This window comes from Nothoprocta perdicaria, unplaced genomic scaffold (assembly GCF_003342845.1).
Source record: "Nothoprocta perdicaria isolate Ctin4 unplaced genomic scaffold, notPer1 scaffold_32, whole genome shotgun sequence".
Taxonomy (NCBI): Eukaryota; Metazoa; Chordata; class Aves; order Tinamiformes; family Tinamidae; genus Nothoprocta; species Nothoprocta perdicaria.
The window spans coordinates 1,428,885-1,494,826 of record NW_020455555.1 but is presented as its reverse complement, the minus strand read 5'-3'; the positions used below and the strand labels follow the sequence as shown (position 1 = coordinate 1,494,826).

Below are 65,942 nucleotides of genomic sequence, written 5' to 3'. Positions count from 1 at the left end.
AAAAAAAAAAAAAATCACAAATACATGAACCCTTACACTCTCTCTCCTTTGCTAGACATTAATGCAGACATAGACACTTTCTCTCCTATGCACACATGCACAGAACCATCATATGCAGAGCTATACATATATATATACAGACATCACACAAAAATACAGACATGCACATACACAAACCCGTCTGCACACAAATATGCATATACACAAACACACATCTTTATATCATATATTTGTATATATACACACCTGCTTCTATACAAAATCCACAAACGTGCACAAATACAGGCAGAACACACACAGAGTAACATGTATTTACATAAACAAATAAATGTATTTACATAAACAAATAAAAATCACAAGCTGGCATACACACACACACACACACACACCCCTTTTCATACACATAGCTATGCACTGACAGCCACTCACAAAAACATGCACACCCTCCACCACAGACACACACAGACGTGGCTAAGACACAAATTCCTCACATTCACACAGTCATAAACACACACTCTTGCGCCTGTGCGCGCGCGCGCACACACACACACAAACACACACACACATCAATGCCCAGACAGCCATACACACACAGAGCCAGCTCTACACCTGCAGCTACACGCATACATAGACACACAGAATGCTTTCATGTTTGTGTGTGCATGAGTTACCCGTGTTGGGCAGGGCTCTTTGTATGTGTCTATGGAAGCTTAGCCCTTGTGCTTGGTGCATTGTGTCCTGCTATACACGGTGCTGGTGCCTTGGGGAGGGGACATGAGGCTGCGGGTGGTGGGTTGGGCGCTTGGGGGGTGGGGGGGGGTGTCCTGGTGGCAGTGACGAGCTCTGCCTGCTCTTGCTGCAGTGTCCACGGAGCCGGTGGGCGAGGAGACGCTGCGCTCGGAGCTGCGCATCGCGGCCGCGCGGCCCATGGACGCCGGCAGCTACAGCTGCTGGGCCGCCAACTTCCTGGGCAACGCCTCAGTGGGCATCGCGCTGCGCGTCGGGGAGCAGCCGCTCGGCGCCGTGCCAGCCACCGCGGCCACGGTGGGGCCCGCGCCRGGCGGTGGCGCTGAGGGCAGCACAGCCCACGTGGAGGTGCGCATCGCCAAGCAGACCGTGTACGGCATCACGCTGGAGTGGCGCGCGGCGGCCGCYGAGCCCGGCGACACCTGGTACACCCTGCACCTGGGCCGCTATGACGCCGCCCGCAAGGACACGGTCTCCGTGGGCCCTGGCGTCCACACGTACAGCGTGGGCGACCTGCTGCCTGCCACCAAGTACGAGGTGTGCGTGGCCGTGCGTGACCAGGCGCCCCGCAAGGGCCAGTGCGTCGTCTTCGTCACGGGCAGCGACGTGAGCCAGCTGGAGCAGCGCGAGAAGCTCATCCACATCGTGGTGATCATCTGCGCCATGGTGCTGGCAGTGCCCGCCGGCATGTACGCATGCACGGCTGAGGCACGGCCGGGCTGCGTGGCGCGCGGGCTGGCGCCCTGCCGCCGGCGCCGCCGCGGGGAGCGCGCGCCGCGCAGCGGCCCCGACAGCAGCCTCGACAGCCTGCCCGGCGGCAGCGAGGAGGGCCTCTGCCAGCCCGGGCCCGGCCGCCGGCCGCGCCATGGGGAGCCCGAGCGCCCTGGCAAGGCCCGGCCCGGCCCCAGGAACAGCGCCGACCTCTACTAGCGCCCGGCCTTGGCCCCAGCTCCCGCTCCTGCCCAGCTGTGCTCCCAGCAGGGCTGCACAACAGGCCGGTGCCGTTGGGCCGTGTTCCAGCAGCTACTTACCATCAGGGCTGTACAATATTTGTCAAGCTTAAGAGGATCATAAAAAAATATTTTTCAATTTGTAAGAATATTTCAAAGTACATTTGTGTGGGGTGGATTTGTTTTTTCCACAGTGACTGCTCCATACAGATGTGCATTTATTTTTGTGTACGTCTTCTTTTTTTTTTAAACTCACAGTCACTGAGTAGAAGAATCTCTCTTTAGAAGAAACAAAGAGGAAAATAAAAACAAAAAGGAATTAAAAACGGGGCAGACAAAACGCTGTACCAGCAGCCGGCCTTGCTGCCCGGGCGGCTCTCGCTCTCATCCTCACGCTTTGCAGCCTGGCCAGAGCAGGTGGCCGAGGGCCCCAGCGTCCGGGCACTGGGTGCTGCTGCAGGCACCGTAAGTAGCCTGAGTAGGTGAAGCCTCCGCTGTAGGGAGCCACGAAGCCGCACACCTGGTTTGGCTTTGTGGCACTGTGGCTTGTTAGGTGCGCTTTGCTTTGGTGACCCAGGATAGGCGTCCTTATGTATTTTGTGCTGTCTCCCTTGAGGCCTGCGTCTCCTTCCCCACACACTCTGTGGCCTGTTCGTCTTGCACAGCTCTCACCAAGCCACGTGTTTTGTCAGTGCTGCGGTCCTGTTACTCTTAGTGCTAAAATAATAAACCATTATAAATAAATGATTTTCAGAAGCTGCAGCTGCTCCTTTATTTCTCACCTTCCGTAGYTAAGACTTGCCCAGGATCCTGACCCGAGGAGCGCAGGGTGGCGCGGCAGGGCTCAGCATGGGCTCCCTGGCTGCAGCACAGAGCTGCCCCACTGCATCATTGCCCACGCCGCAGAGCCCGCGCTGCTCAGCTCCCTGCACTGCCTGTGCTGTGCAGCTAGCCCCRTCACGTGGCACTTCCTTGCCTCTGTGGGCACAAATGCAAGCTTAAAAAAAATACATATATCTCGTAAAGTTTACACATTACAAACTTGTATTTGCTGGGTAAATTTTACTAAAGGTATTAAATAAAACCGTAAAAAAAGTAAGCCCACCTTAAGCAGGTTAGCCTCTCCAGCTGCAACAGAACAACTTGGAGACAAAATGTACAGATTCACTGGCCCAAGTGCACTGCAGACCCTGATTTCAGCACTGACAGGTTAAGGGAGGAGACCCGGTCAGGCCTCCTCCCAGGCCGGGCGAGCCCAGGGGCAGAGCCTTGTCCTGCCTTGGCTGCTGCAACCTCCACAGCAGCAGGTGGGGAAAGACAGAGCTCGGGGTGAGCACACGCTGCAGGCAGGAGATGGTAACAGTAGACTCAGAGAGCACTGGCAGTGCAAAAAATATACACCTATAATTGTAATTGGTAAAGACCAATGTAAATTGCCCTCTCAAGAGAGGGTTTCTGCTCCTTTCTCTCCTGCCCTGGGGCTGCCCAGGAATCCTGTCTGTTTAAAGCAACCAGAAGCTCCTCACTGACAGCAGAAACGCACCAGGAGCAGGAGCAACTTTTACAGATTTTTAAAATCATCATTTATTTAAAAAATAAAGTTGAAACACAGCATAACTGGAAAAAAGTCTTACAACATAATAATAAAACATCTTTATTCCCTCTTAAATATATCTCTAAGACTATAAGCCTATAATTCCTCCTAAATCTCACCTAATTGAACAGTCCTTATAGGCTTTCCTCACTTGAGAGTGACCATTAAATACTGTCTTTSATACAACACCAGGAAAACAGTAGCACAGATTAACAACAGCCTTCTGGTTCCTCAGGGAACTTGGTACCCCACAAGCAGGGTGCTCGGGGAAGGACGGACAGCGCCAGCGCAGGGGCCAGCCCAACGGGTGGGACTGGGGGCTGCGCTGCTATCACCCAGTGCTGGCAGGGATGAAAGGGGAGGCAGCCGTGCCACCCCCAGCGTGGGCGCGAGGCCGCACGTGTGGCACCCACCAACAGGCGCATGGCCTGAAGATGCATTCACACCGCCTGCGAAGATGCAATTTATGGGTGCCTGTTTCCTCGCCCACGGAGGTCTCCCATGCAGTCCTCAACAGAGGGAGGCACAAGAAGGAGATCCTGTCTTCTGCCCTCCAAATATCATTGCTCCTCAGTGCAAGCAACTGCCCCCTAAACTAAATCACAGTGCAAACGAAGGGAAGCCTGGCTTGCTAAACATATATAGCACACACCTTAAAGGGAAAGGATGACGGCAGCTGGAGCACCCTGGCCAACACCAGGGTCAGGCAGCCCGGGGATGGCACGAGGGCTCCAGTGCTGCCACCAGCCTCCAGGCCCGTGGGGCAGGAGAGGCCGGGAAGAGGCTGCTGCAAAGGGCAGCGGGGCCGCAGGAGGTCTGCAGGGAGCTGCTGGGCTGGCTGAAATGACAGAGCCCTGAATTAACCCTTGAATTAACCCAGCTCCTAGAAAAGCCCCCCAGGCGGCCAGCACCGGCATGCGGGCGCTCCTGCCTCTGCCTGCGGGCGCTCCTGCCTCTGCCAGCGACGGCAGCAGGCACGGAGCTCACGCCGAGGCCAGCGCGCACTTGCTTCCGCTTTGTGGCCAAAAGACGAGCTGATGTCCCAGTCCCCCTCCCCTCTGCAGAGCGCCCAGGTGTCCAGGCAGCCCTCCTGGTCCAGGATGAGGCATTCCCAGGAATGAGCGCATGCAGCTCTGCAGGACTGTGGAGCAGACCCAGCAGGACGGATGTGCTGCCTCCAGTGCCTTCTTGCTGCCACAYAACAGGGAAAAAACTGGTCCCTAAGAACCCACCCCCTTCTTACCTCTTGCAACRTTCAGCCAAAAATGTTGAGAAGACAAACTAGAATATTTTAAGGGAACCTCATCTTGTGCTCATCAGTCCCAAGGCAGGAGAAGTGATGAAATACCTCCTCCAGCACCTCCTGCCGGAGTGTTCAAAAACAAATAATTCTCCCAGACACTTTCCCAACCAACATACGTGGGTCTGCAGCACTTGTCCCTATTTTTCACTTACCGCTTTTTCTCGCAGCTTTACCTCACCTTCCCTGCTGCTTTAATCAGGCCTCTCTCCCGCTGGCCTCCCCCTCGTTAGGAAGCATGGTGTGGAAAGGAGGCCGCACCGCAMGAGCGCCGTTACTGAGCTTCCGCGCGTTCATCCTGCCCCAGCTGGGCTTTAAAGGACTGGAGCGGCCCTCCCGCTCTCTTATCAGCAGGAAAGTCTAGTGTCAAAGTGGAGAGCATCCTGTCAACACCCATCACAGAAGCCCAGCCAAAGCGGCAGGGAACAGGATGCCTCCCAGCGCCGGCTCAGAGCGCCCAGCGTCTAGGACAAGCATCCAGGACAAGTGACACGAGCGGCCCACCGGGAGCTCTTCGTGCACAGGGACACGTRCCCGGCCGAGAACCTCCGCGCGGTGCCGATCTCTCACCGCAGCCAGGCCCACAGGTTGCTCGCTGGGAGTGATCAGTTTTCAGGCACCTCAGACCTGTGGGCTCGGCCAGGTGAAATCTGTCACTAGGAAGCTGCAGGACACCACTGTCCAAAAGCCAGGACTGTGAAGCAGAGGCAGCCTAAACCACCGGGCACTTGGGGATGCGCTGGGTGACCTCAGTAGTTAGGGGCCCGGTGACAGACRTGGGGAGGACACACAACCTGCAGGAACCGCAGTCACATCGAGGCGCAGGTTGCAGCATTGGCCATGGTGGGACCACGGCACGTGGTACATGCACAAGGTGAAGGGCAGTCATCACACTGAGGAGCCACTCGCTGGGTGCTGGACGGAACGGGGAAGAGCACAGCACACACACACTGCCGCACGCAGCCACTGCCGGCCACGTCGCCTAGATGTGCGGGWCCCCGAGCGCCGCGTTGCGCTTCTCAAACTTCATCTTGAGCTCGGAGACCAGGGCGCTGTGCGCGCCGCCCGGGCCCTTCTTCYTCAGGGGCCTGTTGCTGAAGGTGGGCGCGAGGGAGCCGGAGACGGTGGGCAGGTGCCATGCGGGAGCGGCCGCCGCACAGGCTGGCACGGGCGGCGGCGGCGGGGTGGGTGCCGGCGGCACTGCGGCCCCSGCCCGCGCGTTGTTGTTGCTGTTCTCGTTGCCGGCGTCCTCCTCGACCATGAACTTCTCRGCGGCGTTGCTGGATCTCCTCAGCTTCAGCCACTCCATGCGGACCGAGCGGGGCGGGTGCACCTGCCTCTTTTTTATGATCCTCCTCACGGGCATGACTTTGTTGGACCGCTTATTGCGCCAGAACATGGCGGTGGAGATCATGACCGTTATCATCACCATGATGCCCATGACGCCAGCTAGCACCCCTAAGGCTTTCATGGGGTTATCTTTAGTTTGCATCAAAAAGGCGGCCATAGGCCCTTTGTGAAGAGTCTGTAAAAGAGTACAAAGAAAACACGTGACAAGCTATGGGACAGACAGTGACCCAGAAATTTCATTTGTCCAAAATATGTAACAAGCAGGGTTGGCTAATAGAAGTTGCCTACAAAAAAAAAGTGAGAGTCACATCACCAACGTGGGTTTGGATAATTTGGATACAGCAGCAGCCTAGGCAAACACTACAGCATTGTCAGGGACTGTCAAACACGGCAACCTGCAGGCGACTTGCTGCCAGAGTGCTGGGTATCACCACAGGATCTGTTTAACTTGCCCGAGCAAGGAAACAATTCACGCTCGGATCTCCAGCTGCATTGTTATAATACGCTTCAGAATTCATTTCTGAAGAACAATAGTGCTGAACCATTGTGTTGAAAGATAATTTTATGAAGAGAAAAGGATCTTTCAAAACCAGCTGCGGGTGATACAGCGATGYAGTGTATAGGACTGCTACTGAATATAGCACGGAAAAGATTTGGAAACAACTTGGCCTTTTAAATCACACTGTACACCTGAGCAGTTGGCAGGTCTGTGCTGCCTTCTGTTTTCAAGTACTCTTTTACAGACATAACAAACTCTGCGAGGTAGGGGATGTGAGTAGAGCTGAAGAGCTTTGTTTTTATCATCAAGAAGCACTAGCATAAGCTACGTATGGCATATTAAGGACAAATGAATGGCCAGTTCACTTTGCAGCTGAGCACATTGTGCGTCTCGGAGGTGCCCGGATTATTTTGCGGAATTTCCCCTGCGGGTGGAGCTTGGATCTTTTCACACTTTTCCAGTAGGTGACGGTGGAGATCACCATTGTGACCGAAATGGCGGACAGGACGCCACTCGTGCAAATCCCAAATATTGTCCACGGACGCTTCTTGAGGCCTAAAATATAGGATTTTACCCTGGACTTGATCTGGAAATGTCAAAAATAAGAGAAATGGTCAACCCAGGCACGATTACATTTGAAAGAGGTCGGTATTTATCATAAATATAACCAGGGAACCAGAGCAGAACAGGTATAGACTAGCCAGTATGTAAAATAAGGGGAGATAAGTGCTTGAATTAGGCACAGGAGATGAGACCTCTGTAATGATGTAGAACTAAATCTAGAAATACTAAAAAGAGAGATGACGACAGGAATACTTACAAACACTTGGCTGATGAGGGACAGAGGGAAAGCAGCAAGACAYGCAGAGCACCCCAATGCATGGAGACTTGCCCAGACTACATTTYTGGAGGAGCTCGCAACAAATGCACACGTGTGAAAGGTTATCTTGATGACAAGAGATTTGGGAAAGGCCACAAGATCCTTCAGGGAGTGAACCCTCCAGGAGGGCAACACCTCCCCAGCTCTGTACATCTAAGGTCATCTACATAAGCRGTGGAGGTGCCCAGCATTTAGTCCGTGAGGAGAAACAGGCACCTCCAGTAGATGAGCTGTCACTTGTCTGACAAAAGAGGTGTCAAAGACAGTGACTATTTGTGGACCCTTGAGACGAGCTTGCACTTGAACATGTGGCTTTTAGATGTTTAAAGCAAGATGAGAGAGAGACAAAAGAGAAACGGGCAAAGATATTGCTGAAATTCATGGATGACTTTACCATACTRAACCATACTGATGAAGACCAGTCTTTGCTATTCTGCTGTGCAAAGAGATTTTTCCATCGCTTAATTAGCAATGGAGCTGAGCAGCACACAACTTYGGGGGAGGCTGCATTCAGATCAGCTTTGCTGTTCTACATTAGATGGATTTTGTGCACCTAGATCCCATCAGATGACAGAAATTCTACCCTTGCTCACTTAACTCTATGTGAAAGCCTGATGAATTAAGTGTCAGATAAACCCTGCTAAGTAGTACATGACCCGAGATGCATCCATTTATTATACCTGTTGTCAAAATCTATTCTGCAGCTTGGCAGTGAAGGCTAAATAGTATAGGAACAACACAAGGAGAGAGATGACATATACTTAAGAAGGCAGTATGTATCAGTAGCAATTATTTGACTAGCTGTTGGAAAATCATGAATAAATAGCATTGGATATAGCTATCTATGCTGTCAGGGTGAAACAGTCCCAGGGAGGTTCTGACAGGGAGATTCAGAGCTCAGCTCCACTAGATGCCCCAGCTCTCACTGGCCTCAGCTCCTGCTTGGAGTTTCTAGCTACACACAGGTGATTAACATCAGAGTTAAAGCCATTAATGCTGGTTCAGCCATTGCTCTGGTTACTGGGTTGGCACTATAAAAGGACAGTATTGGCCCATGCTTGGATGCTGCCTCTCTTCTGATGTGTGTGTGAACCATTAGGCACTTGCAAGCCTACAGTGACAAACCTGCTGTTAACCAAGGGCATGATATTTACAGGACCCAGGAGCTGCAGCATCTGTTTGCCCAAGGGGAGGCCTTACCATGTGCCACCAAAAACCTGTGTGCATCTTTGCTGTGGCCCATCTGATTAACACGGGTTTGAGGGCAGTCCGAGCCCCTGCGGCAGCAACAGCTGGGGGCAGCTGCACAGGCAGGGGTAAGCACTTTGCTTCTGTACCCCCTGCACAGCTGCAAGTCTGTGTAGCCATCAGTGACAACACATCTGAACCAGGTCACCAAACAGCAGCCCTCGGTACTTCACTGGGCTGCTGTTATTTTTTGCTAAGAGGCATATTGCACTTTGAAGACTGTTGATTTTTTCTTGCAAACACTAAAGAAGGGYAGATACACTGAGAAATAAAAGCTGGTATTGGAAGAGCTATCATCTGTCTCAGGGGCAGAAACTGGAAGAAAAAGTCTCTATTCTAATAGACATYGGAGGAGTTAAATCACCCCTACTCACAAAAGATGATTTTTTACTGTGACTTCTAACTACAATGAAAACTGGCCTCCGGAAAGGTTGGGAATGACCAGAGGGTTTAAAGAACCGTGGCCGAAGTCCAGATATAGTTACACTGCTGTATGAACGTGAAGAAAGGAAAAGTCCAAGCTACAGTCAAGACTGCAATCAAAAAAAAAAAAAAATAAACTATGGAGTTACCAGCAGTGATCTTGGGGCTGGTTCCAGCGCTGCTGTTTGAGGGCTGCTAGGACACGTTTGGGCTGCACATGTGAGGGAGACCCCTCTGTGACATGCGGGGTGTCCTCCCCTGCTGCTGCCCCTCGAGCCCCATCCAGCTGGCAGGGCTGCCAGGGCCCTGCAGCTCCCCAGAGAGTCGGGGCTCTGCTCCGGGGCTCTGCTCCGTGCTCTGCTCCGGGGCTCTGCTCTTCCCTCTCCCGCCGTGGCCGCTTGCTGCCTGCAGACACCCGCCCTCCTGGAGGCTCTCCGGGGGCTGCGGGGTGCGCAGGTAGATGGGGTGGGGGGCACATCCTGCACCAGGACCCAGCAGATCTGGGCTGGGCGCCTCCATCCCCAGCCTCTCCAGCTATGTTTAGGCATCCGAGCGAGTGGGCGAAGCAGCGGCAGTGCCAGCCCGCTGCCCGTTACAGACAGTGCAGGTGGTGTCACAGCCTGCATTATTTTCCAACATGAAAACGAGCAGAAGGCAGGGCCTAAATTGCATAAACCTGCTCTGCCCAGTTCTGTCTAAGGTCCATGTAGCTGTGGAAAGAGCAGGCTGCAAACAGCAAAGACACAATCCCCATGGTTGTGGGTGCTGCTAAGGGAGAGGAAGAAACACCCAAATTAACTCACAGAAGATCCTGCTGGCAGGTTGCAGTCATGGGAGCTCCAACTGAGATTCACTAGCTATATTTAGGAGCTGAAGGAGCGGCCAAATCTATAAAGAACTAAAAATATCACAGATTACACTGTCTAAACATGGATTTAAACCTCAGTGAAGAGCTGTAAACAAACACCCCCACATACTTAGAGAGCTTCAGTGGAGCCATGAAGAGACAGGGATCCCCCTCAATCACACCAAGCTGCAGGATCAAAAGAGCAGGGACAGATATCACTGAAACGTCTCAAGTAGCAGGAATAGATTTTCCCTTTTTAATAAGACATAATAAGACATGGTCAAAGTCTTTTCAGCATGTTTCTTATTCTGTCAAGAAAGGATAGGAGATTAACAGATGCATCACTCAATACAAGTTTCCATAAAAACCACTCAGTTAAATGGCCCCTGGAACCTTTTATAGTTCTAAGAGCACATTCTAAGAGCACATTCTAATCACATTCTAAGAGCAAAAGGTGCTTTTGCTGTGCAGTTCTGCTGAACTTAGCTGCAAGGCAACTCTCTCAAAGGGTGTGGCCTTGTGCTAATTGCAATGGTGAATGTTAATCAGAAAATATGCCTGTTAATTACTTGATGTGATTAACACTGCAGGAAACATCTAGAGGATGTCTTTAGAAAGAGTATTCCTTATCCAAAATCAGTAATAGAAAAATGCCCCCCAAACTGCTAACTTAAAGACACTGCAGACAGCCAGAGCACAGTGGTTTTTGGTTGTGATGATTAAAGATGTTATTGGTTGTGATGATTAAAGATGTTATTGGTTGTGATGATGTAAGATTAAAAAAAAAGAGTAAATAGCTACAAGCAATGAAAGAAGTAATGGAGTAATTAGTACAGAAACTAATTGAGGCCATAGGATGAGATCAGTACCACAGATCCTGCTGAAGACACCTACTCAGTTGGAGAAGGAAGATGCTGTTGCTACCTCAGAGATTGCACTTGGCAAGGAGAAGAGAAAGGGAAGATGGAAATAGCCGTGTTGAGAGGAGCCCGTGTCCTCGGGGCCTGGCCTCCTTCCCTTCCACCCCCTGTGCCAAATCTGCACCTCTGGGGAGCGGGAAGGGGCGCTCTGCAGGAGGCTGCTTTCTTCTTAGTGTCACAGAAATACCCCTAATAGGGATGTCAGTGGGATATGAGGAGACAGGGAAAATGGAGAGATGATAATATGTAAAGAAGTATTTGGCTTATTTTGGCCAAGCGAAGGGAAGACCGAGGGAAGGCCCGTGGAAAGAGATTTGTATTTTTGCCCATTGTGTGTGTGATCCACAGACTGTCAGGCTGGTGATGCTCCTACTCTTGCTAAAGCCCATTTCTTCCTGCTGTTACCCACTTAAATGCACACCCAAGCAGTTACAATGAACAGAAACCCTGCACGCATGCTCTGCTCATGATGAATTGCTACTTATTCTTTTGTTTTGCCAAAAATGAGTAACAGGAAACTCAACTCATGGGGACAATCTATTGAAGTCACCTTGTGTTGTGTGCTGATAATACTGCAGTTACTAAACTTGCAGTTAAATTTCTATACCCTTTAAAGCATTTCTGTACTGTTGTCTCTCCTCCCATTTCACCTATGCTGACTGCAAAACCGGTCTGCTATCTTTCATGCTGTCCACAGCGACTTTCCACTTTTTCTAGGGAGGAAAGATTGTTCTCCTCCTCCTTTCTCCTCAACTGCAATAAAGATCAGAAATTGAGCAGCTGGGATTTACTCCCAGGAGTCCACAGACCCTACTTTGCATCCAGTTCTAACAGATAGATGCAAAGAAGTCATCTTCAAAGCACATTATATCTTTGCAATTTCTCTCACCAAAAAGTCTTTTACATTTGTTGTAAATGGTTTCATTACAAGGATCTAGAAATACTGCATGTTACAGAGCTACCAAAAAGGGCAAGTGAGGACTGGCAACTTTGTCTGATTTGAATTCCTGAAGCATTTAAAAATGCTCTCAGAAATGGAGCAAAAATGATTTTTCTTTGATGCCATTCAAGGATCATCCCCCATGAGGCTTTTTCTAAGCTCCTTGCTTACCTCCTCTGTGATATCAATCTTCAGAACTGCAGTGGTACTGAAGGAAGGGGAGCCTCGGTCTTTGGCCTGCACCACCAGCGACCAGATGCAGTCCTTGTTCTTTGTGATGTTGTGGATGATGTCCAGGGAACGGATATAGGATTTCAGCTTGATTTCCCCTGTGCTCTGGTCTATATCAAACACGTTGGCTGGATCTGCTTGCATGATAGAATAATCAACAATGTTGTTGGGTTCTTCTGCATCTTGATCTATGGCCTGGTACAGGAAGGGTACAGAACAAAGAAGTTATAGTTTGCAGCTAGACCAGAGACAAAATTCAGAAGGTTTGAGCATTCACTTCACATATCTCTGCTTTGAGGTTACTGGGCTGTTATTGTGCGCTCCTGGAAACTATTTTGCCTTTCCCCTATCAGCTGTGCTACATTTTCTAGTGAAAAACAGCAGGACTAGAGCTCTTTTATAAACGTTTTCTATTGGAGACTAAAGCGGTGGAAAAAGTGAATAATGACCTATCTATAGAATGCAAATGGYCCATTACTGGGGAGTTGCCTACACAGAATGGGTACAAATATTAAGTAAATGGAGAACAATGTGATCAGCTCCACTCTCTTCAAAGCATAGCTATCTAATCTTTATGCTCCGCTAGTTATTTTATCCAGCTTCAGGTGTTGTGCAATTAGGCTTGATTATATGCATTCAAATTTGTAGGGTAGAGGGGTTTGCTCCTTTGCTACGAATTGATTTTTTTTTTTTTTTTTTTTTTTAACCTCCTGTTCCACAAATCACTGTACTGATTCACTATAAAGTCTTCCGCAAAGAGAACTTATGAGGTTGAGCACAAAGGCACTGAAGGAAGGCCAAGTATTTAAAACTCTGTGCTTTCAGTTGTCTTTCTTGGGCTTCCTCTGATGAGATTCTATAATCCATTTCAGTTGTCTTTCTTGGGCTTCCTCTGATGAGATTCTATAATCCATTTTCCTCCAGCAGATTGTTCAAATACTGAAAGTGAACATTCTTTGCTTATAGAAGTGTATTTCTCTTCCTTCAGTTTGCCAATACTATGACTGTTTCAATCCATATGTATTTACATAGATAAATAAATGTGTGGAGTAAATAGAGCTCCACAAAAAGCCAGCTCTTAGGCCCTCATTATGATCCTAGAGCAAAAGAAGGCAGAGCTGGGGGTTCTCAAAGCACTCTGCTGTGACACGTGGTGCYGTGTCTCACCTCTATCTTCACTGGTGACCCAATGATCATTGTCTTTTCCTGGATGTTCTCATTGAACTCTGGAGAGTGGTCATTGACATCCAGGACCGTAATAAACACTTCAGCCAAGCTGTACTTCCCATCCGTGTCCTCTGCCTTCACATAGAAATTGTACTTCGAGTTCACTTCAGCATCTAATGTAGCCCAGGGCTGGGTGTAAATTATACCTGTGGACGGGTGGATTAAGAACCTGGAAAAGAAGCATGGCAAGATTTGAGATTTTTTTTTTTTGTCACTTAACATGTTTATAAGGTGGGTTCTAAACCTTGGATTTGCCCCCGAGATTAGTACTCTAAACTTAACTTGGGGCTGGCTGATTCATGCTTAGTGGTGGTCTGTGGCTTTCACTGCACACCAAAATAACCATTTGCTGCCTCTGCAAAAACAGCCTGTGCAAACACCAAGTCCTCAGGCCTGCGACAGCCTTTGCTCTGTGCCTCGCTTTGCTCAGCTACTGAAGTGGCAGGGAAATGGGGTGCTCAGGAGCAGCTGCACATCCAGCCCAGGAAGGAGGCAGATCACTGCACTTTGGGTCTCCCCTCCACATAGTAAGGAATTGCTGGGGTAAAGGAAAAGTACTGAGAGGTGCCTTCCTTTCCCCACCACCTCAGGCTGTGCTGAGAGCTGAACCGAGCCCAGATGGTTTCATGTACATGTGCTGTACTGAAGACCCGGGCTGGGAAGTAGCTGAGATCTTCGTGCATCATGGTGAGAACACACCTGAAAAGGTGCTAATTCACAAAATATTCAGTCTATTTTTGCTTGTTCCTTTAGGCTTGAAAACCACGGAATGATCAGTGCTTTTCTATTCATTGCACATTAGCCATTTTAGATGAGTTTTTTGCTAAAGCCTTTGTCCTCATGAAATGTTCAGTGTGAGGGACTTCTCCCACAGTGACTTCGCTGTGTTAAAACATTAAAGAACGGCCTATTTGTTCAGTTTATAAGGACAATGTATTAGATCATGTCCTAATAAATTAAGATTGACTGATATACCCTCAGCAGCTGAGGGAAGCGTGCTGCATGTCATATTTAAGCTCTTAGCATCTCAGAATAGGTAAGAAAAATGGCTGCTCTCAAATCCCAGAAAAAGCAGGACAAAGTGGCTCCCCCCAGAATAATCACTTCTCTGCAGAAGTGATGGAGTGGATGTTCAGATGTCTCTGTAGCAAGTTCAATTCTACACATCTAATTAATGAGACACTATCAAGAGTGACAGGCAAAGGTTTGCGCTTATAGAGAAGATAATAACAGTGTATAATTTTAAATGGACTCTCAGCMCTGGTCCAAACAGTGGGAGTTTTAAACAAATGGAAGGTTTTATGTATTCTTGTAACTAATATAAAAGATAGAAAATACTTTTTGTTCTGAGAGCTAAATGGAAAATGATTTGAAAACATCCTTAATAATCCAGATTCATCAGTTGTTTGCATTACCCTGTTAAATACAACTACACTCCAGATGACAGCGAAGATGCTGATGTCCAGGAGGAACGTGAGGGAAGTGCTGTCCAGCTCAGGGTAGGAGACCTGTGCTCAGTGCCTCCTTGCAGCCCAGTCCAGCCTAATCATGCAGAGAGGACACTCTTCATCCTCATTTTAGAGATGAACAGAGGTACTGAGCTATAAGGAGATTACAGCAGAGTACTCCATTCCTAGTAGCAGCTTGGACACAGGATTACTGGTGTAAGGGCTGTATCTTCAAAAGTTAGTGTTATTCCTCTTATTGCACTGCACCTCTTTGTCACTGCATTTATGAGTGACACAAAAATCCTGCTCCTAACTGAAACTCTAAAATCTGCATATGAATTATCTGTTAGTAGATCTGGAGATCCAAGAGCCAGAAAACTGATCAAGCTTTGGAGAGCCATGCCAGCCCGGCACAAGCAAAAGGGAAAAAAAGAAATCAGGCTAAAAAAAAAAAAAAAAAAAAAAAAAAAAAAAAAAAAAAAGTGTCCACACAGCTAAATTTACTCATCTAAAAGCATGAGAACAGTGAATCAGAACATCCCTATAACACCAAGCAAAATAAACTTGCACTTGCATTTTTTTTCCTAAATCCTTTGTCAACAACCTTCACAAGCTTCTTTGCACCAGCTGCTACATTTTAAACCTGAGAGGTCTGACTGTATGACACGACCTTTGCCTGCTTGCCTCTACCCAGTTAGCAGCTAGCTTAAGGACTTAGCGAGAAGCTCAAAATAATCCATCCTGGAAATGCTCCCATATGTACATCCTTCTGGCTACAGAAGAGTCCACCCTTAATATCTAGGATTTTGGCCTTTGATTGTGCCTCCTAAGTAGCATTCACCTCAACAAGAGAAGTTCATCTTTAAGTATGAACAGATACACAAAGAGAAAAACAGGCTCTGGGGTGAGGGCCTGAGCAGCTCGTTCATTTGTCAGCTCTTCCTTGCAGCAATCCCTGTTCCCAGGAGCTGCAGCTTCCAGCAGCAAAATCTTGGTGGCTGGTGAAGCTAGAGGAGCCCCAACCCATCCAGTCAGGAGACTGCTGGTAGGAAAACAAGGTGGGAGCACTACGTGCATGTTCTCCAATGTAGTGGAGAACAAGGGGGGAGCAAAGGGGGAGCTAAACATCATTATGAAATCAAATAAGTATGAGATTCTCTTCCTCTCTGACCTAGAGCTATTAGGTTTAAATACAAGAAATGCTTTAAGCAGCCCGTGCAGCTGTCCTCCAGAGCTGAAGGTTATAGCCTTGAAAGTCTTGTCCTCTTTGATTTATTTTGACAAGAGCTGAAATTGAACTATTTGTACAGCAATATGAAAAGGGAGAGGGAAAGAGTAAAGGATTTTCTTTTTCTCAGAATTGACTTTTCACAATAACCAGACCAAAAACTCCTCTTCCTATTACAAGCATTTTTCAAATGGCAATTTAAACAGKGCTGTGGTACTTCATCTGCCTTATGTCTCTTTTGGGGGGGAGAATATTCTGCTAGTAAAACTCCATGGATTCATGAAGCAGATGTTTAATGTACTAGTTCTTCTGCTGTTGCTTTCACAGAACTCATAAAGGACCTGGCATAAATGTCTTTGGAAATGAGCAGGTCAAGACATCAGCCGTTCTAGTCTGCCTGTTCTCTCTCTCTCTCTCTCCTTTTCTTTTTCTCACTTTTAAAACTCTTTTCTAATATAGTTACTGGGGATTTATTTTTGGTGGTGTGGGTGTTTTTTTGTTTTGTTTTTTTACTTACAAATCTGCTCCTGTTCCATAGATAGAATACTTGACTTCTCCCCAGAGTCCTGAATCTGGATCTGTAGCCTTAAGAAAAGCAATAGGGTCATCATTCACTAAATTGCAAAAAAAAAGAGAAATATATTCATGTTCCTCTCAACAGGCTACTTCAAAATCCAAATGCTTTCCCTCCTTTTACCATAATGGAGGAAAATCTTCCATTACCATAAGGAGGAAATCACACAAACATACATGCACATATGAAACTGCAAAATCTAACTCAAGCAAATGCCCCTGGGTGTCCCATGAAAGCTGCTGATGCCTGTCTCCCTGCCTCAGCTCAGAGGCTGAAACAAGTAAAAAGAAGCCACTAGAGGGCTCCATATATTGACATTTAACAGATCATTCTTTTGCTAGAAACCAAGSCCATCTCGCTGATAGAAACAAACTGCCTGTTCTCTAGTCTCCCTTGTTATCAGTTTAATATTAACATATACTCCCTGGCCAAAATTATTTACTTTATATAGGAGATTTTTTCCTAAGTCTCTGCTTGTTTAATTGATCTAATTGAAATTAATACATAGCAATTATTTCATTATATACATAATATTTTAGCAGTGCTTATGTTTTAATCTCTCTTGTGCCTGTGGGACTTTTAGGAATACAGATACTATCTTGGCTGTTATCTTTGTTCTGAACTCTTCTTGACTTCCTCTCTTAGCTGGGGATTAGCAAAACCACTGCTTTGGTGGCAGCTATTTCTGCAAGTYCCTTCTTCCTGGAGGTATTATATATGTCTGAGACAGTGTTATATTATTGCTTTGTACTTGGCCATCAAAATTCAGAGGTCCATTTCTCTTCCCAGTTAAATATTTGGCGCTTCTTGTAAAAAACAGAGTAGTATGTTTGATTTGTACATCAAGGCTAATGTAACACACCTGCAGCCTTGCTTACACAGGCTTTCCCTTCTTCAACGTGAGCTGAGCAGCTTCCCTGAGCTACCTTCCCACAGCAGACCCTGTGGTCTGTTTTTTTCTTAAAATGCCTAACTTTGCCTAAAATATCTTGCTTAGCCGGGGCTCCTGCCAGAATGGTGATTCTGGAGTGCCCCTCTTTGGGAGTAGAGGTCAAGCAGTGAGTCAGTACCACATGATGGTGACTTCCACATGGACTCTTCACCTTGGCTAAGTTTTGCTGCTTTGGCAACTTTTAAAAATTTCTTTTATTTTTGCTGGCCACCTCCTAGATTTTTTTCTTCCCCTTCCTGCAAAGCTATTGGTATTTGGGAGTGTCTGTTTTCTACAGCTTTCCTTCTACTTTCCTCTAATATTCCTTTCTCTTTGTATTGTTTTTGCTTCCCTTCTACATTTGTTCTTCTCTCCTTACAACCTGCCCTTAGTTCTGGTCAGCTCCTTTCCTCTGTGAATTGCAGCTGGCCTCCATCACCAGTAGCTCTGGCCTTGTCCAAGTGACTGGTGTCACCCCCTGACTGCCGTCACCCCCTGACTGCCACCTGGCTTGGAGCTTTCTTGGCTTTGTGACATGAGATCTATGTCCAGGCCCAGCTGCTGTATTAAACAGGCCCAGCTTGGGTGTAGTGAMTGGAAATGCTTCTCTGGGCCACATAATGTCCTCATTTTCTTCTTAGGACAAGGACTAGGAGAGACTAGATAATATATAAGCATATTCTCCCCACTGGGAGAAGATCTTTACACARAGACTTTTAATGTTATATCCTTGCCTTCATTAACTGTCTAATTATGCATTTAGCAGCCTGGTTCCTCCCAGGAGGAGATGGCTTATACTCTACTGAGCAGCCATTTTGTGTTCTTTTTACCCATACTTAAGCAAGCAAATCCAGTAAATCCACCTCCACTTAGTCACAGCTGATCCTCCTGCTAGACACTAATTTGACTGGGGCTTTCCTAGTACTTGCTGACCATGTGATTTGTCTTAAAAGCAGGTGTCCTTTGATTAAAAAACAGATATAAAATTGTTGTTCTGAAAAATATTCGAATAGGGCTTTATCAAAACTGTTTGGTGCTGGTGGTGTTGACTCTGGAAAGCTGGAGCTTAGTCCAGAAGTTGAATTGGGAATAAGATTTGCCAGTTGCCCTGGTTAGGTATTTTTAACGTACTCCTAGTTTACCTGTTTTGAGTGTCTCAATGAATAGTTGGTCAGGACAGATGAATCTCTTAAGAGTTAAATAAAACTTACTGTTACAGCGACTACGTTGGAGCCCCCGGGGGAGTTCTCAGGGATCCTGGCAATGTAGTAGTCAGAGGAGAACTTGGGGACGTTGTCGTTGGTGTCCAGCAAGCGTATTGCCACGTCAGCTGTCGAGCTGAATCTCTCAGGTGTGTTCACCTCGATGGCCAGAAGCTAAGAAGAGGACATGCAGAATTTATTACCACAAAGTTGCTACCTCTTAAAGCAGCTTCAAAGCATTTTAGTCTGGTTGGATCAGACAAGCTGGAAACAGGGAACACACGAGCTACGTGTGTGAATAATATATTGGCCTATTTGTGCTCTCTTGCAATGGGCAATCAAGCTGTGTAAAGAACTTTTCAAACCTGTGCAGACACCTCAGGCTTTACACAACAGCTGTGACCAGTCACAAGTCACTAGGATAGCTCAGAGAGGATAAGACAAATCCTGCAAAGAACCGCTCCCTGTAGGCAGTTTGCCTGGAAACTGGCCTGAGCATGAATGAAGCCATGTAAACATTTAACTATAAACATTTAAAAACATTAGAAGGATCTTGGGAAAATCCACTTGTAAGGATTGTTTGCAATTTATACATACAGTATATCTGTTCTACAAGGGGAGTTTGATTATTATATCTGTTTGGTAACTACTGTGCTTGGGAGCCTATAAGGATGTTCCAGCAAAACAAATTTTTCAAGGTTCAGTATAAAAAAACCCCAAAACATCATGAGCAATCTCAGCTCCTAAAGCAGCACACAGATAAAATCCTGATTGCTTAACACATACATGGATTTAAAAATAAATTACAGTGCCTAGGATGAAATAATCTTTGCTGATGGAATCAGCCCGCACCATGACCATGTTCGGAGGGTCATCCTCACATGGGCCTGGTCAGTAGGAGCCACTGGTGCCTGCAGAAGATGGGGACAGGCCCTGCCATGGCTGGGGAGGGATGCCACAAGGAGAGGGGAGGCTGGTCCCTGAGACAGCAGTGACATCTGCACCCGTGGCAGGGCCTGAACACTGCTTTTGCTCTAGGAGGCCATCCCCACAGACACCAACTCTAGCTCCTGATCAGCTAGCCCTGGCTACCAGTTGCATTTAAAGGTGAGCTATAACGGGAGGACAGGTATTCTCAATCAGCCATCATCTCGACCTGTTCWCAGTGGCTTAATTCCTCCCTATCTTGTCATTAGTCCATAGGGAGGCAGAGAGGAAGGGCTACTGTTTACAGAAACACAGAGCTCTTCAAAGCTGCTGGGGGGGGATATGTGTTAGATGGAAACAAGTATTTCACCCAAAACGCCAGCTCGAAGGATTACTTTGGAAACTAAAACGGGACAGTAAGTGATGTGGACTTAGCAAGGAAATGGAGAAGGCAACGAGGTCTTTGTAAAGTATTCGCTGCCATATATTACTACCTGTATCACCTAACTGTGCCTTCTTCATTTGGAATCTAGACAAAGGCTCTGCATTTCTAGCAAAGCCTTTAAAGTCTTTCTTCCATAGAAATAATTTCACTAAAAAAAAAGTAATTTCTYAAGTTAGAAAAAATATTCTTTTTTCCCTAGTAATTAATTCTTTTAGTGTTCCTGGCAATGACATTAACCACCTTGATTTCTATTAGTATTCATGAGGAGGCCATGTGTAACTTCTTTAGTGGTCTTTTGATAGTTTAAGCTGAGTAAATGTGCACTTCTTATAATTAGTTTTGGTAGCACTTTATAGCCCTTTCTGAAACCTCCATCTTAATACAATAATACTGCGTCATATTTTGCTGGCATCTATAACCTGTGAGGCTCAAAGTGACTGATGCACATTGCAAGAGGAGACAGCAGGCACCATATCACAGTGCGGTGACTTGCTAAGGACACAAAGCAAACCATGTGGCAAGGGTGACAACACAACTCTGGAATTCTGGCTTCTGTATTGTACAGAAAAATCCACTTTTTGTACAAAATCAAAACTTGCAGATGTTAGTACTTAGTTACATAGTTTTGACGGTCTTTTCCACGACCACAGCCATTGTCTACACTATTTTTTGCAGTCAGAACTGAGCATTCTATACTCCTATTTAGAGGCAGCTGACACAAACCAGAAACTACGTAATTATGTTACCATGTTGATCAGCCAATGAATCCATCAGGGAAGCTGCTAATGCAAGTTCCCAGATTTTGGACAAAAGCTATTTTTTGTATAGCTGGCTTGCAGAATGGGTAAAGGGGCCTCTGATCAGTCTGAAAAGGGTCATATGGACACACCTGACAAATGCAGTGAACAGTTTTGGGAAATGATCTTCCTGTCAGCTAGCGTCTTCAGCCRACTAAAATTCAAACGTGTGATTGTGGACCAAATTACTTTGGACTAAGCAGCTAAATTCCTGGCTCCAGAGAACTTAGGATTTCATCCCATGAATTTATCATCATAACAGCAGAAATAACAACCCTAGGGTTCAGTCTAAAATGATTCAGAGCCACYAAGATATGCAATTTCCATAGAGAGATAATATTCAACAGTTTGCGCTGACTGGACTGAGCCTGCCCACAGATGCATCCATTAAACCTTYTGGAAGTTGCTGAAGCAGGGGGAGAGATGAGTTTCACTTACATGGAATATAATGTCACTAACAATACATTAGACAGCTCCAGCTGCACTGCAAAGCCAAATTTGCAAAGCCATTGTTTACATAAGCCATCATATACATATTATGTATACAGCCTGAGAGGAAATGGAAAGCAGAAGTACCTTGAAGGTTAACACCTTGAATTTTTCATAGTCAATAGCAGCAGAATTTTCCACTATTACTGTAACCTGAGCTTCATTCAGGACAGTTTGGGGAACCACTCGGAAGATGCCACCAGGTCCAACAAGACGGAGGTTGAATTTAGCATTGGCTCCCTGCAAGGAAAAGCAGATACTGTCTTGTTTAAAAGTGACCACTGCATTTCTTACAGCTTACACCGSCTCTGTTTCTTCAGGCTGCATAAAATGTGAGTCTTACTGCTGAAAGCCCTGCATTCTCCACCCCCGGGCTAAGAGAGTGCTAAGAAGCTTAGTTATATAATCTCTCCAGCTCTGGTCACAAGACAGAYGTGGCTTTTCTTAAAATAGATTGACAAGCTTGGTTATTCTTTCAGTCATAATGAGGAGGCCTGCAGCAGCTCTGGCTAAGAGACCGACTGCCGTGCCAAGGAGTCTTGGGCTTCCTGCCTCATGCTGCAGGGCTGGTAGCAGCTGGGGAGCAGAGTAACCACATGCACCTCAGCACACACCTTATTCCGGCTTCATCCTTGCCAAGGAAGGAGGGTGGAACTGCCAAAGCCAAGACAATGGACTGCTCCACAGCCCAGGCCGGAGCGGCTCGGAACCTCCACAAGGTGCAGGTTCAAGGCTGAGATGATACTTAATGGTTTGTGCTGACTGGATTAATTAGCCCAGAGTTACAGCCACTAATATGTATGAAATTCATGAGCCTGGGAGGAGAGAAGAGCTTCACCCATGCAAATCATACCAAGACCCACACATCAGAGAGCTCCAGGTGAAATGAGAAGCTAGATCCCATCATACAAATAAACCTTCCAGCGAGAGAGGAGCAGGAAAGCAGCTGTACCTGGAAAGTCAACCCTGCYTGTGTGTGATCCAGAAACAGCCAGCTACAGCCAAAAGTCCAGGCAATTTTTTTAAACCATAGTGGAGCTGGAAGGGAAATGGCAAAAGGGGATTCTCTTATAGGGGAGGAAGGAACATGTGCTGACCCCTCCTGATGAGCTCTCTTGGTTCACCAGTTCCCAGTGTCACAGTCGCACTGGGACAACCAGCCCCATTCACTGACTGGCTGATGCTCCATCCTCCCTGTGGAGAAATCTTTAGATGAAGAATTTCTAGAATTTCAGACAGGGTAACTTTTGCTTTCAGCGACATCCCTGCAGGCCTTGTTACGTGCGGTTCTTGTTCTACCCTAGCCCATGTCAAGAGGAAAAGCATTCAGCTTCAGACCCCAAGGGAACCCGAATGATGGGGGATTCCTAGGGGCAGGGGCTGTCTGGCAACAGAAACCCCATGGAGAAAGAGGGGACAGGGGGCCCCTWTGCGAGGCAGTAAAGCCAACCACACAAGCGAGGCCAGCGCTGCTGGACCGTGGAGGATAGTGCAGATGGGGAGGGCYCTCCAAGCAGAGCCCACCCTGGGCACCATGCGTGTCTGCCAGGACAGGGCACCGCCGTGGCAGAGCCACCCGGCCAAAGGCTGCCGGGGACGAGCTCCAATGCCGAGCGAGCCCGGGCGCGACTGYACGCGGGCACTCGCAGGACACGCTGAGGATGGAACCACAGCTTTCCGTACCCTAAAACAAAGCCAACCCAATTCCCCTTCAGTGACTAGAGCTGCTGAACTGGGAAGCTTCTTTGGAAATCTATGCAGAGTATTCAGCTGTGTTTTCTGCTTATTTTACTGCCTAATTTGCAGACCGAATACTTTGTCAGCCTATATATAAAACATACGTTTTGTTTCTAAATGGCAGACAAGCCAGGAGAGAAGGGTTTCGTTTCTTTCCTTTTGCAGCAACATCCTCTGTGACAACAGTGGGGTAGACACAGCCCTGCTTTGAAAGCAGTCATTTATCTGCTTGCTGCAGAGCGGCAGGAGGGAGGGGGAAGAAGCTGGTGGGTTTGATAGAATACAATAGCATCAAAACAGCACAATATTGAGCATGGTTATATAAGAGCACTCTTCCCAATAGTAATACAGTTCTCAGATGCATTAAGCTTTCTCTTGTCACTCCCTAACCTCAGGCTAACTCAGATGGATGCCATTTATATAGTATTTAGCCTAGGGATCCCTATAGCAACTATCACCATAGTATCTGCAGGCATCACAGGTCAGCTAGGTATCAGGCTGAGATGAATGGAGTCCTCCATTCTTTTCTTTCATCTGGTTATAGTTAGTTCTCCTCCAGCATAATTTTAAGATTACTTAAAAATATCACTCCAGAGGGAATTATTTATCAAAGCATAGACTGCAGACTCTGGCTCTAAAATAAGGGCCAGAAGGATAGTATTTTGTAATAAAGACAATGTCAGGGTACAGACTATATTTTTTCCAGAGGGGTCCAGGCAGATATAGACAGCAATTGCACTTGAAGTTACTGAAGTGTTTGAAGAACTAAGTAAATGTTCAAAGACAGTAAGTTTTCAGTCACTACACTAACAACTACTGAACAGAGCCAACAGAAAAAGCAGAGGTAGATAAGGATTCTTGACCTTTAGTGGCCACAAGAGCTGGACTACAGGTTTAGGACCACTCTTTTCATGGGCAATCATGCTAGCATAAACAAGAGCACGTGCCAGGCTAAATATGCTTCTGCGTCCATACTATCCATGGTAATGGACCTCACAACTACCTACTCTCTTGGCTGCTTGGGAGAGCAGGTGCAATGGTTGGGTTCCTAAAATGTCATCTGCCAATCTGGCAGCTGCTTCCTGTCTTTGGAGAAAAAAGGGCAGAAAACTCAAAGTCCCCATAGTTTCCACTGACCTGATCTGAATCATTGACTGTGATCTTCAGGCCCCTCAAGATTTCTCCCTCTGGGGGATGCTCATACATGGTCAGTTCAAATCGGTTTTGGGGACCATTTTCTCCATAGAACGTTGGTGGATGGTTGTTGAGGTCAACGACCCGTATAGTCACGGCAGCAAAAGCATTGTCTGAGATGCCACCTTCCTGACTGACTTCTGATGCCTGTGGAGGGAGGAGAGAGAGAAAAACGATGAAAGAATTTCTAATCTCACTTAGATATTTCTTCAGTTCCATGTCCAGGTATTGTTCTAATCAACCTAACTCACCAGCTTTGTACACAAAGACACAGAGTCTTTCATTAGTCTAGAAAACTCAGTCCATTTCCCCTTTGTGTTTATGCTGATTAGAAGATTATGGTAATAAAAAGTTCCAAAAAAAAGCAGCTCTGATAAGAAAGTTCTCCTGATTTTTATGAGCTTAGTACTTCAATCTGAGAGTGATAACAGTTCTCTTTAGATAATTCTAATATTGCAATATAACAATCAAATCTGCCTAATTTTCAAAAATCCCAACATGCAACCTGGTTCACTGGATTGAACCTAAGATCCTTTTTCTATCAGGACAGAAACTCTGATTTGTGTTTGCAGCAGGTGTTTATAGCAGAAGCCTTTGTGCTTAAAAGTGCTCAAAACCAAAGACAACAGATACTTAAATATCTCTGATGAGCCTTTTCTTTTTACAGCAGTGCCAAATTCAGTGCTGCAGCTGAGGCACCTGGTGGGACCCATGCTGGGTAGTGCAACACCCGCTTGGTTTCTCGGGGAGGTTGGGTAGCCCGCACTGAGCTTTGGGTTGCCGCAACTGTGCTCAGAAGTAGCAGAACCTGATTAATCCTGTACCTGTGAAGCACTAACAGGCTGTTGGAAACCTGAGAGATTAGAGAAAGGAACAGTGCCCGAGTCAGACCTTACAATCTTCCAGTTCAACATGCTACTCAAGCCCACCACTGAGCAAGYGCTCTGGGGATGCTGCACTGCCTCTAGCAGTGGGCCAGGACACAAAGCTGTCTGCAGACAACTGAGGCCTTACCTGGGCAAATTCTTATGGTTGTAATCTGCTTTTGCCTGAGGAAAACAAATACAATTCTCACTATTTAACTCTGCATTTTGAACTCTTGGCCTTTAGAACCTGCTTAAAATAATGTAGCAATATTAACTCATCAAAGTGTAAACATGTCTTTTTATATGGCTGATCTGTGTTTCAGGATGGGTATTAATATGATAGCATGATCTACCCCAGGCTTGCTTGTACTCATAGATTAATACTCACCTATCTCAGCACTAGAAATCACTGGTTACCAGTCCACTAACAAAATTTTAAAACACAGAGCACAAAGATGGACAGGATATTAATTCTCTAGCCTCAGGGATAAAATTATGACAAGGCAACTTCGTTTGAAAGCAGAAAATGGAGACATTCTAAATATCCCAGAAAACAAGAGCAGCTCGCTCTGACTTACACTAGTTGGCAGTCTGATCAAATATRTGAGGTAACACTTTAAAAGATTGTGACATAAATTGAGTTTAGACAATCATGACTAATCACAGTATTTAGGAACATCAGCTTTCAAGCGGTCACAAAACATACCTGAACCTTTAGTTCATAGACTTCTTTCTTAAGCTGATTTGGGCTTTTTATAACAGAAATAGCTCCAGTTGTGTTGCTGATTTCAAATGAACCTTCGCTTCCTGTAACAAAACCAAGATGTTCTCATTACATGCCTTTTCCCGTGTCCTGAAATGCCATGAGCAATCAGACATACACTTCACTACACATATCTATGTCTATATATGTCTCTATTCACATGCAGATCTGCAGCCATTTTTCAAAAATGAGGTGCTTCCCTGCTTGGTCACGGCATGCTGAATGTGCAAAGGAATGGAAGGTGGAGTTTCCTCTCCAGGTCATGGTTTGGGGGAGCCCTGACCTGCCAAGAGCTGCACTTGCTTTCCTCTCCCCCACCGCAGCCTCATGCCCTTATACTTCTGAGGCTGCACATGCAAATTTTGTCCTCATTTCCATTATGTTGTCTTCTTTATGCACTGTTTCAGGTACAAATAGTCACTTTTCATTTTAATTAGCAAATGCCTAATTAAGTCTCTGAGAAAACAGGAACATTTCTCTCACTAATATCAGCTAAGGTGAGAAGTCTGACATGTACTTAAAAGAAACAGAGTCACTCTTTGTGCCGGCAGCCCCTCTAGAAGCCTCAGTTCAGTTCAGTTGCTAATAAACTCTCAGCCTCCTGCTAGGCTGCCCTGAACACGAAGGGATTTTGGAGGATCTGGGGTGAACCCCCTGCCTTGTGCATGCAGGTCTGCTCTGCAGGCAGGGCAGGGCTGTCTGCTGGCACTCGTCCCCTGTCCAACTTCCAGAATCTGTGTGGGGAACCAGCAAGGGCTGCAGAGCTGCCCTGGGGCCAGGGGTGTCTCAGCATGATGCTGGACCCTGCTCCTGTCAGCTGCAGTGATGGATGGTGCCTTGGGAGCTCCGGGACCTACACGAGCACAAGGCCTTGGCTCAGACCCTGTGTGTGCTGCAAGGCCTGCTGCTGAAGTAGGAGAAAGGAMAGGGGAGACCCTAAAATGCAGGAGAACGCTCTTTCTGAAATAGAGTAGGATRGCATGAAAGCCCTGACACTTTTTTTCCTCTATCTCAACTTCAGTGCTAATTATTAAACCATCCAGCATTGTCCCCTTTTACTAATATCTGCACTTAACTGCAACTTCATTAAAGAACGCTAGGCACAATGCTGAATAGGTATTGACTCATGTGGTAGTCAATTATTAAGATACATTGGCCTGGAAAGTACCTCTTGAGTGAGGAAAAAGCTAAAGTCAATAGTGGTTTCAAGCAACAATGCTTCATGGTTTTGTCTAATTACTACAGGGAAATTGGTAACTTTGAGTATGTACCATTATGCGTCTTCCCTAGAACAGAACGTTCAGAGGATTCGAGTATTTTCTGAAAAAATCCCTTACTTCCCAGCATCAAAACTGCTTATAAAGAATAAATACTTCCTTATTTGCTGTTAGCATTGTCCTGCCTTTTGCAGCCCAGCCTACCAGTATTGATATAACCATCTGTAATGAGTACGGTCTGCAGAGCAGGGGCAGAAATCTGCCACAAAGGTCTCTTCCTGATCTGATTCTTCCCTGTTTCTGTAACACTGTGTACTAAAGCATTTCCCCTTCCCTCCCTTTCACTTTCGTTTCCTGCAACCAGGATCCTGGGTGAACAGAAACAAGGAAAACCCACTCCCAAGAAGTCACATTTTATGGCATTCTATGATCCCCTTCTATCCCTCACTCTTTCCAAATTTCTTCCCACTTCTAGCCCATTTTTCCCCCATAGCCCCTTTCTGTTCCACTTCCAGTTTCTTGGGAAATCTACCCTTTCTTCTCATTAATTCTAATTCTCTTGGACACTTTCCATGTTTCATTTGCCTCTGCTTAGTCTCTCCCTCAATTTCCTTCCTTGTCTACCATCTTCTAGCCCCACTTTTTAGTTTCTGCTTCTTATTCTCCATCTTTTCTTTTTTTTCCCCATCTACTCTTCTGCAATCTTTTTTTCCTCAATGTTTCATCCTTCTTTTAAGGCCCTCTTCTTAAGCCCTTTTAAGCCCTCTTCTTTCTTTTACTCTCTTCTTCCCATGCATCAGAGAAGGAACCGTGCTACACGCTCCATCCTAACTAAAGGGAAAACCTGAGCAACAACCTCCAGATCCTGGAGAGAGATTTCTGGAGAGAACCTCTCCAGACCTTGCTGTTTAGATCAGATAGCTGTGAAGAACTTGCTGCAAAGCTCTGCAATTAAACCTCAACTTTCTCTTACAGAATTTTAGGCTCTCTCCTATCTGGGAGATGGGGTTGCCCCTAAAACTTGTTTTGGAAAAAAAGAGAACCAAACTCAAAGTTGTGTCTGAAACTAAGTTGTTCACTTGACTGGCTAACAACTCATTAATTTAAGCCTCACGTTTATGCTATTAAAAGATGTGCTAAAGACGTCAGAATAGCTCATGGAAAATATTAATCTTCTTATTATTAAGCATCTATTTTCTCTCACTGCAGTGGACAGCCATGCTCTCTTCACTGATAAATATCACTACTTCCAAGAAACCAGAGGTTTGACCATTTAGCCACTTTAACCACGATATTAAATAAAACATCCCTCTAAATACTACATCTGGGTCCCTAAATGCAGTTTCGTTTTTAAATTAAATGATAGAGACACTTGGTGACAGCAAATGCATCTCCTTTTACATTTTCTAAAATGACAAGCAGGCTACTGATGCTTAACAAATAAGCAACATTAACAATTCCAAGATGAATAGCATACCTCCATGAAGCAGATAGCGAAACGCAGTGAATCGTATCTTGACTATTTTCTGGTAGACAGGGCCCTGGAGTTGTTTCAGGCACCTGACACTTTTTCATGAGAGCTTGCCTCAGCTTTATTAAACTCTAGTACATTCCATCCTAATTTAATGTCACATCTAGTTTCGACTTCCCCTCAGATTCAGGCAAGCCAAGTCTACTCACCATTCACGATGCAGTAACGAATGCTGTTAGGCTTTCCTCTGTCTCCATCAAGAGCAACCACAGTAAGTACCTCRGAGCCCTGGGGAGAAATGGGGAATTACAGTCTGTGAGTAAGATAAAATGGCAATGAAATTGCCACTGTGTATTAATAAATATAACTTCAGAAAGTCTTTCCTGGCGAGGTGTGGGGGAAAGAGTGGGTACCTCTGCTCTGGCTGCAGGGCAAACGCTGCAAAAGTCCTTGACTGTCAGCCAGAAAAATCAGAGCTTGGCTTTGCAAGGCAGGTGGTTTGGCTGCTGAAGCTGGACACCCTCCAGACAAGGAGGGTCTGGTGCCTTCTGGCCTCCGCTTTCCTCTTTCTCTCTATCAGACTTCTGCTGTGGTGCTGAGCTAGTTTCTCCAGCTGTGGCAGGAGGCTCAGGCTAACAGCATCATATTTTGTACACAGAAGCTGCCTGTACCTATATGCTCTGTTATGCCTCATTGGGAAGCAGAATTGATGATTGGACAATTCCTGCCAGGAAGACAGGCTGGTTACCTGGCAATTAAATCAGACAAGTCCTTGTTGCCCTCCTTGGGAGACAGGAATGGGGGCTCTCCTGGGGTTGCTGAAGGTTTTTTTTGCTAATATTCTTCTGTGATTTTTCCCGGCTTTATGCAGTAGCCCCCCAGCACCACGCCAGATCCTAGACTGACTAACACAAGAGGTGCCTAACAGCGAGCTGGTACGCAGCAGGCTGCTGTGCTGGCGAACCCCTGGCAGCTGCTCCTTGGGTGAGTGCTGTCTCCTCTCTACATTGCTGACTTTGGTTGCTTTCAGCAATGCTGCGGCCTGTGTGCTCTACCTCCTCACCAAGCGGGATGAAGGCTGCTGCTGCGGCACGCACCGTCGGTGCCACGCTGCCGTGTGCGGCACACAGGAGCCCCCCGCCTCACGGCGCCGCCTCCGCCTGCCCGCAAAGCCTGGCTGCCCCCGCTGCCCTGCTTTGCAGCTCGTCCCTCCCCAGGAGGGCCAGCTGGGGGGGCACAAGGCACTGGCGGCACAGCAACCCAGCGCGAGCCTCGGATTTGGAGAGGGGATTGAGATACACTAATCYGTGACCTGAGGTTTAGCTTGGTTCGCTGCCAAGACAGAAGCATTTATAATACYCAGAGGTGAACAGAGATTTCCACCCAAAGCCCAGCAGTCTGGGTCAAGGACCTCTTTAAACCTTATCTAGAAATGCCACTGCTATTTCTCCTATCTTCAGACAAGTGTTTCATTCACTTAACAGTGGGATTTCTCTTTTCTTAGGAAAGAAACAGACAATCCCCTTTCCTTCAGGCTTGTCTTGTCTTGCAAGACCTCCTCTCTCTTGCCAGCGGCAGGGAAGCCTCTGAACCAGGCCTTGGGTTGTGCTCCCACCACTGTAATATCACASAAYGACAGAATGGTTGAGGCTGGAAGGGATCTCTAGACATCATCTAGTCCAACCCCCCTGCTCCAGCAGGGACACCCAGAGCACGTSGCACAGGGGGCATCGAGGCGGGTTTGGAAGACCTCCAGAGAAGGAGACTCCACAACCTCCTTGGGCAGCCTGTTCCAGGGCTCCGTCACCCTCACAGTAATGACGTTCTTCCTCACGTGGAGATGGAAACGTAACATGGATATTGTAACAGTGCAAGCTGTGAGCTCGGGCTGGATGCAGTTAGTATTTACTGACTTCTGATTTCCTTGGTAAACACTAACTCCTGTGCATACCTGATGGTTATTTTGAGATCTATACGTAACTATGGAGAGTAAATCAATACACATAATAACGTTAATTCCAAACATCTGCAAAATAAGCAAGCATCACTCCTCTGCCACGGTGAAAAGGAACCATCTATGCATGGAACTGCAATATACTGTTATGCAAGAGCTACAGGATCCATGGGGGTTATGAACAGAAAGTAAAGTCACAATCTTTCCTGAAACTTGAGACTTCAGCATGCAGTTACATTGCCAAAAAGATCCACAGTTTAAGGTTGGATAATTTTATAAATAGGTACTAATTCTTATCCTGCCTATGAAGAAATTGTTAGTTAAATCTATGTAATTGGGTGAATGCTGGTTGTATACAGAGAAAATTCTTTGCTTTGAAGCATCACAAATTCTGTGTTGCTGGAAGCCACATGATGCATGCTGGAGATGATAAAGTGTTTGATAAGCTTTATATTGGGGCAAATCTCCCACAACCAGGTCCTAGGTGTCCTATTTGGATTCTTTGTAACAGAGAAATGTTCTTCCTTCAGCAGCAGACACATGCAGACAGATTCACTGACCCCACTCACAAACACGTGGCTTGACACTGCTGAGCTTTTGGCCCGTGAGGACTTGTTGGACCCTTTGGTCTATCTGGCCACCATTGAGCAAAAAGCATCCTGCATTATAGGGATGGCAGGACTGCAACTCCCCAAGCGATTCCAAAGGAATGACATATGGAGTCTACAGCATTTGAGCAACAGGACAGAAATCAGGAACTCTTCTTTGGCTCATACCTTGCACAACTCATTACCTCAGAAACTGAAGCACCATCAGACCACATACTACAGGCATACACACAGTCTTACAACAAGACTGACAAGTTGTGTTCGGGTTCAGGTGAGGTAACCAATAATCTGTTTAAGCTCTCAGGTCTCAGCAGCTGAAGAGCTCTTAGTTATTGTCTAGGTCTAAGGCAACATGGAGGGGCAAATTTTTTTTTGTCTTTAATGACAGCAGCAGCAAGAATTACATGGTGAATTTGGTGAATCTGCAAAAGACATAAATAAGAATTTGCTCAGCTCATTTCTCCTAGCAGAGTTTAGGTCCCGGTTTCCATTATTAATAAAGCTGTTGCCATAAACTCTGCTTCGTGACCAACATACGAAAGACTGTACATGTTCTCCCACAGGTGAAAAACAGCACTTACTGCGAGGGTATCTTCATAAACATATCCATAGTAGGGAGTCCCGATGAACATGGGAGGAGTGTCCTGAACGTCTTCCACATTGACAGTAATTGTTGTTGTGGCTGAAAACACTTTGTTGTCTCCCCTGAGCTTCCCACCGCCATCCTAGAAGAGAAGTCATCACCAGATACCTCTGCTGAAGCATGTCTGCAAATCACTTAACAGCCTTGCACACATTTCATAAGCCTTCGCCAGCTGCAATCCAGGAATTACTTATCTCTCTCAACACATTCATCTTTACTGTCCTATTCCTTCTCTTTTCCATTAGTCCTTCTATTTCCATTAATCCCTCTCTGACTAAGCAAAGGCCCCTCAATATCTCATGAGTCATTTCTTACATTAAAATTGGCTGTACAGATACCAGATTATATACAGCTGCATCTATCAGTGACATATGGGACAGGGGATTCAAGATTTTTGCAAGAAAGAATGCTAGAAGGAGATGCAAAAAGTTAGCCACAAAGGCCCAGGAGCTTCCATCCCCCATACAGGCTTGCCATAAGAACACCAAGATGATTTAGCAATGCATTTCCAGGGGAAAATTACACAGTGCATGTTATCGAAGTCTCCTAGGGACTCTTTCATGATGTAAGTGTAAGCAAGGAGGAGCACAAAGCCAGAAGCTGTTAGGTAACCACAGTGTATAAACAGTCTCTGGGGACTTTACTGCAATCAAATCTGTTCATGCTACTATTACAGCAGAGCCAATTAGAGAGATGATTCACAATTTCAGAAGCTTTTAACATCTTCAGTCTCCGAACGCAGGCTGAAGGTCAGTAGTTATGCTGCTATATGAGAGAACATGAATTGTTTAGTGTGTCTACTGTAGCAGTTCTAAAAATCCCTTCTTTTTGAAGAGACACGCTCAGGTTTTTCATCCTTACTGTAGCAAACACAGCACTAATCCACATTTTGCTGCTGCTTCTCAGATTAAACCTGGCTAAATAAATACATAAAATAATCCACACACTTTTCCTAAAACACAAGAAACCCAGAAAAGCTGCAAAAAGATCAGCAAAATCATCCTCTTTCCACTGTATGTGCTGCCTATACAGGAGACCCCCAGAGAACCCTGAGAGACTTTATTTCAGAATCCATAAACTTTTAAAGCCTGTTAAAATTCTTCAGCATGGCTGAGGGTTATATTGGCAAGGAATTCAGCAATATTCAAATTATTTGAGTAAATTTCTGCCATAAGGCAGGCAGAGAAGTGAAGGAAAGAAACATCCACAGATGTATCCAGAAAATGAGTGTGACCCTCCTGGCTGTCTGACTGCAGCTGTACACTGCCATCGAGCCAAGCTGCTGCTACTGGTTTGCCATAACTGAGCTGGGCCATCCCCCACAGCGTGGGGAGCCTGGGCTCCTGCAGTTGCATTCTGAGACTGACGTTTCCAAACGGTGAGGCTGCATAAACCTTCCTTTCCCTTCTTGCCACATGCRTGAACATTTCTGCAGAGGGACTCAACATCCCAGCCCTGGGCCTCGCTAAAAGTGGAAAACTCACTCCTGCACATACATGGGAGTTGTACTTTCCCTCCTGATAGACATGAGTCACCTCTCCTCACTCATTTTTTCATGTTTCCTGCCATATCTCCAAGTGTGCTAGAGGCTGATCCTGCTCCAAAGCCRAGCTTTCTTTCAGTAACGCTGTGAGTCACTCTCTTTCTACTTGACCTATGCTAGCCTACTCRAATACAACCCTGGTTCTCCTCACATTTCAAAAGAGAAGCTCGATACCTTGGCCACAACGATGACAAAATGGGTTCTTGATTTTTCATAATCCAGGGTGACCCCCGTTTTGATGCGCAGAACACCACTGTGACGGTCTATTGTAAACTTATTAGCATGGATGTYCTAGAAGACAAGACAGGAGAAGCAGTGGAAGATTATAAGAATGGAAATAAGACTGCTGTAGAGATTCATCTTTTAGTTCATCTGCTAAGGCAAAAGACTAGAATAATGATACAGTTTGGGTGAATAATGCATTTGATGAATTTCACCTCTGTGTGTTTATGAACAATTCATGAACCAATCACAAGYGTCTCATTATTCAAATAAATCACTAAGTTCCAATATAGATTTTTTGAATCTTTTAGCATTTCATTGTGAAATCCTAAAATTTGGTTAGTACAGGTCATTGCTTAGAATTAAATGGTAAGGCTTAACAGAAAAAAGATGATGGGAGAAAAAGGAAGAAGAGAAAAGGTGTTATCCCTAAGCTCTTCCAATTTTAACTGGCTTTAAAAAAGACCAGCAGTGCTGCCTGCATAGATTATTGTCAAAGACTTTTACAGTGACATTTTAATGGTTTTTCTGGGTGTCCAAGATGAAGGACCTAAATGATATCTTATTTCCAATAGAGGCAAAAAATATTTCTCTCCCTTCTTCCTGACTGGAGGTATCTGTTTACYTTTCTCAGTATGGACAAGCATTTGCAATAGTTTCTATCAGATAATCTTGGCCTTTCTGGGTAGACACCACTACCTGCCCACACAAGACACTTCTGTATACCTTAAAAATTCTCAGAGACTGTGCCAAAAAATGTGGCAACATCTCTTTAACAAATTAACATATTAAGCAATATTTTGGCTACACAAACATACCAGCTAGATGTAGATGTTGGAAATAAATGTTCCTTAGCTTCATATTCTATCAGCTTACTGGAAAAATGTGCAAAATTGAACCTTGTACAAATTGTATTTTGAAAGGATAACTGGTCAAATACAAACTAAATTTCCTTAAGGTATTCAAGGTGTTCTTCCTAGTATGCTCATAACAGAATTGGCTTTAGCACTATCTAAGTATTTTTGAGCTTGTTTCCATTTTTGTACCAAAGTAAATATTGCAACACATGTGTTTAGATTTTTTTATATTGCYTCTTGAATGACAGAAACTGCAGCAAATCTGGAGAAGCTGGTTGTAAGAGGGAGAAATTTAAAAGGCGTTATGCGAAACACTGCACTCTGGCATACAGAAGGTCTGTAATAACTAAATATTTAAATAAATAAAATTCAGTTTTAAAGATGAAGCCCTTTCCCGTCCTTCACCAGTAGGATACATCTGAAAGGCTGGTTCCAAGCAGGCACACCTTTGTCCTGAGGTGAGCAGCATTAGTACTCCAAGTATTGCACTGTGATCCAGAACCTCAGTCACACCCCAGCCAGCTACAACCAAATGCAGATTTGGGTTTCCAAAGCACAGTTTTCCAAGAAAAGCTATTTCATGCTTTAAAAATCCCATACATGTACAAGATTACAAGCCAGACTTTGATACACTTACTGTCCCCATCTCTAAGAGGTGTCATGCCAAAAAAGGGGCCAATAGGAATCCTGCTGCAAGGAGTCCTGCTGGCAACCACAAGGATGCTGGTGGCAATTCCAGCCTCTTCCCTCTGGACTGTGCTCAGCTACTGCAGTCAAGGAAGCCAGAGCCTGTTCCCTCATGCACCATGCAAAATCTGCAGACACTACTAGGAGGCTTAATCCTCAAAACGTGTTTTGAGTACTTCTGAATGCACAGATAACACCTTACCTGCAAGAAGTAGGTGATACTTCCTCCAGAACCTGTGTCTCTGTCTACCGCCTCGATCTTAAATATGCTGCTGCCTGAGGGGGTATTCTGTGACCAGAAAGAGTTACCAGAGTCAGAAAGAATCAGAAAAGCAATGCAAGTTGAAAGAAATGAGAACRGACATGCAAGTGGGAAGAAAAGGGGAGTAAGGGTAGAAAGAATACAAATGAGTGAAGGAACCAAAAAGCAGAAAGAAAATAGAGGAGAGACTTAAAATGGAGGAAACTGGAGAGCAAGAAGAAGATAAGAGAAAAAAAAATGTTGGAATGTAAGTAAGAGGACAAAGTGCACCCTATTCCCACCAAAGTCAGATCTAAAAACTGGACTGAGACACGCCTTGGTGCTTACCCACAAAGGAGCACACCTAGAGAAAACAGCTGGTCCCCACCAGGCTTGGTCTCTAAACGATCACTGAATGTTAAATACCTACCCCAAACTCTGAAACAAAAGACTGCAAGTAATCCTGCAAATCTCGTTGCTTTACTGAAAACATCAAGTTCCTCTTTACAACTCTACTGAAATATACTTTTAGCAGACAAAACACCAAAACAAAATAGAAACTAACCTCTGGGACTTGGACTATGTAAGGTGTATTGATGAACTCTGGGCTCTCATCATTAGCATCTGTTACAAGGATCCTGACTTTTTCAGAAACCTGAAGTGGAATATGAAGAATACATTAAAAATCAAAGTGATTTACAACATACAAACATTCATTTRCCTACTGAAGTGTATTCAAAGGCAATGGAAGATTGTGCACTACCAAGACTGAGTGTGACAAAGAAAATGCAGGAAAATCACATCATCCACAAGAATCGATTTCAAGCAGAACACAGAGATGTCTCTAAATGAAACAAAGACTCTAAGAGTACTTTATAAATTACAGATTAGGATGTGATTTTCAAAAGTGGCTTTCTTTATGGCAGTCAAGATGCCGTGATATATTTTATGGGAGTACATAAATGACTGTGTAGAAATTRATAACAAACTGCCAAAAGCATTCATTAATGCCTCATTTGATATCACAATGTTGATAGTGTACATAATTTGGATGTACAAATACACACATTTATTAATATTCAAAAACAACATAAAGTCGCCTCTGTTATCTAAAAAAAATACAGAAGCAAATGTCTTTGACCAACTAAAGCACAGCTGTTTACAAGGTGGAGATGTGGATGTGATCTYACTAATTCTTTTATTTACAGAGATTGCCAGGGCAGCTGGGTCTGTAAGACCTGGCTGCTTCCCAAACATTCGATGTAGTAGTAATCTCACTATATTAGTTTGACATGAGGAAGTGCTTTGTATAATTACAGTCTTGTGGCTAGTAAGAGGGGCCCACTTTTGTGGCACCTCTAGTGATAAGGCCCACATCCCCTTGGCAGACTGAGATCCTGACTGTGACAGCATCTGTTTGTAAATGGCAAATGCCAGGGAAAAAATGTAGAACTAGGATCAGACGTTACTGCAGTGCCCCAGATAAGCTCTGAATGATTAGAAGTGATCAAAGCTTTATTTGACAGCAGATAAGAAAAACCCCACCACCTCACCACCTTAGCATAAGCACAGCTTAACGCGGTGCTAGGGAGCACGGGGGAGGAAATCAGCCCTTGGGTGTCCAACACTAGCTCCTATAATGCCTTCAAAAGGCCTCCCGCTCTTTCTTAGGTGTGAATCCTACTGAGCAGACAGCAAAATGTCATAGGCAGCTGTTATTATTTTGTAGGCCACCGAGTCAGGCTTTCAGCTCACCCTGCAGTTCTAATTATCCTCAAATAGAGGAGCGGGGAGCTGGAATGAGACCTGTAATACTGGGAGTTCAGTGGCTCTTGAAACAGAAGGTGGGAGTCTAATGAAACTGCTTTCTGATAAAATGAGATATTCCCTGAAAAGTAGTTTAAGAGGGAAGAAGTGCAGGGGGTGACAATTTGACAAGCTGTGGCATAAGGAAATACTTACTGTGCTCAGGCCATCGGAAATACTGACTATAACTTCAATCTCATCTTCCTTCTGCAAACGAAGAAAATTTCTTTGTTAAAGGGTTGGTTGTTTTTGCTGATTCAAGCAGGGTCTACAGATTTAAACAGGTCTCAGTGGATGCAGCAATGTAACAGCTAATACTGCAAAACCATCACAGCAGTGGTAAGAAAGCCCCTTCACATGCTCCACACCAGATTGTTAGAGGGCTTCTTGGACTGCCTGTGGCCATTGGCAAGAGACAGTTGCTCTGAGAGCAACTTAATCCTCCTACAGAATTTTAATAGCTCTTGACTGGGGGAAGTGAGGTATGGGGGAGGAAAAACAGACATAAAGAGTAAATTTCTATTTTGGCAAATGCTGAACAGACAGACTCTCAAAATTCAGTAATAAAGTCAGTGGTGCAAGTGAGCTAGAAAAGAATGTGATGGGTGAAATATAATGTCTCCAACTGCAAATTGAATTATATGTGTCAGGGAAAAAAAAGCTGACTGTTCCTCAAAATCATTGATCAAACCAAGGACTCAAGGATATTTCATTTCATTGTACTCTACCTCTCTGTCAAGCTCCTCAACCAGCGTAACGTTTCCAAGGTACTCGTCAACAGAGAAGTAGCGCCTTGATCCAGCTTCATAGGCCAGGCCATATGTCACGGGATCTCCTTCTGGGTCAGTTCCATTCAGAGTGTACACGTGGGTGCCTGAAAAATTGGAGCCATCAACAACATTTCCTTGTGCTTGCTTGCTTCAGAAAGTGATTTTTTGCCCTCATCTCTTCCTTGGTAATTTAGCCCCTCTGTGGCAGGCAAAGCTTCTGTGAATCAAACTCCCACAGGGCTGAGTGCCAGCTCTGAAGATCAGAAGATACAAGGACACTTGCAGACTCTTCCAATTGCAGAACTAAACAGATGCAGGAGTCTTTCTTCATACTTAGCTCCCCCCACCCTATTAAATTCCCAGCTTAACACACCCACTCATGCACATACCAATGAATAAATTCTCTAAGCTCATCAATGTATTTCTTTCACAAGCTGGCAAAAAAGGAGATTTGCTATTTCCATTTTTAAACATTTGAGAAGTTGGTGCCAGCTTGTGCAGTAAAACGTTTTTGTTCATCAGAAGTGATATGTCCTGGGGGAGAACATGGTGAGAGTTTATTTTTTTCAACTCACATGTCTATCATTTTGCTGTGCATTAATATCTTTATCCAAATAACCTCAAGCACTTTACAAGAATCAGTTAACTGTGTCTGAAATATAAAAGTGCTATTTTTTTCTTCCACACCACAGCGATCTGGGTTGCCTCAGTAAGTCACCTGAGAGTAACCTGAGTTACTGCAGGTAACTTGACCACAGCACATCACTGCAAATAAGCTACTGACTAGTTAGTATTGAACCCTGCTTTTATACAGGACACAAAGAAACCATGGCAGAACCCCTTCTGAGAAATTTAGAAAGTTTCTACAAGTGTGGAGCCATTATTCTGTCTCGCCTCTCATCTTCCACTGAAACGGGACGGGTGCTGTGATCCCGTATCCAAAGTTTTCACAGGATGCCAGTGATGGCCAGGCCCAAGTTCCAGTCCTGTGACTGGGGCTACCCCAAAACTAATAAATTCTGGTATTCCAAGAACTACAAAACAGCCCTCAGAAATCAGGGGGCATGTGCTACAGCAGACCAGATTACAAAGGTTTAGGTATATACATTTGAACCTGCACTTACTCTAACCTTATTCTTACAGTTTTCTCTCCTACATTTTATAGGAGTTTTCCTATAAGGAAAACAATAATTTTATTGTTTCCAAAAGTAAGATGAAACATTGGTGTTGGCACATACTGAGTTCACTGAGATTTCTGAGGAAATAATGGAGAGAGCATCACYGATCCCCCCTGTACTCATTCATCCCTTAGTGTACTCCTTGTTTTCTAGATATGGCTGACACTGCTCTCTTTTTTTGTATTGCACATTTTTGTGCCTATTAAATCCAGACTGTTGATCAAAATATCTCTCCTAGTGCTATCAGAGTTCCTAATTTTGACAGAATTGTAATTTCAGTTTAAAATACTCCCCATATTATTAACACCATGGGAACACTTCTCAGCACAGTGTTAAAGCCAATTAAAAATCTCCTCTCAGTACGCTGCCTCCACTTGCTGAAAAGAAAATACATGAAAACCCAGCCAAAATCTTATCAGAGAGTACCCAGCAAACAGCCTCCTCCTGTAAGAAAGATAAGGAAATAAAGGACCTTGGCGATGGCACAGCAGGATGGGGCCAGGGAAACTCCTGAGCAGCAGCACTTTTCTCCCTGCTACTGCTTGGTCTAGGAGCCACATTAGACTTTCACTTTGTTTTTCTATTCCAGATTAAAAGTCACTTGCTCTTTGCCGGCCACTTAGGCTGCATGGCTGTCCCATGACGGCACTGCACCATCTTAGTGCATTTCCAACCTAGACTTATTCATAGTCAGTGTCCACCATGGCTGAAGACACTCTCCTTCACTGCTGCCTGACGCTCAGGAACTGGCCCCTCGCTGCCAAGTTAAACAGACCAAACACGTTTTGGAGTCATGCTGAGCTCCTCCTCTGCCACCCCAGGAGACATCTGCCAGGAAGATGCCGAGTGGACTCGCTTTGAGTGCGAGCATCGCCGTTCCCAAAGCCACGACAGTGCCTGCTACCTGGGGGTTGTTAGCCTGCTGCCTTCCTCCCTTGGAGAGGCAATGCACAGCCATGCACACAAAGCCTATGGATTGCTGCCTCACGCTGCAAGCTCACCTTGAGCAAAGGGGATCTCGAGCTTCTGGAGAACATGAATCGTGCGCTACAAGTACCTGGGAGTTGTAGCTTTGAGAGGAATTGGGGAGGGAGCACAGACTTGAAGCAAAATGGAAAGCAAAACACAAGGACAAGAGACATGCAGAGATCTCCAGAGCTCAGATGATACTTTAAAAAAGTAATGAACCTCAGCCTTACAAGTGTGCTTCACTCTCTTGCTTTGCAGCTGTTCTCAGTGCGYCCCACTGTGACAGCTTACAAGGATTAATGAGGTAGGATGAAGCAAACAACCTGAAATAGCATCCKGCACATGCCCTAAGACCTCGATTAGCGGCACATGTATATTTTGTATGTACACAAGCAGATCTTAGCGAAGAGCTAATCACCAAATATCCCCACCTGCCCTGCCCAACAGCCACAAACCACAGCTGGTGTTTCAGTCCACAACTTTTCCCATTCTTCTTAAATCTGGCCGGGATGGGCTGCTGCTCTGCTGACCCTTCTCATCTCAAAGGGTCTCATGCTCTGGGATCTAAATAGGACGTGGAAATGTGCAGACAACTTCAAACATTTACACAGAAATGGCACGTGACATCTTTACGATAACTCATGTCACTGGGTGTGTTCCCATGACAGTTCAACACTACTTGTGAAGGCAGCATACTACAAGTGAAAAGATGAACCAAGTTAGGGACACAAGACTCTGCCTGAATTTGATTCATTCTTGCTGGTGTAGCGCTACAGCTGCTCTTTTTACAATCCCACAGCCCATCCCCTCCTCTCTCAGTGAACGTTCCCTGCCTACAGATGACTAGGAACCCATAACACCACACTGGCAACTGCTTATAACCTCAGCAGGACCAAAGACRATAAATTCCTGGAGATTTACTAAAGCTGCTCTTAGTGGCACTGCTTAGATCAGACCTTGGCTGCTGCTGCAGCACATCCAAGGAAAATATCTGACTCTGATTCCCAGTTTTATCTAAGCACAGAGAAGAGCTAATGGTTACATGCCCATTTCTTGCAGTGCCTGAACCAATGCTGAGTTAGGGCATCCAGAATCAAACACATGGAAGTCTTCGTTTCCATTGAGGTTGCTATGTCTTGAGTGCCTTCCTCTGGGAGCCTCCTCAGGGCACCGCAGGAGGCCCAGCTCTGCTGGCTCTGCTGCAGCTAAGTCTGAGCTGTTGAGCTGTTCCTCATTCTGCTACTAGCAGAAGCRGAGAGGGAACTTCCCAAAGTGCTTTCAGAGCAGAGGACCTTGCAGAGCTCCCAGATTTTAGTTATCTTGGCCTAGGAATTATAGACCAAAGAAGAATTGGCAGTGGTGTGGCAAGGCCACCCCAYTGAGATTTCTCAGAACACAAGCTCTCCAGGGGTTTCTCTAGGCCCTTTGTGAAGTTCCAGCCTAAACTCAGCACCTCCTAAACCTCAGARAAACCTTTCTGGCAGCACCTCTGGAGAGTTAGGCCAGAAGTTACTTCTCTTTCAGAGCAGATGTATGCAACAAACYGGAGGTAGAGAGCAGCCAGGTAAACACCCATTCTGGCTGAAGCCAGCATCTATAAGAAACAACAGCACTGAATGCTGAGCAGCTCGAGCTGTATCACGATAGCAACCAAAGCACCAACTCTTCAGGGACRGCTACGCGCCGAGCCTGGTTGCTGATGTTACAGAAGCCTGTGCTATCATCACATATTGATGTGATCACTGTTCGTGCTGAGGCTGCTTAGAGGTGCACTAACGCACACTCCACCACACCACCACCTTGCTTGGTAGGGACGCACAYGCTGGTTCCCACACACTGCCCAGCACCTCCGGCTCCCGGTGCCACGTAGGGCGGGGGCTCATGGGCCAGGCCCCGGAGCAGAGGCTGATGCTCTGTCAGTGCCAGGCAGCAGGAGTCTGGCCGATGCAGGCGAGTTTCACGGCTCCGAGCTGCAGCAGCGAGTATCACCTCGGATGAACTGCTGCAAGGGTCCCACCTTGCGTCAGGGACTGCCAGCACCACAAGCCTCACCTGCACTGTCAGATCAGTGATTTCCCTGGCTAATCCTACTGCAGCCATCAGCAYGGCTCTCCTGAGCACAAAAGCCGAGCACAAGCGGTTTCCACGCGAATGCGGGCCAAGGAACGGTGCAAGCCACAGCTTCCCACATGCCTCCGGCTGCCTGTGCCACGACACCGGCCTTGGCCCTCGGCCGAGCTGTCCACTGGAGCTTCCCAAAGCTGCAGGGCGAGCCGCTGCCTCCTGCCCACCGTGTCTGCGCTGCCTCCCTGGGCGCCGCCGTCGCTGCCCCTCAGCCTCGGTGCCTGCAACCTCGTTCGTTACGTGCCCGCTTCCAAACCACCCCCTGCTTGTCCCCTGCCACCTCAGCAGAGCAAATCCCAAAGCCAGACCCCAGCACCACATTGGRGTGTGCAAAAGGCACTGTTCAACAGTGCAAAATATTTTACATTTAAATTTGTATAGAAATAGTTTCCACTCCTTGCCCTCCCATGGAGAATAATGGCTGCAAACAGTCTTTTTTTGATTTCATTTAAACATTTCTTAGTGCAACTAAATCATTAAAAAAACAGCAAAATAAACAGACCCCTTCCAAAGCTACACTTATGATACTTGAAAATTGAAAAATGTATAGCTAAACCTTTTTTAAAGGGGTTAGATATTTAGAGAAAGCAATTTTTACTCCAAGTGGTAACATTTTCCACCATTTATACTGCAAACATGAGAAATATAACAACTTTATGAAGAAAAACCTGGCTCACTTTTCAAGACACAGATGCTTTTGGGGATACAAAGTCTGATAAAATTATTAGGAACTTTGCTTTCTTCACATAACCATTTGCCGTGTTTGTAAGAAATCCCTTCCCACCATGAATWTATTTTTAATCCCAAAGTTCTGTACTGCAGTACTGCAAATAAATTAGGGGACCAAGAATGGGAAAGCTAAAACACATGTTTTACACCACAGCTACAATTCGAATATGTAATTTTAAGTTGAGGGTGATTAAAAGCATGAGAAAAATAAACAAAACACACAAGACCACAGTATATAATAACACCCACATCAAAATACACTTTGCTAAAAGAGCAAGTGACTTCGGCTTCTCTATTCAGCTAAACATACTAGTTTTAATACTAACCAACGGGTGTGTCCTCCGAAAGGCTGAGAAGGGCCATGTTGCCGTTTGTGCTTCTGTCTCCATTATCAAAGAAATAGGGGGCATAATTTGCCTGAACTGCAAGGAAAACAAAACAGAAGCCAAAGAAATGCATTTCACAGACGGCAGTTACTTGGCTTTGCTACCTCTCAGTAAACGTAGGCTGTTTTGGGAACAGCATGAGCAGTAACACACCAGTCACTCTAAGAGACTTTCAGGATTATATAGGTGCAGATATTTGTATTGGATTACTTGTACACACCACCGTTCTGCTACTCACAGAGCTGCAAGTAGAGAGTCATTGTAAAAAACAAGGAATCATCATCAAACAGGATATCTCTAAGAAATACCATTCAGCTCCAGGCAGCTTCACTGCAAAATTAACCTTTTCAGCGTGTTACGATGCACGCTGAGTTTGAGACTTCCCCAGTGCCAACCTGACCCGACGTTCTAAACATATTGTGCCTTAAAATTATGCCTAGTGCATGAGCAATTAGCCATAATTAAATCGTTACTTACTTGCTGCCAGACAACAGCAAAGTTAAAAAAAAACAAAAACAAAAACAACAAATTAGTTGTTATTCTACTGACTAACTGTTAGAGATTCAAATTAGCCCATTTGAAACAAAGCTGAAAATATATAAACACAGAGGGTAACATTTGCACAGGGATCACTCTGTAAGGAAAATRCTTCAGGACCACATTACCACGTCAGTTAGGATTACTACAGGATTTAAGGTTATGCTTGTATCCTCCTGTATTTTAGTTAACAAAGTGATTATTGTACTCACCCAGGCAAACGTGCACAAAACTCAAGAATAAGGAGGGAACGAAATGCCTTATATGCTTCATCCCACAGCAGATGGGGCCAAGGTCTTCTTGTTCCAAGAGTTTTATTTTATTTTCTCTGAAGGGACTAAGAAAGTGCCCTTCAGGCTGCTGTAGTGGAGAAATGTGCAAGAGGCAGTAACAGATGTTAAGATGTTAAGCGGATGACACGTCTTTAGTTCTGAGGAATTTAAAGAAGCTCCTTCCTACCACCTAATTAGACCAATTACTTCACAGGGAGCTGTGGGACTCATTTCTGAGACGAGATTTGGAGGAATCAGTGCAACTCTCTGAGGTTCTGTTGTTAGTACTGTATTTGTGTTGCCTACATGCACAAGCCACAGAGAGGGTAAAGCTGAGAGTTGTTTTCCTCCTGAACTCTAATTCTCTCAGTCCTTTTTTTTTTTTTTTTTTTTTTTTTTTAAGCTAAAAGAGTATTTTTTGTATTTAAATTTTTGTTATGGTAACCTTGAGAAAAAGAAAATGTAACAAGCAACATTAAGCATCAACATTAGTGTTTTCAAGGAAGCTATCACACTAATGATAGTAGAAAATATACAAAATAGCATAATAAAAATGCAGAAACCAAATAGTTTTTGACCAGCAAGAGCTGTTTTACAAATAAATTGATTTCTCATCAGTCTCCACAGAATCTTTTACATCAGTCTGTAAATTTAACAAGCATAAGGTGTTCCATGAAAAAAAACTAAGCACTTTTCTTTTTTGCTTTGTTTTTCTGCACACATTAGATGTCTGCACTAATAATAATAGATATACACACACATAGATAAAAAGTAAATTATAGCATAACATTCACGTACAAAGCTTTTTGCTGCTTAAAAGGAACTTGATCATTGGTAATAACTAGACTCTGTAAGGGAGATGTGCACATAATGTTTTAGCTGTTCAAACTTGATGTGAGGCAAAGTAGCACAGGCTACTTAAAGCAGCTTTTAAAGGTATGCTAATGGAGTTTTCATTTCTGGTTTTAATTAACAGAGCACATGGAAGAAACCTGCAAGAAATAATAATGAGTTCTCTATTGCAGTGCTTTTAAGCAGAAGTTGCACTTGCTTCCTGGCAGATAGGATCTATTCGTGCTGGTGCTGAAGGTGCACATGGGGGATACGCAGGAGAGACGGGTGCAGCTGCTGGCAGCCCTGTCCCCACAGCCTGGCTCCAGAGCCAGCAGGGAGAGCTGCCTCGCACTGACAGCCTACCCTGTGCACGGACACCGCAGCGGGAAGGAACCACGGAGCAGACTGTGTGGAGAGAGGCCTTTGCAGCAGACATGTGATGCTCCCGTGCATTGCCATGTCTCTGTAAGCCCCCAGGACCAACCGTGCTCCTGCGTGGATACATCCTCCTGCAGAACAAGGTAAATATAAGGCCTCTAGAAGAGGAAAATGCAACAGACTTGTGCAAAGTATTAGAAACTTCACTGCCCAGTGAGGAACTTGTCAAAGGATGTCAGAGGCAGCAAAAACTTAAACGCTTCAAAAGGTATTAAACTAATTCATGAGGATTATGTTGGTGAGTGCCTATGAAACATTACAGATACAGATGCGCTCAGGAAGGCACTGTATTATCACCTGCTGGATGCTGGGAAGCTATACCCGGGGAAGGATCACACTGTTCTTGCCCTCTTTTTCTTTTTTCCAAGCACCTCTTGTAAGACTAGACCTTAAATGTGACACACTCTAGTTTTTATACAGTAGCATTAAAAAGACTCCATGTCAGAACAGCACAGTGGCTTCAGTGGTGCCCTATAACCCTTGTGGGAACAAGCAGGAGGCAGCTAACAAAATCAAACCCAATCTAATGCCTTTAAACTCAGGGTAAAGGGATGCAAAGCAGAAAACTGCACAGGAGAGATTTGTAAATAGAAAGCGGACATAAACATAAATGCACACATGGTAAAAGCACAGAAAACCACCTGCACAGCGCCCAGGAAGCCACAGTGCTTCACTGTCCGCTGGAGCAGGCAGCGGAAACATCAGTCACGTGGGAGGCACGAGGCATAGGCAACAACTACGCTGAGAGAAACCATGAGCAGCGCCCAGGCTGCCTCCCCACGCCACAGCTGGAAAGGCATCTCTCTACAAGGTATCTTCTTGGAAGTGGTGGGAGCCAAAGTCAACAGTCAAAGTTAACACCTATCAGTTCCCCTTTCTGTAGTCCCAGGGGATCTAAATTTCCAGTCTGTATCTCTGAGGAAGCAAAATGTCTGACTTCTCCTGAATTTCAATGATTTTGAGCTCTTAATCCCCCTAGAGTATGAAAATCCAGCYAGTACATCTTTATGCACTTAGGAATACACCTAGCACAGCTGGGCATCAGTATTCTGATAGATTTTTCTTCTTCTCACAGCAAAAATACTCTTCATCAAAGCTAATAGCATCGACAAAACCCAAAAGRTTTTATTTTTCCCCACTAGCTCCAGCCCTCCTCTCCTCCATGTGCCTCCAAGAATCTTGCAGGAACCTGGGTCCATGTTTGCTTATGCTTCATAAACCAAAACTCAGACTTAAGCCTAGGACTAGTTGCCATTAATCAAGTACAACAAAATAGGGGCTTCTATCGGTACTGCCATTTGCCCTTTTCCTGCTTCCGCTTCCCTGACGGAATATGGGAATCCCAGACCTCTCTATGACTTCTCAAGACCAGTCCCAAAGTCAAAGCCAAAATCTGTGCCAAACCAGAACTGGCAACAGATGCTAACACTGGAACTAAACACGTGGCCTTGAGCCCTGTATTTACCCCACTCACTCAAGCTACCAAGCCTGAATAACAGGCCAACATGAGCACAGCCGTGGGTACAGTTKGCAAATGCCCTTATCGAGGCACCAGCGTCTCAGCTGGCACTAACTGCCAGCTCGGCCGGCGGTCTGAGCAGGCAGGGCAGAGCTGGGGCTGGCACGGCAATAAATTAAAGCTTTCCACATTGTGGGTGGCCCCTCCACCTCAGAGCAATCCCATTAGAGCTGCCTGCCTGCGGAGCACTTGTCTGGCACAGAGATGCGAGGTGGGGACTGTGTTGCATTTCAATCAGTTTTCTTACACTCTCACACATCTGCAATTTAAAAATGGAGAGCAAAAGAAAATGAAGGGAATAGCAACAGATTAAATTATCTTCCACTCTCCTGCTCTGCTTTGTATTAACCAGGTGTGCTCTTCAGATCTTGTGCCTGTGTGAGGTAAAATCCMTCTGTTTTAGACTCTGGACAGTTTTGGTAAATAACCAAGCTTACATTCATGTGGTAACAACTCAAGCCAGTCTCCTAGCTCTGCTCCTTCTCCTTTCCTGGATGCACAGGGCATAAGGAATTGCCCTGGAAAAGAATATTCAACATTTCTTGTGGGCATTTATATGTGTAAATAAAGTCAACATAAAAAGTGTTCTACATCTTGTACAAACCAGCGTGTTCAGAAAGAGTCCAAATCACACTGGTTTTCCCTCTCTAAATTACACAGTGACTAAAAGGAGCAGTGGGAGGGAGCAGCAATACCTGCAGAGCAATGCAGTCAGCAGTGATAAATGCAAGAAGTGGAGTCAGGGTCACTTTTAAGACTGTTCTCCTTGAAATATGACAGGGAAGTTCTTATGCAAGAACTTAGAACATAATAAGCGACTTAGACCATAGTAAGTAGGAACTAACGTATTATGGGTGGAAGGCAAAGGAAGGCTGGAAGGGTGGGCTGAGACGCACGTAACACTTAAGGTAGATGTTCACCCCCGTATGACCCAAATGTGATGGAGCTGCAGCCACAGCCGAGCAATTCTCTGCCCTCTGAAAAGCCAGGTTAGCAGCAAGTCCCACAGCATCGCACAGAGATGACTGCTTTGACATTGCAACTGTGAAGAATTTCATACAAAGTACCCTTAGGGTTTTCCTAACATAGCACAATAGGAACACAGTTTCTCTCTGCCTTCTGAGAGGCAGGCACTAAGCCAGTTTGATGACTCCTAGGAGAGTCTAAAGTCCCTTTGATACCTTCACCTTTTGCCACTCTCTAAGTTTTGAAATTATACCTATAGAAGGGAGGCAGACTCACAATACCATTTGACAGTAGGGTTAGCAAAAAAAGAAATAGTCCTGTGTTTACAATGGTTAAATCTGACCAGACACAAGCCTGAGACCCTGACAGCTTGAGACTTGGCCCATTATCACCCAAGTCTGAATCGTTCCTGCCACCAGAACAAAAATGCCACTTCCTATACAAAATTGTATGCATTTCTCCACAGCCTCCCATCCTTTTGTGGTACCTGGTAGCTTTTCCACTTAGAACAAACTGATGTAGACAAGCCTTTTAAGAGGATTATTATCTACTAAATTCAATTAGGTTCTACCTGGCATGCAAGCAATTTAGAAACAGGCTACAGCTCCTGGTTTTGTTTGGCAGGCCCTTGGTGGAGGAGCTGTGTGCGCTGCCTGCATCTCCTTACCCTCCAGCTGTGTCCGCTCTCTACAGCACGAGGCACAGAGGAAGATCCGTGACTTAGGTCTGATAAGGAGCCTGGTCCCTTGACACCATTAGCAGAACGTGCAACCGCAAGCACGTCTGTGTCCACTGTGGTACTTGCAGGGCTGTTGGGAGGTTGTGAGGAGTGTGGTAGACACGAATGTGCCACTTTGTTAAGATGACTTGGGGTTTTTGACAGCTGGTAAGATTCAAATGTGAGCCACTAAAGACCTCTTTCTCTCACTATGTCATTTCTCTCGGTACTAAATGAATGAGTTTTAACATTTTTACATCTGAAAGATAAAACGATCTCTTAGTTTTGACTCATGAGGCCTAAGTTTCATCTCTACCCCTGGCAATCTATAAATAATCAGCCCAAGATCATGAAATGCACATTAAAGACATCAAAAGACAGCGACAGTCTGTCATGACTGATCATGGTCAAATTTATAAGCCTCTTTCAGTGCAGTAATAAAAACAGAAAGAAAAATTAAGAACACAGCAAACCACAGAAAGCAACACCACACACTTTGGGTTGAAAAGCAGAACAGGAGCCATAACTCAGCTGCTTGCAAACCTTTTTTTGTATGTTTCCATTGGGCAATAATGCTAAACCTCTGTAGTATACAAGAAAGAGGTAAAAGCCTGGATAAAACTTATTTCCTGAAGAAAAATAGTAACTTATCTGATTAAAGAAGACATTCTATCTGCTGTGTCCCTGCAGCCCAAGGAAAAGGACTGAAGAAAAATGTTAATTCATTCTTGGACAGAAAATGAGATTTTGAGAGGTGACTACAAGTGCCTGTGACTTCTACCTGAACCTCCTTACAATGTCCCAGATAACAAAAATGGGAGTGCTCAAAATGGCTGCTAGGTTTACAAATTCTTGGGCAAAGTTTATGCAAGCAAATAATTACACTCAGATCTGAGCTGCAATTTCTTCAAAAAGAAATTATTTCAGAGCAGAAATTACCTTCTTCCTTGATACTGGAAATCATGGCAACAAAAGCCATAGCATGAGAAGGCCTAATTTCCTCACAAAAACTATTTTTTCTGGAAGCTGCTTAATTCTTAGTGTCAGAAACTATTTTTCTTCCTTTATCTTCGAGAAGTGCATCCTGTTTTAGACCTTTTAATCCCTACTGCCTATTAATAACCCAGAGAGCTTATAAATTAAAAAGACCAGTGCATTAAAACTTTCGTCTGGGCCTTTGGCAAAGAGACTTAACCGCTATGCCCAGTCAAAAATTTCCAGTCATCATTTGCTTCTTTGTGACCTTAAACACTTTTGTCTACTATCTTTGGAAAATGTTCATATTCCATTGAAATAATACTGTGAAATCAAATATTTTGGTACTGTATATAGTATTTTGCTGAATATTATTCCATGGAGGAATTTAAAATTTCAGGAAAAACGCAAACATGGATACCTTCCAATCATCTTTAGAGAGAAAAAAAACTGTTTTTTTGACCTATTCCATTGACTATAAAAATATGACCCCCCTCTCCGCCCCCCCAGCTCCAGGCATCTCTGAGGAGCGGAGACACTCCTGGGGCAGCGCTCTAGAGTGACACGATGCAGGCAGGGGGGAAGGAGAGGAAGGGACATCTTCCATGGGAACAGCAGAAAAGCCAGGGAGATCAAAATTGCAAACCTCCCCCAAGCTCTCCACTGCCTCCCGCTCTCAGCACACGACACCCTCCAGCCACTTGGTGCTGACCTCRTATTTGATCCAGCGCAAAGTCAGTCTCCCAACCTTCGAGATTCGCCTTTCTTCCCCCTGGCAAGGACCCTCTCCGTTACCCTGCCGGTTACAGCTGGGATGCCCCTGGTCATGCAGCCGGGATGCCCCTGGCCAAGCACAATCTGTAGGGAAGGCTCCGGCCGGCGGGGAGCAGGGCGGGAGCTCCACAGCCCCCATCGCAGGCGTCGCCGTGCGCCGTGCGTGGGCACAAGCGCCGAGCCGGCCGCGGGGCCAGCGCTCCCCAGCACCGCTTCCCACGTGCAGGGAAGCTTCGCATCACCAGCCAGTTATGAGGGATAGCAGGGATACACTAACAGAAGGAAAACATGCCCATCAATAGAGATATGTAGAGTTTCCCTGTTAGACTTCAAACTTCTTTCAGGTTATTTCTATGTATTCCCTATAAACTTGATAAATATAGTGGGGGGGAGGAAAACAATCAAACAAACCAACCGAAAMCCCCCCAGGAAATATATAATATTTTCCAAATGGATAGTGAAGCTTTTTAAGAAAGGGCCAAGATAAACTGCTATAGAGTTCCTCTCACACCCAGAGAAGTTGTTATTTATATCATGATGAATTCTAGGGTAACAGGTTTAAAAAGCAAACAAAAAAAGAACCAAAACTAGAAGTCTACCTGCAGTAAACACATTCACCCGTGTTGGCTGACACTGCCACAAGAARGAATAAGGAAGTCAGAAGTCTTATTCCAAAAACAGCCAGTGAACTGTTCTCATGAGCTTACAAGCCAGAGCCTGGGGGAGGAAATGCTCTGTTTATTGGTTAACCGCAYGCAGGCCAGGGCCAGCCTATGGAGCCATGCATGGCCTGTACTTCAGACAGCACAAAAGKAGGCTAGTTTTCAAATTGCATCATATGGCTGAGTCAGAACGGAGTCTTCCCCTGCTGGGGAGGACTTCAAAGGCCAAGCTCTACACATACACCTAAATATAAAGCCCATTTACCTTCTCGGCAGGAAGCGCTTTACTGGACTTTTGATAGCACTTCTACTTGGCACAGTCTGAGAGAAATGACTCACAGTCCTGCATCAGGAACCAACAAAAGTTACCCAGGTAGCAGAGCAAACACACCAAGGTAATAGTCTGGGAACAGGAGGAACCTTAGGCTCCCTGGGGCAAACAGCCCATCACTGTGAACATGCAGCACCCTATTTGGCGTGGCCAGAGCACCCTGCTGTTTCACAGACCGCACTACGTGCCATGCTACCGTGAGACAGAGCTGCTGGAGGTCAATAGCAAAGCACAGATGTGATGTCCCTATCTCCAAAGAAACTAAGAAACGTCAAGGGGAGGAAAACACAGAGAGTAGACAGCTAATACCGAGCAGTCTTAGTGTTACCATCACTGGAAAGAATACTAATCTGCAAAACAARAACTCAGATCACTTTCCTGCGTGATTATTCCTGCATGTAAATTATGTAGTCACTTACTGTTGTTACTGTAGGAGTTCCAACCAGCTGAGGTCACTCTCTATCTTCACTTAGGAACTCAGTAACAAGAGGAAATCTGGAGAGCATCTTATACCAAAGTAGTGCTTGTGCTTAGCCTTGGAAACAAAGTACATTTCAACAAATTGTAATTTATAACAAGAGGAATAAATACCCAATTTTGAAGTAATCATAAAAACACATAGGCCTATCACCCCATATAGCTTCCAGCAACTATCTAGCCTTTGACAGGGTAGGCTTTTATATGATCTGATATATGGTCTAAGCATATTGGTTCTCAGAGTTGTCAAAACAAATAGTTTAACCTGGCCAGAGCCCAAAGCCAACTTCATGTCTGCTACCTCTTGCTACAAACAGCGTGCCATTGTTCTCTCCTCCCACCTCCTTCAAGTACTTATTTCAAAGCACTATTATAACTTTTTACAACCTCTTAATAAAATAAATCAATAGAGCTATGCAGAGAGAATCTGAACAAAATGCATTAATCTGAGGAATGGATAAAATATCAGGGAATAGCCTTCCATGTGTGATAATTGCAGTATTCAGCTCATAACTATGAGATTTAGCAGACCCACAAGTGATCACAGCAAAGATTAAAATCAAATTAAATGACAAGAAAATGCCACCATTTGTACTGTGACTTTGWGATGATTAGATCTTTTAAACAGAGCTGTTCTCATTCTAGACCAGCACTCTGGAGTCTGCTCTGTCTTATGGATTGAAACTCCTGGAGTCAAAACATTCCAGTAAAAAAAAGGAAATAATTGAGGAAATAGAGACAATAATGAAGAATATTGTCTATTCCTTTCTTTACTTTTCTTCCTATGCTTTTTTATGTTTCTTGACACGTTATTACAGTTTCTGGTTCAAGATCTTCATTCTGTTCTCACTTACTGGAAAAATCATCCTAAATTTCTTGGCTTCACTATTCCCCACCAATTGCTTGTCTAAGCAAGATCTCATCTAAGAGCAATTCCTCTTAGCAAAGAAAGGAACAGACAGAAAGTAGTTTTGTGCAACAGAAAGGAAAAAAAAGCAAAATATTTTAAAATAAAATCACAACAAACCAATTTACTTCCTTTCTCAGACTTCAAGATGTCTTTTCAAAACTCATTGGTCTGGACTTATCTCTATGAAAATCTAGGGGAATTACCAAGATCATTAAAGACCAARTTTACAAGGCTAAAGTCAACCACATATATATTGTTTTGCTAGACATAATTTCCTCTCAGATATTTTATCTTTCATCCTCTACTAATTTTGAGATGTTTATAAAAGAAATAAGAGGCATTTATACGTGTTTAACCAAGTCAAAAGATAGGGCTTAATTGTTAACCTTGGTAAATTCAAAGACCTTCAAGATAACAACCCAGTAACACGGCCATCATTTGTTGTCTCCCAAGTAATGAAAAGTTAACTGAAGAGTTAATAAGTTAAAAGCATTTTATAGAGGGGGTTGGAAACACAACTGCAGAATCTTTCATCTCATTCCGAGCTTTGTTTTGCTTCCAGTGGTGTCACTGCTTCTTTGAGAGCATATGTAAGTTAATGGAGTTAACTCATTGTTATGTGATCGCAACGCAGGGCTCTGCAGGGATCCAAATGAGAACTTTTGGCTCAGGAACCCATGTAGCAAACGTGGTCTTCTTCAGTATGTTCCTGTCTCGAGAGCAGATTCTGTAGGCATGCTATAGAGGTTTGATTTTCAGGGAACAGGGCAAGCCATGTTAGATGAAGACACACGAATTCCCCCTACTACAGTTGGGATCATCACTGATGACCAAATAACATCCCTGAATCCAGCACCATTTCACCAGCGGATCTCCACGTGTCACCTTGCCTGTCAGGTCAGGGAAGCCTGGCAGCTATTTAACTGCTGGAGTAAGAGGCTCTACTACTTCAGGAATTCAGGATTAATTTGACTGCACTACATTGATCACAAATGCCTGGTGACGCAAATACAATGGTGGTGTTTGCTGACTGTACTTGTGCCTAGTGTGCAGCTGATCACAACCAGCCTCCAGGCAGGCATTTTTATGTGCACTGAACTGCTAAATGGTTGGGTTTGGATGCCTCCTGTAGTACCACCAGCTCAGGCTCTTGAATGAACATGCCAGGAACAGCTTGAGTCTCTGACAGAAACTGGGCACTTTTTTTGACTATTTCTTGTCATCAGAGAGATTTGAGTCTATCAAGCAGTGAAAGATGGACAAAATGTTCAGTTTAGCATCACAGACACGGGGTGACTTGCTTTTTCCAATTATGCTTTCAGACACGGTCAGACTTTCCATTATGAGAGTAAAGTGCTTATCCTACAGCRAAGTCCTGTCCTTATCCATTTCCTCATGGAAGGGGCATCAGACTGAAAATGTAGAATTTACCCCCTCCCAAACAYGCTTTATAATATTCACAGGCAGGGGCTCTGAAGCACAGATCCATACTGACATAAAGGATGATGAACTCCCCCAAGCCATTTCCAGACAAGTGCTCTTTCAGCAGTGCTCTCCGACCACTACCACCCCAAAAACAACAGAAGATGCTTCTTTTGRGCCCAGAGCCTGGATCCAGGATCACAGGCCAAAGGAGATGATTCTGGTATTTTCAAAGCCAGCATAGCTGGTCATTCAAGCGATGCCTGCTCACCTGTAACAGTGAATGGTCACCGAGACCCAGTGACATGGAAATTAGAAGACTGTTTCTTGTGTAGAAGCTCTCTTTGCTTTTCATTAGGATTTAAACAGTGGAGCTTTGCAGATCAGTGAGGTGGGGTGGAAACAACTGCTCAGAGTTAGAGGGAAAAACTGTGTGCTTCAAGGCAAAAGGCTGACCCTCTAATCAGATTTTCACCTCACCTGCAAGGGAGGAGGGAAAGCCTTTGCTCAGCTTTGAACAAATTCTTCCTGGAATAAACTTCATGCACGCATAGACAGGAAACCCAATCTGCATTCACCATCTGGCAATACTTCAATGTGAAGTGGCAGTTTGCTATAAGGACAGAGGGGATGGTAWCAAAAAGAGGTCTCCAAACTTGATCCAGCAACCACTTAAGTCTCAAGGAGCAAGAGTTATCCTGCAAGAGTACTTTCAYGAGACAATACTACTACAGGAAGGTCTAGCCCTATGCTTTTGTTTCACTTGAGGTCTTATATTTTAGAGTGGATTTTGTTTTCCGTAACATAGTCACAAGATGATCATCATCAAGTCCACATTTGGGCTTGGCAGGAACTCTCCAGAGAAAAATCTTGCATTCTTCCATTGGAAAGAGCCCATATACAGCAGTTGTGGGCTAAACAGAAGCGAGGGTTGAAAAGATAASTGGGCTGATTTTGCCTAAAAGAAGGGGCAGTTATTTCTAACTCCCTTATTTCTATTTCTGTTGACTTTTGAACAAAAAGAAAAGTCTCAGAAATACCTGCACCCCAATAGTCCTGCTCTGGGGCTGTTCTTCCTGTGCCCCTGACAACTCCCAGTCATCAGGTCATATCAAACACAGACAACTGTGGTACCAATTAGCAGAATGAGGGTCACATAGCTCGCTCAGTTGAAAAAGGCAGATGAGGAGTCATCACCTATGCTGGTAGGCACAGGGATGCTTCAAAAATATCTTTATTAGAAGTTGAAAGCTGTGCAATTCTCATGCACACAATACCACCAAATACAGACAAATGCATCTGTCAGCTCGGACAAGCTTGATTTACTTCTTTATATAAGCATACAGCCTTGTTCTTGGAAAAGCCACAGAGTAAATAKATTTTCTTCTCAGATAGTGCCAGACATATGCGCAGAAGTGAAACAAAAACAAAAGGAAGAACAAGTGAAGCCACAATCAGACTGTAGCTCTGTTCTACCACASGGGAGAAACTTCCCAGGAAGCGATAGCCAAACTTTGACTGAGGAATCACCTTCACATGCTGATGTGCGAGCTCCAGGCTTCTCAAGGGCAGACAAAAAGCCTGCTTCAGCAGCAGTCATATCCATGCTCAAACTGCTTGATAAGTCCTGCTTTAGTTTGTTCAGTCAGAACTATGGCCACAAGTAAACTTTTAATTTGAACTGTCCTTTTACCTTATGTTGTTTTACCTTATGTCTGAGTAAATAAAAATACAAGTGCATCAGATACGTCCTTGAAACCCCCAAATGCCCAGAGCAYTTCTGTAGTTAGTGATGTTCTTGCTCAGCAATTGCATAAGACCCCCAAGAAAACATTTTTGCCCAAAGAAACTGGTGTTTGTGAGGCAGTAACAGAATCRTATATTATTTTTCAGATGTGTGTAAAACAAATGTGCTTAAGTTCACATTAGTGAAGATAATCCCCATACCTATTAGCAATTCTTTACACAAATCTATAAACACACATGGCCATATTTTATAAAGTAAAACCCTGTTCCAAATCCATTTACTACGAAAAAACATCTACACCTTCTTGTCATATTTCTGTCATCTATATTCTATAGATTCCTTATGTGAACTACTTAAACAGAAATAAATGTGCTYGTCCAAGGATCCTCAGCAGAATATTCAAATAGCTCTCACCAACCTCTTGACTCAAATCTTACAAGGGTTTGCAGATCCTTTTTCTTTAAAGTGTGCTGTGCAGACAGCTCTTCAAAATTACGAAATGGACGGTCAGATGTCATCTCTAAAGCAACAGCAATAGCAACAAAGGAATAATGGAGCCAGAAAAGGGGTGCAATTGCTCACTAAAAATAGAAACACTGTTAATAATAATAATAATAATAAAAAAAGCATAGCCACACATAAATGCCCATTAACTTTAGTCCTAGTAATTGCATTTGCTCATGAGGGTTATAATAAGCACCTGGCTTTCCACATATAATTTCCTCAAATTACTAAAGGACACTGAGACCACCCCTATCACACAGAAGTTCTTATGGAAACAGCAGTCCTCTTAAGTACTGAATGTGCAAAGAGCTTTCCACACCTCAGCCACTACAAGGAAAGCCAGGCTTATTGGCATGCAAGCAAATCTGGCTCAGGAACTCACCCCACACACACGCAGAGGAAAGGGCAGGAGACAAATGCGACTGCGACATCAGTGACTGCTTATGACGTTAGCAAAAGGAGCTTCTGCTGCTCTTATTCAGACTGCAGGTATCAGTCTTAGCACTTGTTTTATTTCATGCTGCAGCTTCAGTTTTGTTTATTCTGGGGTGATATCACAACAATTTAGGAGCCTTAGAACAGCTGCCCCCTGGCTTCAGGAAGAAAAAGTATTGCATCTAATAAAGGCCTAACACCTTCTCATAATAACTATTTAATCACCACTTGATAAGATTCTTCTGAGAACAGACACCTTTACTTTCAGGGCTTGATTTAAACTGCAGGGCAGATACTGAAAAATAAAATTAAAAAAAAAAAAAACACAAAAAAATGCTTGCATCTGATCCTCTGCCACTATAGTTTACTACCTGCCAACCCAATTTTTTAGCTCTTTCTCTAAAGCATGAGCTCCTTCCCACTTCCTGAAAATCCACTTCCAACTGGATTCCAAGTGCTGAGAGCAAAGGATTTGGGAACAAGCTCATCWTGCACTGAGCCACAACTAAAATCCTTTTGTTAATACAAAATGATTAAAAAGGTTAAATATATAATTAAGAGGTCAGATATACATATATATTGTATGTATTCGTAACTAGAAACAGTAACTTCAGTGCTTTCCAATCTTAGAGCAATCTGCACGTGCAAAACAGATATTCTGAGGAAAGCTCCTGAGCTACCTCTTCTCTCGCTTGTTTGAGGAAGAAAACACCCAGGCAGAGCAAGTGAAGGATGTGCAACAGCCACATGGTCCAGGGGCAGTGAGAGCTTTGCCTGACCATTTAGCTGCCAGAGCTGATGTCAACAAGGTAGAGGAGCCTGAGGGAAAGAGTAAATATTACACCAGCTAAAGCTTTTCCCAAACACAATAATAAACTCATGCCAAATCTGTGAAAGGAGAACCCTCAACCAAGTAAAGCTCTGTGATGCATGTTGGCAGCAGATGCCTTTCATCCTGCTCCTGAGGCTGCTCATTTCAGCTGTGGAAGAGGTCCAGGAATCACTGGAGGGGCTGCCTGAGGACAAGGCTTGCAATATTTCCTTTTTTCCATCAGAGTCATTTTGGGATTCATACCTGGAGAACAAGGATGGAAAGGAGAGAAAAAAAACCAARAGAGACGTTTAATGTTTCGAATGGCACAAAGTGTCAATATATGATCATTTGTTTGTATGGCCAGGCTTAGATGCTGGTGAGCTGAAAACAAAAGGGATATGACATGATCTTCTCTTCATTAGATTGCTGGAGATGATTCAATCCTGCTTTTCCTCCTGTGCAGATGACACACAGTTAGTGAAGGAATCACCATATCTACTGCTGCTGCTGGCAGTGTCCAGACAGGTCAGGGTCTGCACAGATGAGACGGCAGAACGACACTCTCCAAAGTTCAAGTTCTACAGCCAAGGCTTTACACAGCTAATTACATTATACTACAGAACAGCATCCCTCTTCATATCACCTCACCACCGGCAGTTGCTTTTGCTTTGGAGAAAGAACTAGGTCTGAGGAAAAAAAAGGTTTTGTTGCTAAAGCAGTAGTCAGTGCAGTTTGATTATCCCTCCCTAAGCTACACTGAGATAACCCTTAAGCAGCTTTACAACCACTTGTGCATAGGTCTAGCAGGAAGAACAGAGCAGAGCAGCACTTAAACACTGTCTTTGCCTACTGAGTGTAGAAAGCAGGTAACACTCATTCCCCTAGAAAAGCAACATGAAAATAAGCATCACACAGCATTCTAATAACAACACAGAATATAGCCTATGTTGTTCAGTTCCCATTCGGAACCAAATATGGAACAAAACACTGCTTTTTTWAAGTCTGTTTCAGCAGTAATCAAACAGATTCAGATCAAGCATTTTCACAGAAGCTGTTCTATAACTGAGGGATGAGTAGTATACTGTACAGAAGCAGGAAAAGGCAATACCCAATTTAGAGGGGACCTGGTTACAGCTGGAGACAAGAGGAGGCCACAGGAGYTGGGCAGATGCTCACAGGCAGTCAGGGAACAGCTGAACAGGGTACTGAGACCATCGGGGGTTACTACTGGGGAGGACGGCAGTTCAGATTCCCTCTTAGAGATCTTTGCAGCCAACACACAGGTTTTAACATGTTGAAAACAAACTGCTTTTGCCTTAAGACCTAACTTATATTTGAATAAGCCCTCAATTTCATCTTCAAATAAAGAAAAGAGGACAAAACTATACACCTCTAATCACAGGCATAATGGAGTGCTCACTGCCTCTGCTATTGTATTTCATAAAACAAAGTCCATGATCCAGAGGGAAGCACTGGGAGGCCACACGGCAGTGATCACAGTCTCCACCTAAGGGGAGCATGTAAGGGCTTCTACTGTAAAGAAACATGTGGACTCCACCCGAGCTAGGCAAATAGAAAAAGGAATAAAGAGCTAAGGAGTTTTATGTTTAAAGGACAGAAAGTAGGTAAATAAGTCAGTGGGAAATAAGTTATTTTCAATCATATTTTTAAGGTTTACTAAAGGTTACCAGCTAACTCATTATAGTAGAGCTTTCCCAAATTTTTAAGTATTATTACTCTCCAAAATGTACATGGTATCCACGTATAAATGCTACTGCAATATTTAATGGTGTCTAAAGATTAGAATTAGATTAGACTTGCTCATTAGGGTCTCACTGAAGCCAGGGAAACTATGAACACACAGAAAGAAGCAACTGGAGTTTACAGACTACTGTAGATGTTGAATCATCTTGGTAAAGACATATAGAATAGTAGAACACTACTGCTAAGGCAAGAAACTGTCAACTGTTCAGCAGAAGCAGTGATGTGATGACAAAAGTTCAACAGCTGCTTAAAAAAGTGTATGTTTTTCTTCAGGAAGTATTTATTTTGGTAACTGGAAACTGGGCTAGTAGATCTAGTTGTCCTGCTGTTCTTCTGAACAGGGAGTTAAGTCTCAGCTGACTTGCTCAATTCCTTGTTTCCGCTTTCTACGGGGCCAAACACATGGGGCTCTTTGCAGGCTCGTACAGGTATGCGTGTTTAATGCAAACAACAAGGTACACAGAGTGAGGACTGAGCTTGCAGCTGGAAGTACTTACATCAAATCCCAGCTCTCAGYGAGGCACCAGTCAATTAGCTCACTTTTCCCTTGTTCCCTATGATCAGTTTTATGAAAGTATAAATGCACCACTTGAATTTCCTACCAAAAATAAGGTTACTTAGAAAATAAAATACCTTGCCCACACTTTAAAGACTATTATTTTTCTACATTTTCCATTCAGAAGGTCTTGAAAGACTACAGAGCAGCCCCTGCCTTCCACTCACTCAAGCCAGGGTACACCAAGTAAAAATAGCTCTCAAGTACTTGAATGCAGGAGTATTCTGATTTGKTTAGTCCTTAGTCTGTCCTAAGCAGGCAGTTCTTGAACCCAGAGCAAAATTTAATCTTTTTTCTTTTGAATTTACAGACTCATGCTTTGGTTGGTCTCTCATAAAATATGGAGACAGACACAACCACAAATAGCTTCTGAGATAAGGGAGCAAGGAAATCCATCATAAAGCTCTTTGCCTTTACAGGTTCTTTTTATTCTTTTCAATAAGGAACCATGGTATGATATTATTCTTCCTGCCCTCAGAACAAAAGCAATACCTTCCCCAATGCAGGAACTGATAGAAACAGTATGTTTTCATTAGACTATCCGCCTTCTCCAATTGTTTCACACTGTGAGCATTAAACTGTTTCCCTACTCTCATTTCTTCCCCATCCAAACCCTGATGTACCAGACAATTGATAAAAGAAAGTTATTTTTGTGGCACAGGGAAAGTAATTCTCACCAATGGGAGAAATTGTGGAGTTCACAGATGAAAAAACTAAGTAACATCAAATCATTATCACTACAGATGAATCAAAAACATGGACGTTACCTTTCTGCAATTTTTTGTTGAGTTTGGGTAGTTTTGAGCAGCAGATTTTTTTAACCTTCCGACCTAAAGAGAAAAAATAGCACATTACCAGTGGGGACTGAGGATAGTTATGTGTGTATTCACCAAGTAGGCTGGAATCCTTCGACATTTTGGCTATTACTTTATATTTGAAATCCTTCAATAGACTTCTGCAAAACATGGGATCATCATGATTGATTTTTCACCAGCGAATACAGCCTTAACCCTAAAAAAGGGACAAGCATGACTTCTCCCTCACCCAACCCTGCTGCTGGATACAGTACCTTAGACACATTACAGGGATTTTCACCCCTTGAAACGTCACATAGTGACAGAGAATACAGTCAATGGATTTCAGTTGCCTTAATCCAATAAACAGACTTGGCACTGCTTTTAGTTAATTACTTAATGAAAGTATAAAAATGGAGTGTGTGGCACATGCACAAGGTGTAGAATAGATTACTACTCCTTATCTATTAGGAGACTAATTAGGGAGACTTTGCACACAGACAAGAATGCAGCAACCTGTGTGTTTTCCTGAGTTTTTTTTTCCATCAGGTGTGTTTCTCCCGTCTTTCCTGGTATGTTCCTGCATCCTATGTTCATCTAGAGATCCTTCTCCTGGGAACCCAAGTAAAGCAAGGAGAGGGGGCAGAAATACCTCAGCTGCATATACACTGGTATTTCCTAGTGCTCATTCGGCCTCAGCACAGTTCTAGTCAATAGCACTAACTGGCAGAAAGATAAAAAGCCTGRACTGCTCATCTGACCAGACTTAGAGACAGTTTCTACATGCTTCTCCCCACTGAGGCACATAACTTAAAATGATTCCTGCGAGGTTTCTAGAAGAGATGAAGCACTAGGTCTGCTACCCCTGACCTTTGGACATTTAGCTTATTTGTCTTTCCTTATTCTCATTCATTATCCATACCTGTTTAAAAGCTAAACACCAGGGAATAATCATACTGAGATTTACAACACCAAACATTAAAAAGCTGAACAGATAGCTAAAGAAATTTAAAAAACTTTTCAGATTACAAAGTCTGCCTCACTGCAAATCCAGAACGACACTTTCAGATGTGCTACAGTAAAAAGATCGAGGCCCATTTTTAAGATTTAAACTCTTTGTGAAGTTCTGTGTTTTGAAATACTGCAAAACATTAGTGGCACAAAGTATATGCGCTAATTAAAATGTGTAGCATCGGGTGCAGGTGGGAGAGAACAAAACCCAGCTTTTCTGACAGAGTCAGGACAGYTATTCCCACACACCCTTGAGTAACCAATCTCTCATTTACTCCAGTTCAGGGTAACTGACTTATCCTTCTGGAACAAGGGAGTACGAAGCTATCAGCTTTATCCATGAATGTATTTCCTGATCAGCCAGACTATTATATTGTCAGATGGATATCTAACGAAAAATAGCATAGTTTCTTTACAGAGGAGAGATTAACTTCAGGGAAATTAATCATGCTGAACTACATGTAACAGGTAGTAACAGAAACCTCGGCATGACAGATGAAACACTGCTGTGAAAGCCAAATGAGCATTAATACACAACCACATTCAGCAGCTTTAGATTTCATTTTGCTCTTCCATCTCTACTGCCAAGCTTTGTTTTGTTTTCTAGAATTAAATCAGCATACAGATAGAGAATAAGCATTTTTAAATCACAAGAGGAAAGAGGAGGAAAAGAAACAAGGCAGCTATGTTAGAAGAATGTACTGTACCTTCCCCTGTAAAGGCATTGAAGCACAGAAGGAAGATAAGCAAGAAGCCACAGAGCGTCAGCAGCTTCATCCTTCCAGCTAGTCAGGAGGCTTGTCTGGGGAGCCAGAGAGCAGCGTTCTGGTCTGCCTCCAGCAGAACCTTCGCTTTTATAAGGTAGATCCGAAGGAATGCTGCGCTCGGGATGGGTGGGGATTTGGCCTTTGTATTGTACTTCAAGGGATGACAAGGGACAGAAACAGCCCTCTCTGCTACAAGAAATCAAGCAGCAATTAACTCACATTAGAGGGTCCTTCCAGTTGGTGTGGGGAGCCTGGCTTCAAGTGCCAGAGCAAAGGGATGCTCTGAGGCATTGCCTCACCTTGCAACTGGGTCCCGTGGTTCCACAGCAGCTTCCCTGGGCGACCTCATGTGCTTCGGGGTACTGGTGAAGACCGAAAGAACTACTAAAAATGAAGCTGCATGGTAACTGGAAAAGGTGAAACAAACCCATTGTGTTTAAATCAGAGCAAATTTCAATGTGGTATTAACATAATCAGCAAGACACCTGGCTAAGCAGTATATTTGAGTTTATTATTAACTTCTCAGTATCTATTATGCCTGGATAATTAAGTCCCTCAGAGAGTCCTTTTCACAGTCAAGATAAAGAAGTCCATCAAATTCAACACAGTACCAAGGTTCACAGAGAAGGTATTAAAAAAAACCTCTTTCAAACAGAGGTGAATCTCAGATTTGACAGTCTCCTGCATCAGGTGGATATGCAGCTTTGGCAGTATCTGCTTATCCTGAAAAGATATGGTTCCCAACTGGGCAAATAAGCTGCAAGGATCAGGCAAGTTTAAAGGTACAAGTGGCATCAGTCTGAAACTGCAGTGGGAGAGGAAGCTTCACTCTGGCACACAGCATGCACAGACATCCTCTGCACACACAGACTGAAATTCAGAGATTTTGTACCTGAGCTTCCTTCTTGTGCTGGACTGCCAAACTTCCTAATCAGGACATCCCTTTATCCACCAGTTTTGGCTAAAATCACTCATTTTTACATTGCTACCTTATGATTTCCAAATATTATGAGATTTGCTAAGGCCATATATTTTTCCCCCAAGGGCTGACACTACCAAGTCTGCAAGATGAAAATTAGTAACAGCACGTGAACTAAAAAACAAACAGCCATCTTTTTGCCAGCGAATAGAGAAACAATCTTATAAAATGTAGAAATAGAAGAACAGTTATTACCATAACCAAATACGACTTTTGGGGGAGGGTATAGATGTGAGGGCAGATATTACAAATATAAATAGCTATATTTAAACCAGGAGTACTCTAGAAAGTATTTTGATCTGAAAACATCCATACAGTCCATTTTAGTAAGCAAATCTAGGATATCAATGCATTAACAGAAACATTAAATTGCTTTAGGTGTACTCTGAACTGGGAAGAATATTTAAGTCATGAACTTAGAACATAGGAGGAAATCAAAGCTGGTAAAAGCTGAATATTTTCCAAATTGGTTTCCTACAATAATCTTCTCAATTGCAACTTTAAGCTTCTGTTTCAGCAGACAGCTTGATTTGTGGTGAAAGCCTTTCAAACACGCATTTGTGGAAGCTGTGGCACAGGCCTTCCCACCTCAAAGCAGAAAAACCCTGGAGTGCCTTTTACTGTCCATTCTTATTCAGGAAATGACTCACCTGATTTTAACAAGGTGGAAAACTATTACATAAAATCAAGATTGAAATTCTCTGTTTTCTAAGCTAAATGATACTTATATCAAGACAACGATAGCTCCCTTTTCCTTCCTCCTGTACCACCTGATAGGCAAAGCTGTAGATAGGGTATGGAAAAGAACATGAAAGTTTAAAGAGAATATATTACCTGTCAAAATATTCAAAAATTCTTCCAGGCTGAATCTTAAAAAAGATTCAGGCTTGGTGGTATTCACTGACAGCAAACTCATTAGGATCACAAGAAGGGTTAGCACAGGTAGCCAAGCTGTGCTGCAGGTCTAGTTCAACACACAGCCCTCGTACTCACTACTGACTAAAAGAGGACAGAAACAGGTTACTTCTTTCATCTTTTCCTTCAGAATCACCAGCAAAAAAATGTTTTTTCAACGGATAAGACAAATCTTTGCACGCACAGAACAGAGCAACCAGAAACAATCTTTTTCCAAGAAAACAGAAAACCAGAATTTCAACCTAAACTAAGCACGTAGAGCATTCTGGCAAACACCAGGGGCTCACAACATGCCTGCTGAGATCAGCAGAACACGCAACATGCCAAAAAAGGAGAAAGGGTAGATGGGAAAGTCATTTCTCCACAACATTCAACCAAGCTGCTTGCAAAGTGTCAGTTAAGTACCTAAAACTACAATATTTTATCTCCACCACACTGGGAAAATTCAAGGCAAACTCACATATATGAAAACAATATATAATACAAGAGATATTTAAAACYGCAAAGGGAGTATAGTTGTTGGTAATAAGATACTTTCAATACATCTGAGAGCTAGAGAATAAATAAAAAGTGCACACACACACTGCTTCTAAACAGTTCAGTCTATTGCCCTGTGAATTTGAATTAAATCTCATTTAAATTTGGAAGCATTTAATTACAATATGTAATTATTATCCATGTGATAACTTAAGAAATCACAATATCTTGGTTAAATTTTGGTCTTGAGTCAATGAAGAGTTTTCTAGTAAGTGGACTAGAGTTGAATTCTTTATATATGTCATATGTGCATGCATAGCTTTTATACATATATTTATATATATTTATATAAAAAATATAAATATTTTTTAAAGAAACTGAGATCCTCCCAAAATGTCCGGGAAAGATGGGTAGCAGAGATAGTGCATGGAGTCTAAAAGCTAGAAAGGGAGTTATTGTTGATTCCTGTGTGCTTTATGATATATCACTAGATCTACTTGCTGTTCAATTCTCTCTGCTTTACCYGCTAGGGATAGAATTGTACATTGAACTGAGGACTGAAAAGTATTTTTCAGGAGTTGGACTGTTTTAGCCCACTGGAAGTAAGAGGCAAAGTCCTCATTTACTGGCAAAAAAAGTTAGCTCTGTCACTTAGCATAACTATATGTAGGTAACAACCCTGTGAACAGAATGCTTTAGCATTAACTCACGAAAGATGTATTACTGAAAAATCAAACCAAAGCCTCTGCAGTGACAAATGGTCAACATCCTCCTGTCAAAAGTCACTACTTACTGCCATCATTAAAGCCCTCGCCATTCTTTTTTGACTCTCAAAAGTAACTTCAGTTTCACTGACTTTACGGTGGTTATTTCTGAAACTCACTCCAGTCTTCCCACTCTTCTGTTAAGCAAGTATCATTTTTTTTCCATAAGAATTTAGTTTGCATCAAGATGACAACTGAAAAAAATTTTAAAAATTAAATTAAAAAAAGAGAAAATTCAAGCCACATCTCAGCTCCACATTTTAAAATGGCAGCAGTTCTCAAACATGAAAGGGAAGTAAGATGCAAAAAAATCTCACGGAAGGCATATATTAACTCAAGCCTACCAAGACCTTATCCCAAAGAAACACAGGTCTTTAACACCGAACAGCCACTCTCCTTTTCATGCATACAAAAAATT

General features: G+C 44.2%; 3 protein-coding genes across 3 annotated transcripts in view; 1 reads left to right on the top strand and 2 right to left on the bottom strand.

The window, feature by feature from the left end:
* LRIT2 (leucine rich repeat, Ig-like and transmembrane domains 2) overlaps positions 1 to 1,677 on the top strand; it is an 18,953-nt gene extending 17,276 nt beyond the window's left edge. Inside the window, exon 4 of the mRNA XM_026042984.1 lies at positions 863 to 1,677. Within this exon, the coding sequence (XP_025898769.1) occupies positions 863 to 1,677 (815 nt within the window). The remainder of the gene's footprint in view (positions 1 to 862) is intronic.
* A 3,896-nt stretch (positions 1,678 to 5,573) lies between these two features.
* On the bottom strand, positions 5,574 to 44,063 carry CDHR1 (cadherin related family member 1). The gene is made up of 17 exons (XM_026043060.1): positions 43,912 to 44,063; positions 43,103 to 43,198; positions 37,735 to 37,880; positions 37,163 to 37,213; positions 35,766 to 35,855; positions 35,162 to 35,248; positions 33,368 to 33,484; positions 31,589 to 31,732; positions 28,655 to 28,733; positions 25,701 to 25,801; positions 24,072 to 24,275; positions 21,285 to 21,437; positions 18,549 to 18,713; positions 16,350 to 16,417; positions 13,097 to 13,325; positions 11,870 to 12,124; positions 5,574 to 6,116 (listed from the first exon to the last, which is right to left on the bottom strand). The coding sequence occupies exons 1-17, from the start codon at positions 43,970 to 43,972 to the stop codon at positions 5,574 to 5,576; spliced, it is 2,589 nt and encodes an 862-aa protein (XP_025898845.1). The 5' UTR covers positions 43,973 to 44,063.
* Positions 44,064 to 57,654: 13,591 nt separating this feature from the next.
* On the bottom strand, positions 57,655 to 62,399 carry CUNH10orf99 (chromosome unknown C10orf99 homolog). The gene is made up of 3 exons (XM_026043014.1): positions 62,330 to 62,399; positions 60,585 to 60,647; positions 57,655 to 57,758 (listed from the first exon to the last, which is right to left on the bottom strand). Exons 1-3 carry the CDS (start codon positions 62,397 to 62,399, stop codon positions 57,655 to 57,657), a joined length of 237 nt encoding a protein of 78 aa, XP_025898799.1.
* Between the last annotated feature and the right edge of the window lie 3,543 nt (positions 62,400 to 65,942).

Excerpts from the sequence above, each read along its gene's own strand:
- CUNH10orf99 (XM_026043014.1), bottom strand. The coding sequence starts at position 62,399 with ATGAAGCTGCTGACGCTCTGTGGCTTCTTGCTTATCTTCCTTCTGTGC. Across the intron at positions 60,648-62,329 it reads CAATGCCTTTACAGGGGAAG|GTCGGAAGGTTAAAAAAATC; the intron begins GTACAGTACATT and ends TTTTCTCTTTAG. Across the intron at positions 57,759-60,584 it reads CAACAAAAAATTGCAGAAAG|GTATGAATCCCAAAATGACT; the intron begins GTAACGTCCATG and ends CTTGTTCTCCAG.